General features: G+C 43.3%; 6 protein-coding genes, 1 long non-coding RNA gene and 1 pseudogene across 11 annotated transcripts in view; 7 read left to right on the top strand and 1 right to left on the bottom strand.

Moving 5' to 3' along the window:
* LOC133916982 (uncharacterized) overlaps positions 1-3,760 on the top strand; it is a 5,346-nt gene extending 1,586 nt beyond the window's left edge. The window contains exons 5-14 of the mRNA XM_062360891.1: positions 1-25; positions 109-245; positions 352-424; positions 524-569; positions 641-750; positions 852-959; positions 1,066-1,125; positions 2,016-2,077; positions 2,789-3,101; positions 3,234-3,760. The exon at positions 1-25 is cut by the window's left edge and continues 62 nt beyond it. Of these exons, the coding sequence (XP_062216875.1) occupies positions 1-25; positions 109-245; positions 352-424; positions 524-569; positions 641-750; positions 852-959; positions 1,066-1,125; positions 2,016-2,077; positions 2,789-3,101; positions 3,234-3,509 (1,210 nt within the window). The 3' untranslated portion in view covers positions 3,510-3,760. The remainder of the gene's footprint in view (positions 26-108; positions 246-351; positions 425-523; positions 570-640; positions 751-851; positions 960-1,065; positions 1,126-2,015; positions 2,078-2,788; positions 3,102-3,233) is intronic.
* Positions 3,761-8,122: 4,362 nt separating this feature from the next.
* LOC133916981 (uncharacterized) lies at positions 8,123-10,219 on the top strand. Of its 2 annotated transcripts, XM_062360890.1 has the most exons (7): positions 8,123-8,308; positions 8,413-8,471; positions 8,578-8,618; positions 8,778-8,809; positions 9,188-9,216; positions 9,820-9,856; positions 9,964-10,219. In XM_062360890.1, exons 1-7 carry the CDS (start codon positions 8,225-8,227, stop codon positions 10,165-10,167), a joined length of 486 nt encoding a protein of 161 aa, XP_062216874.1. In that variant the 5' UTR covers positions 8,123-8,224; the 3' UTR covers positions 10,168-10,219. The 2 variants fall into 2 exon arrangements, 1 of the variants encoding a protein (XP_062216874.1); XR_009909559.1 differs by having other exon boundaries at positions 8,169-8,308; positions 8,399-8,471; positions 8,578-9,216; positions 9,964-10,050.
* Positions 10,220-10,963: 744 nt separating this feature from the next.
* Positions 10,964-13,862, top strand: LOC133916980 (thiol-disulfide oxidoreductase LTO1). Its single transcript, XM_062360888.1, has 7 exons — positions 10,964-11,131; positions 11,243-11,516; positions 11,961-12,217; positions 12,319-12,431; positions 12,667-12,814; positions 13,058-13,195; positions 13,469-13,862. Exons 1-7 carry the CDS (start codon positions 11,042-11,044, stop codon positions 13,547-13,549), a joined length of 1,101 nt encoding a protein of 366 aa, XP_062216872.1. The 5' UTR covers positions 10,964-11,041; the 3' UTR covers positions 13,550-13,862.
* Positions 13,863-14,307: 445 nt separating this feature from the next.
* On the top strand, positions 14,308-16,380 carry LOC133914898 (uncharacterized; annotated as a pseudogene).
* An 11,147-nt stretch (positions 16,381-27,527) lies between these two features.
* Positions 27,528-32,882, top strand: LOC133916979 (4-coumarate--CoA ligase-like 4). Its single transcript, XM_062360887.1, has 5 exons — positions 27,528-28,898; positions 31,885-32,030; positions 32,145-32,212; positions 32,295-32,397; positions 32,527-32,882. Exons 1-5 carry the CDS (start codon positions 27,671-27,673, stop codon positions 32,638-32,640), a joined length of 1,659 nt encoding a protein of 552 aa, XP_062216871.1. The 5' UTR covers positions 27,528-27,670; the 3' UTR covers positions 32,641-32,882.
* An 8,229-nt stretch (positions 32,883-41,111) lies between these two features.
* On the top strand, positions 41,112-43,061 carry LOC133916977 (expansin-like A1). Of its 2 annotated transcripts, none has more exons than XM_062360885.1 (5): positions 41,112-41,428; positions 41,510-41,619; positions 41,768-41,946; positions 42,165-42,297; positions 42,502-43,061. In XM_062360885.1, exons 1-5 carry the CDS (start codon positions 41,293-41,295, stop codon positions 42,757-42,759), a joined length of 816 nt encoding a protein of 271 aa, XP_062216869.1. In that variant the 5' UTR covers positions 41,112-41,292; the 3' UTR covers positions 42,760-43,061. The 2 variants fall into 2 exon arrangements, with proteins under 2 accessions (XP_062216869.1, XP_062216870.1); XM_062360886.1 differs by having other exon boundaries at positions 41,114-41,428; positions 42,511-43,061.
* Positions 43,062-54,544: 11,483 nt separating this feature from the next.
* On the bottom strand, positions 54,545-57,822 carry LOC133916976 (uncharacterized). Of its 3 annotated transcripts, none has more exons than XR_009909557.1 (4): positions 55,215-57,822; positions 55,041-55,103; positions 54,861-54,914; positions 54,545-54,778 (listed from the first exon to the last, which is right to left on the bottom strand). It is a non-coding gene; the product is annotated as an uncharacterized LOC133916976 (long non-coding RNA). The 3 variants fall into 3 exon arrangements; XR_009909558.1 differs by having other exon boundaries at positions 57,134-57,805; XR_009909556.1 differs by lacking the exon at positions 55,215-57,822 and having other exon boundaries at positions 55,041-55,204.
* Positions 57,823-63,308: 5,486 nt separating this feature from the next.
* On the top strand, positions 63,309-64,427 carry LOC133914895 (uncharacterized). The gene has a single exon (XM_062357868.1). It carries the CDS (start codon positions 63,309-63,311, stop codon positions 64,425-64,427), a length of 1,119 nt encoding a protein of 372 aa, XP_062213852.1.
* The last annotated feature ends 5,256 nt before the right edge of the window (positions 64,428-69,683 follow it).

Below are 69,683 nucleotides of genomic sequence, written 5' to 3'. Positions count from 1 at the left end.
TAAAATGCGTGGCTCAGTAATTGAGGTTTGTTCTTCATAGCAACATCATCATCATGATCATATGTTTTTCTAGCAATGTTCTCCATTATATTTCATTTGTTCTAACAGGTTTCAAGCTTCAGTACGGTTGGTAATTATGTGAATAGAAGTGAAGAGGTAGATTTTTTGGAAGAGTTGAATGGCTATGATGCTGGGGATATTCTTCGCTGGAAGAATTCTATGAGAAGAGACTTCACAATAAATGGGTAGTCTTCCAAAGCAATCCTAGTACTTCAAATGCCCGAAAAATGCTGTAATTTTTTGTGATTGCATGAGATATTTAATAACAATGTTGTGATACTTTTATGGCAGTTTATTCTTTAACCCGATGAACTACAGAATTTATGATTACGTGAATGGAGTAAGGGATATGAGAAAAAACAAAGTAATAGTCACTGAGCTCCATCTTTATTTAGGCATAGATTCAGCAGTGTCCTAGTTTTCTCCCCTTTTCTTCTGGCTAACTTCTTAAATGAACAATCAGGTGTGTACAGTGATTCCTGCATATGTTTCTTTCACGGAGGACCCTGGTAGGTGTAAGGAATGTTTTTATTGATATTTCTTTATCTTGCCAAATCAAGTTTATTCAGGTATATTTCAGCAAGGATTTTACGCGGCTTGAGAATTGCTGCTCGCCTTGGTTTCCAGTTTTCCAGTGAAACTTCTACTGCGATGCGTGATCTTTCGTCATCTATAATTAATATTGATAAGGTTTAGTTTCTTGGTCCTCCTGAAAGTAATTTAACAAATGTATGCATATTTTCTTATGTATTTTCTTTCTTAGTTCTGTTTTGGCCTCATTTACTGTGTAGGCAAGGTTGATGATGGAAATGAATTATATGTTATCTTATGGGGCAGCAGAGCCTTCTGTTAGATTACTTAGAAAATATGGACTACTCGATATTTTACTGCCTTTCCAGGTAATTTGAGCAACACAATCCTGTTGCTACAAAAGTGTATTCCTTGTCATGACCACTTCCATCTTTCAGCTTATTCATCTATGTTGAATGCCAATTTGTGTTTTAGGGCGCATATTTGTTAGACCAAATGAAGGGTAAATCAAGTGACAAAGATCTGATGCTCATGGTGAGTAACTCTGAAAGTGTTCCATGCGTGGAAATTTGCAAGTTTTAAAAAAGTGAATCTACTTTAAAGTTACATGTGAACTGGTGTCATAAAACATATGGGTGTCTTCATTACAGATTTACAGTAAAGTCTAATATTATTTGTAAGGAGCAAATTTTAGTGTTGCCCTTGCAAGAGGATAAGTTAAATGTAAAATTCTATGACTCTATATTGATCATAACCATTCAACAAAAGTGCAATTAATATTGGCAATTTCTACAATTATTATTAGTCATGTTATTACAGGAGGTGGATTGAATTTTGTTATCATCTAAGTCATAAATTTATCCACATAACTTTTTTTAGAGAGAAGCCACTACCACCACAACTCAAATATTTGTTAGAATAAAAGTATATAATAATCAGAAAAATAATTTCTGACCGGCAGCAATTTTCAAATGATTCGCCTAGCTTTAGAGTAAAGAAGGATTAGATGATTGACCTAGCTTTATTGTTTGATTCGTAGGTCAAAGGAAATTATGGAAATATTGCACTCTTTTGTGTGTATAGTGGGTAAAATGTTCCTTTTTCTGGAAGCATAGAGTATTCCCAGTAGTGTGATCTGAATTGAAGGGCTTATTATTATTTTTTGACATACCATTGGAAGATTTTTGAACATCTGATTGTATGTTTTATTATGATTTATAATTTCTGTATCATTTATCAACAGTACAATATGTATGTTGCTTCAAAATTTACTTCCTATTGATACCCTTTGGGAATATTTTTTTGCCATAATACCATGTATAAGTAGAGGTTGTATGGTTATCCTTCTCGTTGTTTAATATGATAATTGAGTTTTAAGAGAAGGCTTATTATGTCATCTCATGATGTCGACTTCACATCTGCAGAAACTATTGGCTAATCTTGATAGATTACTCTCTGCTGACCGGCCATGCCACTGCTCTTTGTGGTAAGGAACCTTAAATGCCCATGTTGTGCATCATCTCTAGCCTACCCCAACTTGCTTGGGACAAAGGCTTTGTTGTTGTTGCTTAGTTGTTACATGTAAGGAAATGATGAGTACTAGGTATGCTAACAAGCTAAGCCAGCAATTTAGCTGATTTGGCTTTCTCTGAACTGGCTGATATAGTGGTTCCTTTATTTCTGTAAGCTTGCTCTTGATTTCTAGTGATGCTGACTTAAGCCATTTTATTTGTCTTGTTAGGGACTGTTCTAGTCAATATTGGATTTGTATTGTGTTGTCCTGACTTCTGCCATCACCTCATGTTCATATAATCAACATCTCCTTGATTTCTAGATCACACAATATTATAATATATGCATGGTTTTGCAGCAGTATCAGATTTTCTTGTCCGTATGTTTCTATGGAAAATGCTTGTGTACTCTCAAGTATGTTGTATGGATGGGTAGAGGAGAGGACAAAGTGGATTTCCGTATAATTTTCCCATGCCGATCCGGAAACAGGCACACTTTTTTCTAAAAAAAAAAACTTATGCACAAGTATTTCATACCACTTCCACTCTGCATTTGAATGTTCCTCTTTTGCCTGAACAGGCAAACTGTTTTGTTCTCTCTCAATTTATTTTGTAGCCAAGTAACATAACACTCGGCATGAGCATTCTTTGTCAGCCATATGCGTAACATTTCATATTATTACCAGGCTGGCGTTGTTGGTATTTCACAGTGCTCTGGTTAATTCTCCACAAGATACCCTGGTAATCAGGGCTTTTGCTGCACTGCTGTATTTCGGAACTTGGAAAAGCACCATCAAATTTTTGAAAGAAGATGTTGGAGCACAAGTTTCGTATGTCCCAGAAACAATGGGGACATCTCAGACCAAACTGGATAATCTTATGGAACAAACATCTCATCTTGCATCACTACTCATTTCGTCAGTACGTACATTGACATGTTTAGATGCTCTGCAGAAATCACTAGCCAGATTCCCGAGTGCTCCACAATTTTCAGGACTAGTAAGTATTTCATTAGCATATGTCTTAACCCCCAAGACATGTGCTATTATTTAATCACACCAATATCTTCTCCGTTAAGTGAGAACTTGCATGTAGTTCATACATTAAATTTGTTACTGGGTTTGTTTTCAGGTGCTTGTATCCAACAACGACAGGAGCAGGTTGTTGAGAATATTTGAGGGCATTGATTCTGACTTAACTTCAAATGATGAGAGAAGAGGGATGCATGGGATTGATTACTGGTCGCTGAAAGATGGGCATCCTAATGAGGTCCGATTTGTTCTTGGTAAAGTGATCTTGGACACTATGAGTGATGAGTTACCGTGCGAATCTACTGAGGACGCTGCTGCAACGATAAAGCCAAATCTTGCTGATGGAAGCCATCCTGCACTGTCCACACTATTTTAATCATAGTGAAGCAGCTGTCGTAACCCAGAACAAACTATAGTGAAGCAGCAGTCGTAACCCAGAACAAACTAGTCTTCTGTTTCTGGTCAGTGCTGCTAAGCCCATCGACCTTGTTTTAGATTTTGCTGGTGCTGCAGGATGGCCACAACAAGAATTCACTGGTGCCTTTTTGTTGTAACTAAACTTGCCTCGAGAGGATGATATCTATAAGAACAGTTCCTGCTTGAACTGTTCTTGCTTGATCTGTCTAATATTTGTCATGCTAACAAACTTCCTCTGTTAATTGGCAGGAACTTTAATTAGATTCAGCTTAGAAAAAATAAGTGGTTTTAAGGGAACAGAGTTAGTGACATGTTTAATTCCATTATAAACACATATGAGGTCATTGAGCTCTTCACATTTGGTGGCAAATATACCTGGAGCAATAACAAAGTAAATATGAAAAAATTAGATAAAGTTTTGATGAGTAAAGATTAGGAACAATGTTTCTTCTAACTACACTTAAAATGATCCTAAGATATAGGTCTAATCATAATTCCCTTATGTTGAACACTAGTGATGAATCTAACAGACAGCCAAAATTTTTGTTTGTTTTAAATTGTTTTGGCTCTCCCACCTGGATTTCAGGTCTAAAATTACTGAAATTTAGGGTAAACCAGTGACGGCTAAATTTAGCCTGGATGCGTAGTCAATAAAAGAGGAATGGGTAATTTTTTTTTAAAGGATAGGAAGACAATATTAGAGGAGAGATCAGAAGAAAGCAGAAAAAACTCAATGAAGAATTGCTTGTCCTCGAAAATCTAGAGGAAGAAGATTCTCTAAATGATGCTCAACTAAGAAGAAAAGGTGAGATCTAATCTGACTTGATGCATATGTTGGAAGAGGCAGAAATTTATTGGAATAAAAGGTCCAATTCTAAGTGGCTTTTATAGGGGGACAACAACATATAACTTTTTCATAGAATTGTAAATGGTAGAAAAAGTAAGGATAGGGGACAACAACATATAACTTTTTCATAGAATTGTAAATGGTAGAAAAAGTAAGGATAGGGGACAACAACATATAACTTTTTCATAGAATTGTAAATGGTAGAAAAAGTAAGGATACTATCTTTTGCTTTCACTAGGATGATATGATTATTAAAGGTGATAAAAATCTACTCCTCCATACCACTAAATACTATAAATAACTTTTTGGTCCTGAGGATAAGCCTTTATTCTATTTTGATGCAAATTGCTAGAGTGGTGATAAAAATATAAATGATGATGAAAATGTTGATCTAACTAGACCATTTACAGTAGAAGAAGTGAAAATTGTTGTTCTCTATGGAGAAAAATACAGCTCTAGGACCTAACCATTTATCTATTGAATTCTATCAACAATGTTGGGACATTATTGAGACTGAGTTGATGAATATGTTTCATGATTTCTGTGAGCATGATTTAGACATTTGTAGGCTAAATTGTGGGATTATTACCCTTATATCCAAATTGAAAGAGGCAAATAAAATACAACACAGATCTACCTGCCTCCTAAATATAATCTACAGGATTTTTACTAAGGTGTTGACCTTGAAACTTGAAAAGTACATGCATAGATTGATAGATCGATGTCAGAATGATTTTTATAAAAAATAGAAATATTATGAAGGGGATAATGTGCCTATATAAAATCCTGCATGACACTAGAGTCAAAAAGAAGAGTGGATCGGTGTTGAAACTAAATTTTGAAAAAGCATACGATAAGGTCAATTAAGAGTTTCTCTTCAAATACATTGAACAAAGGGGTTTTACTGAAAAATGGTGTCATTGGATGAAAGTAGTGGTAACTCAGGGTACTCTCAGTGTGAAAGTAAATGGAAAACTTGAGCCTTATTTTCAAAGCAAAAATTGTGTCAGGCAAGGTGATCCTTTGTCCCCCTTCCTTTTTAACATTTCTGCTGATACCCTTGCTAAAATGATTGCTATGGGCAAACAAAATCAACTTATTAGAGGTTTGATATCTTAATATATTGAGAATAGGGTTGCTATTCTTCAATTTACAGATGACACAAATAATGCTCTTGAAAGACAATGTAGAAATAGCAATCAACCTAAAATTGCTCCTCTATAATTATAAAGCCATGTCTGTGCCCAAAATTAATTTTCAAAATACTGAAGTTCTCATGATAGATCAAGATGAGGACAAGAAACATTTTTATGCTAAAATTTTCAATCGTGCCATTAGTGATTGTCCTATTAAATACCTCGGAGCCCTTATGACCAGTAATAGACTCCATGTGATACATTGGTTACCATTGGATGCAAAATTAATAAAGAGGCTTGATGGATGGCAAGACAGTTCCCTTTCCCTTTCCCTTGGGGGCAAAACCACCCTAGTCAATTTTAGCCTAAGCGGTGTGTCCATTTATCACATACCCATGTATCTCATAACTAAAACTATTCAAATTGGACAAAACTAGGAAAAAATTCTTTTGGATATCTCATACCTAAAACTATTCATACAAATATGGACAAAATTAGAAAGAAATTCTTTTGGCTGGGAGGTAAATTAAAAAAGATATCATCTCGTCAAATGGGCTAAAGTGTGTAGCTCCAAGAAAAAAAGGTGGACTTGGAATTCAAAATCCCACAAAGTTAAATATCAGTTTGTTGTGCAAATGATGGTGGAAACTTGAAAATGAAGTTGATCTATGCAACAGATTGTGGAGAAAAGTACATCAAATATAAATGTGTTTTCCAGCTAAAGTTTAACCCTAAATATTTTTATGTGTGAAATGATTGTTAAAGGCAAAAAACTTTTACTTTGCTGGTAGAAAAATGAGGATTGAAAATGGTATGAAAACTGATTTTTGGGAGATGCTTGGTGTGGTGAAGTATCTTTCATTGACACATTTAAGGATCTTTTTGAGATTTGTAATGATCAAAACATGATTATGGCTATTGCTGCAGGTAAACAATGCAATTTTTCATATAGGAGATGATTTAATGAAGATCTTCAATGCTAATTAAGAAGATTAAGAGATGTTCTAATGACTTGTGCTCCGTCCTCTGAGAAGGACAAGCCTATTTGGTATTAGAGAAACTCTAAAAATTCTCTATGAAATCAATGTATAAACATTTGTGTAGAGACAAGAATGGTTTGCATTATAATATAATTTGGAAAGTCAAAATTCCTTTTGAAAATCAAAATTTTTATGTGGTCGTTACATCAAAATGCCATACTTACTAAAGATAATCTCATCCTAAGAAAATAGAAAGGGGACCCAAAATGTGTTCTCATCCTAAGAAAATAGAAAGGGGACCTAAAATGTGTTTACTGTTGTGAATATGAGAACATCATCTATTTATTTTTTGGTTGCACCATGGCTAATTATATATGGAGCTTAGTTGGGTTGGTGGTTGGGGCTAACTATTAGCTAGCAAACTTCGATTAATATTTTCTTTGGGTCAAACATTTTTTCCCTAGAGGAGAAATTTTTTACATGGTGGGCTTAGCTGTAATTGTCTGGGCTATTTGGAGAATAAGGAATATAGTGGTATTTGATAAAAAAATAGTATGATCTCCTATTGAGTTTATATGTTGTACTTGTCCTTTTCTGTGTTGTTGGGTAGGACTCCAAGAGGGATAACACCAAGACATGTTGTAGATGGCATGCAGGCCTGCAGAAGACGACGCTCCTCTTCCATCCCAAGGAATATGGAGATGAAGTTGCAAGGATCATGAGGGTGTAGATTAAGGAAAGTGTTTAAGATGGTGCAATCATCAAGATTAGCTAGAAGGACCGATGATGGTGGGCTAATGAGCACAAGATGATCTCTGAAGTCTCTTTTAATCGTATTTTGGTGTTTCGTTGCCTGGATAGGCTTATCATATGTAGCTAGTGATCTGTTCTATGTTCGCTACCTTCGTGGTTGTACAGGTGAGCGCTTGCGTTGGTTACTTTGGCGGATTTTGTTTGGTAGCCCTCTATGCTATGTTGGTAAACTTGGACACATTTTCATTGTTTTTAGCTCGTTTTTCTTTAAATGTTTTGGTTCGAATGATAGGACATATCGTAATTTCGTTGCTCCTGAGTAATAAAATTTGGAGATGAGCAATTCCAAAAAAAATCTATGCTCAAGAATCCATTTTTGTTGTACAATGTAGAGCTTAGGCTGTACAAGAAATATGAAGTTATCTTTTTTTTTTTACGCAAAATGAGGTTATCTTATTCACTTATATTCTTTTACTACACACGCAAGTGACCAAGATTTGGATTTTGGAGTGTGCCGTCTGAAGTACAATATGAGTCTCAAACCATTACAAATATTCAAGTAGAAAGTTGTATTCCCCACGAGCTCGAGGCAGAACAGAACTAGCCATGGGCTAAGCCCATAATTTGTGATGGAGGCAATAATTTGTGGATGTATGGCTTCTGGTTGGAAACAATGCAGGCAGCACAATACAACTGAAAGCGTAAAAGAGATATACACATACACACTATTTAGGTGTAGTTCGTATCTAAACCTTGAAGACGTAAAAGCTCCCTCAGCCTTGACTGTGGTGCAGAGCGGCAAATAAACGAGCCACCTCCTGCGGAGGCAAAAAAAAATAAAAATAAATAAATAATCATTCGGCTCGCCTTCCTACCCCTCTTCTCCATTTTCGGCGAGTCGGCGAACGGTAAGCCCCGGTCGTCGTCCTCGCCGGTGCCCCCACGTCGGAGGCCGGGGATGGAGAACGCTGTGGTGCCCAGGGAGTGGTTCGACCGTGTCGACGCTGGCCGCACCGAAAATGTCACCGCTCCTCAGCTCCAGGTTTGGTCCCCTCGTCTCGATAGCTCTCGCCCAATTCTACCCTACTCCCGCTTGCTAGAGGAGCTGACCGCTAACGCTCGAACCGGCTAGACTCCCACCACCAGAGCGCGCTCGCCGTGGGTAACCTCGATTTCCCCCTCTCCGTCGTGCAGCAGATGATTAGGTCGTCCTCTCGCCCTTGGCTTTTGCTTTTTTTTTTTTTTTTTTTTGCTGTCTTATTTGTTGATTGGGCTTTGACTTGAGCTCAATTGGGACGGGATTCTGTGTAGGATGGACGACTTTGATTGGAATGGTACCATGAGCTTCGAAGGTTAGCTCTCACAATTCTTATATGCATTGTAAATATAGAGCTGCTAGAAATCTAGTATTAACTTGCCACTTATCCTACTGCATGCATCCCTGTGAGCTTCTGTTCAGAAAAACTATATGATTTTTGACCTCACATGCTGTTTCGCATTGTTCTTCGCAGAGTTTTTGGCTCTTAACAAATTCCTTCAGAAGGTATGTGGCTCTCTACTTGGACCTGTTGCACATTTAGGAATTAGGATTACTCACTGATACGAGCATTTTCTGTAACTTTGTTGAATGATTCAAGGTAATACTGCAATTTTTCTTTTTCATAATCAACAATGCATGGTGTGCCTCATATGAACGAGTAATTGCCTGTGAGAATGTTATTTAAGCTTCAGTTATACAAAGAAAATGGCCTTCTATGCTGCACCGAAGTCATAAATTACAATGCATGGGTATATCTGATATTAATGAACTCCATTGTAATGCATCCCTTCCTGACGTGAACGGCCGCTTTCTTGGAAGCTAACTGCAAGCTTCTCGTTTGACTCTTCTTGCTTTTATTTTCCTATCCTTTTCACTTTTCAGGTGCAGAGTGTCTTCTCCACCCTACAAAGGTATTATATTTCACGTGTTATTAGATATTCTTTCATGTCTAGCATCACGAAATTATCCAAGTGCTTATGTTTTGTCATGATTTGTTTGGTGTCCTTTAACTGTCCTTAAGAACCTATAACCAATATTTCTGTATGTGATAGCTTGTAGCTAGGAAGATGATAATTCAACTTTGAGGTTAAATTCTTTGCTAAGCTAGAAAACAAGACTTTATTTACGTATACCTTTGCGGTATAACTCTGCAAAAAAGTGGTCAACTTCGGTATAGAGTACAGGAGATCCCATGCCAAGTTGTCCCGTTCATAGAGATCTTTGTGAAATATGAAGTTTCCTTGGCCATCTTCCCATCCATAACCACCTCCATAAAGCTGCATCCCTCGATTACTCCATATCACCAAAGTGCTTTTCAGTTTCAAGCTGTTATTGTGCTCGGCCCTAGCAAAAAAAAAAAAAAAAAGGAAAAAGAAAAAGGACACATGTTGCACCATTTTGGTTTATGCGTATTCTTTCATTTACATCATAAGTTGGATGTTTTCTAAGTATGATCTATCTGTGCACACATTTTTTCTCTTATTTAAATTTCTTAGTTTTCTCATTGACTTCAGGGGTCGTGGATTTCTCAGTCTTGAGGAGGTGTACGAGGTAATATGTTAATTTCTCCGGTCTTGATTATATGTACTGTGTATCTTCAGCTGTTTTAGTTGTTACTGGATCACTTCTCCTACCAAATCTTTTTTCCTTGTATGAAGTGCGAACCGTTCATGGAGACCAAAAGAAAAAAAAGGATGTTAACAGTGAAGTGCGAACTGTTCACCAATCAACCCTTATTTCGTCACCGGCAACAAGATGGTTTCTTGTACATAACCTTTTGTAGCCCAAAGTTGAAACTATCATTTTGCTTAAATTCTTGCCCTCGATTTGTATTTATCTCTGGGGCTGTACACACAGAATAATGCATATGCCAATTCGTAGCTGTGTTTGTATCAATATCAAGTAATCCAGACATTGTTTGTATTGTTTACTGTTTTGGTGGGCCAGCGTTTCTCCTATGCCTTTCAAATCATAGGCCCATCAGGATAAGCAGGCCCATCTATCACCAAAATAGGCCCAAAATAAGGAGGCCCATCCATTACCTGTCCTTGTAGGCCCACAAGACAGTCATGTGTAGAGCCTTTTTATTTTTATATTTCTTAAATTCGAAAATTGTAAAAATAGACGTCTGTTAATACCTAGACTCTTATTGACTGTCGTGTCACCTTTTTCAACGGGTGACAGGCTTAAAAAATAACCGGTGACATGTTAAAAAAATAAAAAGACAGTGTTTCAATGCTCCCAAACTTCAAAACACTATTGAAATAGTTATGAGAAATTATAACAAAATTTTATGGTATAGAAGATACTATAATCTTGCTCTAAAAAAATTTAACTCAAACAATTACTTGTGCGATGAGAAATAAAGAATAATTTTTATTGTACGGAGAAATAAAAAAGACAAATTTAATTGTATAATGAAATTTGTTTTTTTATTTTACATATCATATTTTTATCATTTTTTGGAGCTTGAAATGTCTTTGAGAGCTAGATCATAGTATTTTCTATGTCACCATTTTTTTCAAAAAAATTCACGATTATTTCAATATTATTTTGAATTTGAAAGCAACCAACGTAGCATTTTTTTCATTTTTAAACCAGTCGCCCAGGTTGACGACTATTTTGTAATTTTTTGATTTAAGAAATATATATAAAAAATCGTCATGTGTCTGGCTCTGAGCATTGCTTTGAGGTGGAGCGAGTTCGCCTCTCAGTAGTCACCACTCGCCTCCGCCCATGGCGACCATCTCTGCAGCTCTCGCCATTTCCTTCCTCCCGTACCCAACTCGCCTCGCCACCGCCGCCTCCTCGTCCTCGCGTACCCAGGTGAAATCCATCACCCCTACCCCTCCTCCTTCCAAGCGTCACCTCCCTCTCCACGAAGGAGGTGTTTGGTCCATTGCCTTATCCAATTTCGTGTTCTCCATCTTCGTGCAGAGAGCCGCGCGTTTCAGGTGCTGCGCGGAGCCTCCTTCCCCGGAGCAGGAGGCCCTCGCACCTCCGACCTCACCGCCTGGGAAACCCTCATTGGCGTCGCCTTCCTCTCTGCTGGGCATTTCCACGAGCACCTGGTCTGCGGGTGTCGCTGGGCTGGGGTTCCTGGAGACCGGCTACCTCACGTACCTCAAGCTCACGGGCTCCGAGGCGTTCTGCCCCATCGGGGGCGGAAGCTGCGGCGATGTCCTCGAAAGCGACTACTCAGTTGTCTTTGGTAATCTCTTCCCGTTGTTGCTGATTGCTTGTCGGTAAATGTCTGTTAAATTGTGTCATTGTGCACATAGGATTGCCACTATTTCTGAATAAGCGTACTTTTATTGTGCTTTCCGTCTTGGTATATAGGAGTTTCAGTGTGTATAGAAAGCTACACATTGAGTATAAGTGCGTGTTTTTTTTTCGAGCGATGTATAAGTGCGTGTTTTTTTTCGAGCGATGTATAAGCGCGTGTTTTAACTCCAAATTGTGGTTGATCATGGTATTTCTTATAGATTCTTAATCATACAACTATATGATCACCCTTCTATTATTCCGTGATCGCTTTTTATTAAACTTCATGCAGTTGTGCCCCTCCCATGTGCTACTATGATAAAATATAGAATTACAAACACACAATGCTATGCTTGTAAATTTGACAATTGGTCTCTCTTAAATTTTACAGGGATACCTCTTCCCATAGTTGGTCTGGTGGCATATGGTTTTGTTACAGCACTTTCTCTGCAAGAAGACGGAAAGAACTTGCTCCCAGGACTTGACGACCTGGATATTCGATTAACATTGCTTCTGATTGCTACTTCAATGGCGACCGCGAGTGCTTACTTTCTTTACATTCTAAGCACTAAATTTGTCGGGATATCTTGCTCGTACTGCCTCTTGTCAGCATTTCTCTCCTTCACTTTACTTTTCATCAGAGTGAAGGTATGTGGTTTCGTAAAGAAAACCGTGTGTTCTTCATTTTGACCTTTAACCATGTAGTTCAGTTAGCAGTTAAGTAATCATGTTCAATATTGTTCTTCCAGGACTTCGGCTTTGAACGTATCCAAAAGTTTGCTGGTCTTCAGTTAGCTGTAGCTGCCATTATTGCTCTTGCTTTGACAAACTCCTACAGTTCAGCTACTACTCAGTTGAAAGGGTGAGGCTTCCTTATTGATGTGATATTCTGCTCTCTGAAATTGGTTAGATATTGAATAATGGAACACAACGAACGTTGAGCATGTGGCAAATTTGGCTATGATCACTCCTCTATCTTGCTCATTTGCTATAGTTGTTGTTTTTTTGCTTAGTACACTATGTGAACTCACTACATATTCCATTTTCTTTGATATCATTGGAAGTGACTTTCAGGTTTCCTTTTTTGTTTTATGCAGCACAGATGATTTTGTATTAGAACCATATGAAACGGAGATAACAACTGAATCATCCCCATTTGCTATTTCACTGGCTAGACATCTGCACTCCATAGGTGCTAAGATGTATGGAGCATTCTGGTGCTCTCATTGCAATGAACAAAAACAGGTGCATGTTCTTTAAATTATTGAAGCTACCTAACTGAACGACAAATGATTTCACTTTTGCAGATATATTATTATGTTATGAGGGACTGTAGATACATTCTATTCCAGTGCTTGTAGTATAACGATGATACAGTATCTACTTTTTTATTGTTGCTGCTCTGAACAAGATCTCCAAAATGGATGTATCAATGTCACATAAATCCATCCAATAACCACTTTTCAAGCTTACCATATTGTCATGCAGATGTTTGGTCGTGAAGCTACAAAAATTCTGGACTATGTGGAATGCTTCCCAAATGGAGCTGGTAAGGGAAAGAAAATGACTCCAGAATGTGCAGCTGCTGGTCTTGAAGGTTTTCCAACATGGTTCATCAACGGCAAGGTGGTTCCTGTAACTTCGATGTTTTCGCGAAGATCCGATGTGTTCCTTCCGTAGAGCCTGTCATATTGGAACATGAATGATGCTAGTCATCAGTCATTCCTTTGCTTCGCTTTTTGTGTGCTCCACTTTTTGTATAGAGCAGACTGAATGATGCTAGTCATCAGTCATTCCTTTGCTTCGCAGTTAAAACACACTTACCAGTTACCAGCATTCACTTTCGTTTCAGATTTGACTCTTCCCATTTGTTTACAAGTTGATCCTGTACCTATTCAGGTTCTGAGCGGTGATCAGGAACTGGAAGTTCTCTCAGAAGTATCAGGGTTCGTTACGGAGGAGGGCACAAAACAACCCTGAGGCCTGAGACACAGGGAAATACCACCGAATTGAAGATGGGAGCTTTCTAAGTCGGAGTCTTTACACAGCAATTGTGCATCCGAAGGTAGTATGGTCTACTTAACAACTAACCACTGTAATTTGTAGCAACTCTACTTGCTCTCTGAGAAGAGAAATCAAAGAGCAGGCAGAGTATTGTACAACCATTTTGTATATCCTAGTTTGTAGTGTAAAATGTGTAATCCTATGAAAACGAGCACTTGTTATTTTGACCGTATATAATGTACTGTTTAATGCTATAAGAAACTTTGGTGGGTCCGTATACCCGCTGATATGAGGATTTAGTTCACATAAACAGAACGCTGAGAATACATTTGATAGCCTCTTTCATGAATTGTCGAAATTATGTTTTAATTTTCCCAGAAATTTTGTGACTTGCTCCCGTTTCTAACAAGTAAATTTCAATGAAAATTTCCTATCTGCTGCTCCATGAAGATGGAGGCCGGTTGGGCTTGGGCACATGACAGAAATCAGTCGTCGTGGCCACTCTTCCGTGATTCCGTGGGAGGTTTTGTTAGTAGCTTTAGCTCTAAGATCTATAAAGATTTAGCGGTTATAGAACAAAGTAATACGGTTTAAATATTTGTTTTTAAGTTTAATATAAAAACTAGATGACTCAATTAAAAATTCTCAATTTGCTACGGTTCTAGCTCTAAAATTTTTTAAATTTAAAAATAACTAATTTAAAAAGTATTAAAGTTAGAGTTCAGGGAAAAAAACTTCACGCCTTTACGTTACACTAGACATGACACGTGGAGCTAACGGGTTGGCCCGAGGAATCGACGGCTCAAGCTTAAGAATCCAGAAGCGCTCCGCGCCGCGAACCAGGCGACCCCGTCGGCCATCGCTACCCGCGTTTCTTTTTTTTACAGGTGCCTGTTTCAGAGACCTTTTCGAATGTGGAAAGAAAGTCGAAGTTCCACCGGCTTCCTTCACCCACGAGTTTTGCTATTGGGCTACCAGCCCGTCCGCAATACCGAAGAAGATGGGCGTCAACACCAAGGCGGATGCAGTGCGGCTGAGGCGGCGCGGCGCGCGGCCAGGAGAAGGCCTACTGGCAGGCGGCCGAGGGCCCCAAGTCCCGCTCTGCCTGCCGCCGCGAGGAGGACGCCGAGGCGGCCGCCCGCCGCGCCGAGAACCGCCGCCTCGCCGAGCTCGAGCAGCAGCAGCTCGCAGCCGCGGCCCGCCGCCCCGACCGCAAGGACGCGCGCCTGGGCGGGCCCGTCGTGCCCAATGTCACCGAGGCAGAGCTGCTTCGCCTCCAGCGCGATGCCGAGGCGGCCAAGAAGCGGCAGGCGCGCACCGCCGACGGAGAGGAGTATGAGCGCGTCGTGCTCGTCGCCAACACCAACAGGGATGACTCCATCATCGAGGCGCGGTCGGTGGAGGACGTGATTGCCAAGATTTTTTTAAAAAGACGGCAAGAGAGCTATCGAAAATATTATAGAGAATGAGAAAAATGAAATATAAAGAGTTCAATTGACGCTTATACGGACAGAGACCGAAGACAACAGTTATCTCACAACAACAAGAAGAAAAGACGCCGGCACACGTACTACAGAGAAAAAGAAAAACAGCCTAAGATAATATTCACGTACGAATTTTCGACATCCTCTTTTATTTTCCAAGCGATTGAGACGTTGTTCAGACTTTAGTCCTGAAAAACAGCCTCTTTTTAAATATTTCACCAAAAATATATAACTCCTCAATTAAAATCCTTTTAGTTCTCTTATTTATTTTCTTTTAAGCTTTTCACCATCATGAACGAATATTGGAGAACTCATGTAGGCTCGGTACATTGTCCCATTCGAACCATAGCATCACCTGGTTCCATACTGACGAGTAAAAATACAATCTTTTAAAAGATGAGCAGTATCTTCATACGACGTGGTGCACAGTTTACACAAACGATCGTTTTGATCAGCTATCTATCCCCTTTTCTCTAAGTTTTCCACGGTAAGGATATTCCCTAGCACCGCCAACCAGGTAAACATAGGCGATTGCCAAGATGGCCATCGCTGCGGAGCCCGCGCTCCTGCCGGATCGCCACCCTGAGCGCCGCCTCAAGGTCTCGAACAAGGTATAGTCATTTCCTGTCCAGATCAGTTGTGAAATCTGATAGCCTTGCTCCCTCTTCTAATTTCCGTACTGCAGTTTTGAAAATTTTGTGTACATTGACGCAGGCTTTTGAAGAAGCTGAGCTTGCAAAGCTCAAGGAAGACAAACCTGGTCTGACTCTGCATCAGTACAAAGACATGATATGGAAGCTGTGGAAGAAGTCTCCAAACAATCCTCTCAATCAGGTTTTGCTAAGTAGCCTGTAATCCTCTCAATCAAGTGATGCCCATGGTAATTCCGTGGCCGAACATAGTGTTGCCAGACATAAGAAAATTCACACGAATAAAAAGGAGAAGTGAGGTCCAAGTTGCTAAGTAGCGTGTCTGACTGTTGAATTTTGCGATCCTGCTTGCAACAATACAAATTGAAGGATATGAAATTAGCTGTTGAGATTACCTCTGATTCAAATGTCAGATACTATATATATGCCCTTCAAACCCACACAAACAGAAAGGGACATGATATGCACCGTAAGATTTGGATTCCTGGAGTGTTCTTAAGAGTTATAGCCTGTTGGGGTCACTTCACTTCGCTGTTTTCAACAAAATGATGCGGGGAGTAGTTTTGTGAGAGCTGAGACAAGTCTAAGTAATTTGAAGAAAATTCATCACATTTATGTTTATTGTGTTTCGCTGAGTATAATGTGAATCTTATCTTGGCAGGTTGCTGATTGATTTCGTAAGAGTTCATTGGTAGCCACTAGCCACTTAAGGGCAAGTTTCCGTTGATTTTTCATTCGTGCCATCTTGGAGCGCGTCTCAGGGAAGCATTTCGTTCGCTTTAGTCCTGTATAAAGTAGTATTCTAGAGGCCAAATCTCCATTTGTTTGTGCAAATGTGAATTCTGTAAGCTGAATGAGTTATACAACAGATCTGTAAGGATGGTTTTGATGAGATATGATTTATTATTGTCGACGGTAAGTAAAATTAATTGTGCAAATAATTATTTAAAATAGAGATACTTATTTATCAATTGTGCTTATAGAAGAGAAGGACATGTGATTTCATATAGTTTTTGGTCTCTCTTAGGATAATTATATCATGTGTTAACTTGATTAATCTTGGTATGATACAATTAGAATGGGTACATCTAGATCTATTCCTATGAAGTTGAGCCAGTTCTTTCGTGTTCTAAATCCTGAAGCTCTTATCGGATGAATTAGATCGTGAATCTATTGTGAATCTCAACTGGTTTTCTCTGCTTCTATCTGATCTCATATTATTTATGTTTCTCTCTTGCTTGTCCTTCCCTCTTTCTTGAGGTACCTTCTCTCTTATATAGTCCGGTGGGAGAAACGTATCATACTTAGCATCATAAGCGTAATCTTCTTGAATTGTGTTATAGAGGATTCTTTTACATTCGAGGATAGTTTACACATGGTACACGATGAATTGATTGAAATATTTGGATATGTCTTATTACCTTATGGCGGTTATTGCGAGGAGATAACCACCTATACAAAACGATATGCGTCGTCCAAGTAATTAAGCAAATACTTAGCACCTAAGTATCTACGTGAACAGAATTATCTGTTATTCGTTGAAGTTTCAGTAGTTATCAGATAAGGTATATATAGAAACAAATAAAATAAAATAATAATCAAAGTAGTACTGAACGAGAAGAACGTAGAAACTAATAGCTGATTGGTTGCCAGTATGATGGGATCTTAGGCCGATGAATGCATATAATTTCATAGAGAAATATGTTAAATTATTTCTATGCATCGTTATAGTTTAGTCGAGTGAATGTAAATTTATGCTTATAGCCTGACCAAAGAGGATGTTCGATTCTAGCTTCTCTTAGCAGGGTGGCCCCAGTATAGGCAGGCTTACTTCTCGGTATCACAAAATACCTTCATGCGAGCACTTCTAGTTAATCATGCCTACCCATCAGGATCAGCGGTGTCAATAATTAAGCCGGTAATCTCTTTCTGTCAGCCTCACGAAATGAGGAAAAATCAAGCCACCAAGAGAAGAAAGCAAAGGAATTTATTAACGCTTATCGCTGACGAGACTATAATTAATGGTTTAACTCCCTACACTCTTTCTTTCGTACACACACAGAGAAAAATTCTTCTTGGGTCAGAAACACACACGAAAATACGAAGACACTATACTCCGTATATTCAATTTCAAGGCTGAGGCCGATACTCCGATTAAAGATGGCAATGAGTAAAATACCTGTGGGTAGAGGCTATCTAGACCCATACCCGCGAGTACATTCATAAACTTGTGCCCGCACCCGTTACCCGTTATGGGTAAGAAATGTTACACGTGCCTGCCACCCGCGAGCATCGTGTACCCGTGGACGCGTCCGTATACCCGTCTGTTAGGGTGAAGCGGATTTGTGGGTAATTGGAGTGGATTTATATAATTAAGCTAATAGTTTGTATACCTAGTGATCACTTGGACCCACATGTCAAGTAATTAGAGCGGGTTTGTGGGTTCACAGGCATAGGTAATCCTTTTTTGTGCCCATGACCTTTTGCCCGTTGGGTTTACAGTCAAACCCGCACTTGTGCCTACGGACAAACTATGAAACCTAGACCCATGCTCATCGGGTTTTTTACCCATGGGCACGCGGGTAATCCATACTCGTTGCCATCTTTAACTCCAATGTTGGTGCGGTTGTCCAAGGGCGTCATGGAGACCTCCGAGAGGGAGCAAAGGAAAGGCGAGTAATGGTGGCGTTCGTGGAGCCCCTGCTGTGCTCAGGGTTCAAAATGACGACCAGGGGTGGCCATCATTTCAAATACCGACCACCCCTTGAGTCCGTCAGATCGGATTTGTGTGATCCAGATTGGGTGGTCGGACTCTATTGTGGTCTGTCTCAAATGCAAGGCAGTGAGTGGCACATTGGTAGTTCGGAGGAAAGCCAAGGTCCAAACGAAACATACTCCATTCTATCTACCATCCCCACCCTAGTCAAACACAATAGAGTCCAGGCCACGCCCGCCCGCCGTCAAAAGCGCATCTCCTCCTCCCCTCTCTCCTCTTGTTTCCTTCCTCATCCATCACAACAGCATCTGAATTCCCAATGGGAGGAGTAGCGGTGCACCGCAAGTAACCATGGAATCTTTCGGTTACCACCTCCCCTCCCCATCTACCCCCACTACGCCCTTCCCCTCCACGCCTCTCTCATCTACGCCAACCACACCTCCACACGCTTCTTCTCCCATTAGCCTTCCCTCACTCTGATTCCTTCACTTCACTTTGCCTTGCCCAACCTTCCCCACCGTCAGATTTGCCTCACCTCGCATCTGGGGGAACAATGAGGCGGTTTGCCCATGCCCGAATTGAGTTCGGGTTGCGGGTAGGGGCAGAAGTTCAGTCGTGGGCGCCCAATAAATCCTACCGCCCGCTGCAGCTCCTGCCGCTGCCCGCGCCAGCCACTCCCGCCCAAGGCCGCCGCTCCCCATCGGGTTTCGAGTCCTCACCGGGTTTGAGACCGGGGTGATTTTTCACCCGTTAAGTGTTTCAAGGGCGGGTCGGGTTTTTTTTATTTGGGTTTCGGGTCGAGTGCGTTCTTGCTGTAGCTAGTCCGCTGGTGGGATCAACCGCAACCTTCAGATGAGGATAAGACGGATGACATTCATTGTTTGCACGTTTGCACCCATTTGTTTGTTTGCACCAAAGATTTTCCCCAATAAATAGTGCAGAACATAAATGTGTCACAAAGTGTAAACTTGGTGGCCTAGTCCCGCCCAACTAGCAGTCCTCCACCAGCGTCGTCGTCTTGCCTGCCACCACCGCCGGGCCAGCCAACCTCCCTGGCCATATCCCTCCACAGCCGACAAATACCAAATTCCTTAAAACCCTAGCCCTGCAACCCCTAACCCTAACACAAGTTGATATTGTCGGAGTTGCAAAGCTCACAAGAGAAGAAGGTAAGAGCACGAATCTTGAAGCACATCCCACAGTACAAAATGTGCATGATTTCAGGCCAAAAAACCATTCAAATGATACTTAGGCAATTCCGTAATAATATTGCCTTCCTACAGACACCCCCCCCCTCCCGCACCACCACCAAGGTCATCTGACAAGGTGAGAGTCAGATCTGTGCAGCATTCGCTCAGCAGCTACGATGTGAGGATACCATAAGAGTACTTGACACTTTTTTAAAATCCACCATGTGGACAATTAAATTAGAGAGAGTGAAAGAGGCATCAAGGATGCCTACATTTAAGCTTGCGGGCCATTATAACGGGCCCAAGGTCGAAATATGAAAAGGAAATGTGACATATAACCCGAGAGTCACGCAGACAAATTATGAATTTTCTCGGCCGTCTCTAAGAGCTGTTAAAGCGTGGGCACTTGCCATACCCCAGGTCATTGCCTCCTCTTGTATCCTATGTAGCAGTGCGTCTTTCGCAAGTTCTTCACCCTAAAATATCCAACGATGTCGTTCTTTCCACCACTCCGAGAGTATCAAGATGGTCAGTATCTTGATGCCTTTCTGCAAGCTTCTCGGTTGGTAGACGCATTCTTGTTAGCAACCTTGTTGGGGAAGGAGCTAGAGGAGGATCTAGAGGAAGAAGGAGAAGGATCTAGATCTAGAAGAAGATGAACAGTAGCAGGGAACCGAGAGCAGTAGAGGATCGGGAAGAAAATGAGCCGGTCTTGTGTCTATTTGTTCGTTGATGACATTCTGATGTGTCCCCTTCCTTTTATACCCTTTCACTTGCCTTCTCCAGGGGGATGCCAACCCGACCCAGAAGAGGATCCCTGGGAAGGATAGAGTATATCAGCAGGTTCATCGCACAGCTCACCCCCTTCAGGGAAAAAGGATTTGAAACGGGTAAATTGGAGGAAACCATGGATAGATCATGTCATGTTCCGAACCTGTAATCATGTCTTAAGCATAGTCATACATCATAAGCATCATGTTTAATTTTGAGCAATTTAATTTTTGAGTACTAGAGCACCCTGTTTTGAGTCAGTAGGTAGAGGGAATTAAAATCAGGAGGGAATGAAATGTTTTTGCAGTTGAAATAGGCTTGTTTCTCTAGAAAATGGAGCCCACGTGAGTTAGCCAACAACCTCCTCTCCTTAATGTGCAGCTCTCCCTCACTCCCCCTCACTCCCACGCTCTCTCCCTCTCCCACCAGAGTAGCCAAGCTGCTGCTCCCCCCTCCTCTCTCTCTCTTTCTTCCTCAGATTCCTTCTCCGAGAAGCAAAATCAAGGTATGTATGTGGTACCCACATAATCCTTAGCTTATAAGATTCTTATCCATCCAATTATTTTGCACATGTCTAAATGATTCGAGCTATTCTTGACCTCTTTTGGTGTTCTTTGTTGAAACAACGAGAAGCAATGACATTCTTCCTCTTCCCATAGCATTTCCTCCTTCACTCGATGGTCATCGGCCTCGATAAAGGACATTAGGTAATTCCCTTAGGATTCCATGGTGAGAATGCACATTTTGGTTGGTTGAATCCGAGTTTTGGAGCTTTAGTTGTGAAGTTGCGAAGCACCTCGAGTTCTTGAGGCTTTGGAGCAAAAAAAGAGGATTTTGATGAGTTTGAGCTAGGGTTACCTTGTTGGTGGATGAAGTCTAGAACCCGTGTGTTAGTGCAAACCCTTCACTCCTTAGATTGGTGAGGCGCACAAATAAAATCAATCAAAGTTTCCCCGCGAATAACTCTCTCTGCAACAACCCAGAAGTCCCGGGTGTAACCCGGAAGTTCCGGGTAGCACTGGGAAATCCCCGTTGAATTATACTTGGAAATCATGTGGGTTTTGTGTGTAAATATTTTCTACAATCCATGAACTAGTGCATATACATATTTATGTGGTATAGATTTGACATGCAAGTCGAATCAGTCGAGGAAAATCATTGCAAGCTCAAGTCTGCCAAAACTCGGAAGTTACGGCCATAGCCCAAAAGTTCTAGGTTATCTCGAGTTACATTTAACCGAGCACCCTCCCTCGGAACCTCGCCTGGAGAATTTGATCAAATCGGAAGTCCCGGCTATAAACTGGAGGTTCTGGATTGATCCAATTTATGATTAGCGAAGAACCCTCATTCGAAAGCAAACCCCCAATCCAAGAGCTCTCACGGTAATTGATAGTTATCCCTTTATTGACATAGATACAAGTACTCTACTAGGATGATGCACAATAAATGGGATATTCTGACCCAACCCAGAAGTTCCGACCTCAACTCTGAACTTTCGAGTTAATTCAAAAGTTGCTAATAGAGGACCACCATCCGGAGGTTCACCCTGAAGTTCCGTAACCCAGGACTTCTGGATTCTGTCAGAATTTCTGAACTTGTTTAGATCGTAGACTTCGTTAATCTTTCGCATGTCTTGTACTTTTAACTTATTGTTATGCATCTTGTTGCATACATCTTTGCACCTCATTCATGCTCATCATATTACATGTCTTCTTCTTTAGTAAACGAAGAATTGGAGTGTGACATGGGCGTGATCGAGGGTGTCCTAAATTCTGTGAGTACTGCGTAGGTAGCATCAGGCAAGCGTTGGAGTAGCAAGACAATCATCTAAACATATTCTATCCACTACTTTAGATCAATTATGTCTAATTTGGAAAGTTATGCTATATGTATGTTGTGCATGAATAGCGAGTCGATGTTAAAAATTGTGAGTAGAACCTATGTTGTTGCATTGATCTTACCTTGGTTATCTGATATTTACTATCCTTGTAACCTAGGTTTAATTATGTGGTTGTCTAACTTTAAAGGTTAATTGGATACTTAGCAATGTATAAGTCATTGGTACAAGTCGAGTGGTGGATTCAACCACTGTTTGCAAGCTTAGGGCTTATTTACTTGTTCATAAAGGAATTGATAATGATGTTGGGATGTATGAGTGGTGAGGATGATACGATATGGGGATGGTGCTAGGGGTAGGTCGGGAGAGGAGCCTGGATGCTATAGACTACTTGCATCAATTAAGTACCATCTGTCGATGCTGTTGGTTTTAGCACTTTTTGTACTAACTAGATATCTATTTATGGTAAGGATAAGCTAAATACCTTATGTAGCTATGACTCCTTGGCTTGCACGTCTCGTGTGTTGTGGGCATAATAGGCTTGTTGGGGTATCTAGTTTGCTATGAGAGTAGTTCTAGATGACCCTCGCACCTAGAGGTGCATGATCAAACGGTTGAGACTTAATTAGGGAAGGTTGTCACGAGTACACACTTGTGTGGACTTTAGCGAGTCGCACAAGACAAATGGTCATCATGTTGTGTGGGTAAAAGAGTACCCCTACATGGTATAAAAACAATTCAAATTGCCATGTTCTCAGTTATGAGTATGCTTCTGTCCATCCGCATCGATCACAGAGACACAAATGTGGAATGATGTGGTACGGTATGTTGGGATGTGATTGAGATGATTCTATTCATATATATGTTTATGATGGTTCTATTACAAATATTTGTGATGTTGATGATTACAAGATAGGAGGGGTATATGTGTACTGTTAAGTATAGATTCTCATATTACTGTGTCCAAATATGCTTTCGCTTATGAATTTACTTAAGCATGTGATCGTCTCCTTGCTAACATCCAAATGCATGATCCTTGGAGTCAGATTATTCATATATACCTATTATGGATTAGAGTCTTGCGAATATCTTTGTACTTACGCTGCTTTTTCAGGTGCTACCAGCGCATATGAGATAGTGTTCAGCTACTTCGCGCCCACTGTGACGCCCGTCTCCGCAACTACCGTCGCCCGTTTTTCTCCTCCATCTCCTCTCTCTGCCCATGCCGTGCCGCAACTGCCGCCGAAAAAGCCGCCGCACAATCTCCACCCCGCGCCCCTCTCCGCAACCGCTCCTCCCGCCTATATAATCCAAATCAAACCTCCGGACGGGCCTCCTCTCACCACACCGCACCCAAAGCCCCAAATCTCATCGAGTTTCCTCCCCCAGAGCGCCTTCACTCCGTCGCCGAACCTTCCCCGAAGGTTGCCGCCGTCGCCGAGCCGTTGGAGACCGCCCCGACGCGAACTTGCCCCTCAAACGGGTTCGCCGTCGTCTCCTTTCCGTGTTCCGCCGCTCGCCGTCGAAGTCCGGCCACCGGAGCTCAACTCCGGCGACTCTCCGGCCAAGCGCCGCCGCACTGAGCCCCGCGCCGCCGACCAGAGGAGGAAGACTCAAGGTGAGCCGTCCGATCTTGCAGCAACGGCCACGATTAGATTGCAAAATACCCCTTCGCTAGCCATTCAGATCGCGCCACGTGTCCTCTTTAACCTAGTCAGCTTATGAGAGCCACGTCAGCGCCACGTGTCAGCCGCGTCAGCCGAGCCGAGACGGTCAGCGTCCACGTCAGCGTGATGATGTCATGCTGACGTCATAAATAGGGTTTTCTAATTAAAAACAAATCTGTTAATTATTTTAAATATGTACTTTTGCAATTAGGTCCCTAGACTTTTATGATTTCACAAAACAACCCCTGATAGCCCTGTTATTTTACTTTTAGCCCCCTGAACTTTTAGTTAATTGCGAATAGGTCCCTGGACTTTTACAAATCAGCCCCTAGAATTTTCTGTTTTACAAATTAGCCCTTGTTCTTTTTCAGAAAAGCCCTTGTAGCTTAAAACCCTCATAACTTTTTCATACAAGCTCCGTTTTAGGCGATTCTCGCGCTCCCGCGATCGTAGCAGCGGGTACTTTCCGTTAGTAGGCTTTTTATAGTGCATTGCTTCTGTTTGGTGCACTGTTCTTAGTGTTTCTTTTGTGTTGTTTGTTGGAAGTTCTTGCGATTAGTTGATGACGTTCTGGAACAGTTCGAGTGACTTCAAGATCAAGATTTTGACAACACTGAGCAGCACTTCGAAAGGAGGCAAGTGTCCTTGAACATCTTGCACCTATTTTTAGGAATTTATGTTAGTTGTTTACCCTTCATTGCATGCTTGTCTAAATTGGAAACCTATGAATAGGGTTTACTAGCTTTTGTCTGAATATCCTTGTCGCCATTGATGGGTCATGGGAAGAAAATGGTAGATATGCTAGTCGCTGTCCTGGTTGGGTTAGAAGTTAAACTTGATTAACGATTATGCAACATGAATCGAGTATGGTAATCTTTCGTAGCAACATGAAATAGGGATCCTAACAGGATGGTTGTTATGTGGATGGTGCATGAAGGCGCATTTGTTGTGCCGCACGTTGGGAATGTGTCTGTTCCTGTGTTGGGTCCTAAGGATCGGTTCTTGAAGCCTGTAACCCGGCATAACAGCACAACCATGAGGCCTATATGGGTACGGCCTGGCCAAGTAATTAGTGCCCTTCATATTCTGTACGCACCAATGGACGGTTAAGTGGCACAAGAGGGGGCCTCTGCAGTGGATGGAATCCCTGTTAGTGGTGAAACCTTAGTGGGTGCATATGGATTTGGAGGCGCTTTGTAAAGGCCTTGTAGTGAGACCCCGGCTCTACACCCCGGAAGTGTGAAGCAAAACGGGAATCACGACTCGTGGGTAAAGTGTGCAAACTCTGCAGAGTGTGAAACTGATCGATCAGCCGTGCTCACGGTCAAGAGCGGCTTGGACTTCTTCTTGATTAGTTGGGATCAGGGTTCCGGTATGGATGGTCGGGTAACCAGGTAATGGAATTGTCTGGTGAGTTATGGTAGCCGGATATGGAATATCTGGTGAGCCTGGTAGTCGGATGGAATCCGATAAGCTGTTCTTGTTTAAGTTGTGTCTTCATACCTAGTAAATAGGATGCCTGATTCTGGGAGTTGTAGGTTAATATTGCTTAGTGCAGTAAACCAGTGTCTAACCTTTTCTTGACTTAAGCCCTCATGTCATATTTTTCTACACTTGCGGAGTACGATATGTACTCACACTTGCTATTTTCAAAAATAAATACTGCTCAGTTGGAGAAGACTACACAGAGATCAATGAAGCTGAAGACTACAATGAAGATGGAGCGTCCTAGGTCGCGTTGCCCCCAGTCGATTGCCTGTGGTGTGCCCTAAAGCTTTCGTTGGAGTTTTCTCGAGTTCTTCCGCTGCTATTCAAAACTCTGGTAAATTGTTTCAATAAAGTTGTTTTTGTTCGATATAGAACTGTATATCACTGATATGTCACCGCATGTATGATGAAACTGATCCTGGCATACATGTGTAATACACCTGGTTGTTCTTTTGAAAAACCGGGCGTGACACCCACCGATATAGGTGGTAAAGATGAGTAATACAAACTACTTGGATGATGTTATTTTGGGTGGAGTCTAAGGATATATAGCTATACATATCTTTTGTTGTTGATAGATATTTTCTTCCGCTTCGTAGTTTCTCTTTTGGCTAGGTGAGGATCTATTTTATTATCCTCCTAGCTCTTTTTTTTGTAAATTGACAAAAAAATGTTAATATGTTTTTAATTAATCGCTCTTTCTTAAGCTTTCAATGGCGGACGATGCTCGGTGGGGCTTGGCAACGGCAATGACGCTCGGTGATGGTGTGGAGCGGTGGGGCTATGGGCGAACGGGAGACTGGCGGGCTAGGCAGCATATATAGGCGTGCGTGCGGAGGTTGCGGGATTCGCGGGCGCGAGTGGAGGCGAGGGCGGCGGCGGTTTGCGTCGCGCTGTTGCGGCGCTGCGCCGAGCGCAGGAGCGGTTGCGGGAGGAAGGGGAGGGAGCTGACGAGCAGTGCCGAGATGCCAGAGAGAGAGAGGGAACGGGCTAGGCTATGCTGGCTAGGCTGCACGCTCGGGGAGAGATGGGCCGGGCCAGTCATCACAGGAACGGGAATCACATTTTAGGCCCGACAGGCCTAGGTTCACGTATAAATTTTCGCCTATGGATCTGACGGGTCGGATTTGGGTTTTAGATTTTGCCCACGGGTGAACACGAGTCGCCCGATATAATAGATGCAGTGTGCAACAGGCCAGCCCATATAAACTGGAAATCTTACCTGTCATAGTGCCGGACGGAGCCACGAACGTATGGTCACAGACTCATACATCACAAGCTCACAGCCACACACAAACCCACTTTCGACAGCCATCACCCCATTTCCACCCATCACCGTCTCATCGCATCGCCTCCTCCCCCACCTGCTCATGATGACCTCACATTGCCAGAAGCAGCCAGGCGCCGAGCGGAACCACAGCCTCCACCATCCGACCCTATGTCGATAGCCCATATCCGTCCCGCCGCCGTCACCGCCCAGCAGCTGTCGCCCTGCCGCTGCCAAAGCTCGGATTAGCCTCACCACGATCCTCCTTACCTCTCCCTGGCTCAATTCCACCATTCTCCCCACCGGACCGAGCTCCCTGTTCTTCCTCGATTTTGACAGCTCTACTCCGACCTCACCGACAAGTCGTCGTGTCCTAGCTCCTCGACTCGAATCAAGAGCACAGTGAGCTTCCCTGTACCCTTCTCGATCTTTTGCACACGTAAATTCAATCTTGGCTCGACGTCGGCGTGGCTCTCCACAGGAGTCGAGCGCTACTGCACCAACCAGGCCTACCTACCAAGAAGTCCCCCGGGTGGATTCCTCTCCTAGCCCTGAGCCTTCTACTGCCCTTCCCCAGCCCAACGACGTCGTCACTCGCAGCTAGCAAGAGCAGACCATGCTGGCCTCTCCTATCACTGAACCCGACGGGCACCTGAAACTCAATGGGCATCTAACGGGCGTGGGTTCGATGCCGGTTTTCGCTCGTTTTGTAATTCAGATTCAGGTCCGATTAGGGCTATCGGGTTTTAGATCAAAAATAATTTTGCTCCACTAAACCCGATCCGACCACTTTTTCTGCATGTTTTTCCCCACATGGTGCACGCTTTCCAGCCTCCATTTGAATGCGACCGCAGGAGGAAGTGGGCTCCACTTGTCACTGGCACTAGTACCAGTCTAGCAGTCAGGCAGTCTCCCTCACAGCCGCAGCCACAGCTGACGCGGCACCAAACCGACGCACGAGGGGGAGGGGAGGCGGCGCAGGCGGCGACGGCGAGAGAGCAGGGAAGCCAAGAGCGATCTGATCGCGATGGCCCGATCGTCCGAGCCGGTGGTGGACGCGCGCAGCGGCTACTGCACCGCGACGCGCACCTTCCGCAGCAAGCGCGCGGACGTCCCGCTCCCCACCGACCCGGAGCTCGACGTCGTCACGTTCCTCGCCTCCCGCCGCCACTCGGGCGTCGTCGCGCTCGTCGACGCCTCCACTGGCCGCCGGATCACCTTCACCGAGCTCTGGCGCACGGTGGCGGGGGTGGCCTCCGCGCTCGCGGCGCCGCCCCTGTCCCTCCGCAAGGGCCAGGTCGTGCTCATCCTCTCCCCCAACTCCGTCCACTTCCCCGTCGCCGCGCTGGCGGCCATGTCCCTAGGCGCCGTGCTCACCACCGCCAACCCGCTCAACACCCCCGCCGAGATCGCCAAGCAGGTCGCTGACGCGCGCCCCGTCGTCGCCTTCACCACCCGCGAACTGCTTCCCAAGATCCCGCTCGCCGACGGCCTCCGCGTCGTGCTCCTGGAGTCCGCACGCATCCCCGCCGACGCCACCAACCCCCGCGTCGCCGCCGCCATCATGGAGATCTCCGCGACGCCTCCCGACCCCGCGCGCCGCAGGGACCGCGTGACGCAGGACGACCCGGCCACGCTGCTCTACTCTTCGGGGACCACGGGGCCCAGCAAGGGCGTCGTCGCCACGCACCGGAGTCTCATCTCCATGGTTCAGATCATCATGACGCGCTTTCGCCTGGAACGGTCGGACAAGACGGCGACCTTCCTCTGCACGGTGCCCATGTTCCACGTCTACGGCCTCGTCGCCTTCGCCACGGGGCTGCTCGGCTGCGGCGCCACGGTGGTCGTGATGTCCAAATTCGAGCTCCCCGAGATGCTGCGCGCGATCAACGAGTACAGGGTGACCTACCTGCCGCTCGTGCCGCCGATCCTGGTTGCGATGGTGGCGCACCCGAAGCCGCTGCCGCTCGGGCAGCTGCAAAAGGTTCTCTCAGGCGGCGCGCCGCTCAGCAAGGAGCTCATCGAGGGGTTCAGGGAGAAGTACCCGCAGGTGGAGATCCTTCAGGGGTACGGGCTGACAGAGAGCACGGCCATCGGCGCGTCGACGGACTCCGCCGAAGAGAGCCGCCGCTACGGCACGGCCGGGCTGCTGTCGCCCAACACCGAGGCTAAGATCGTCGACCCGGAGACCGGCGAGGCGCTGCCGGTGAACCGCACCGGCGAGCTCTGGATCCGGGGGCCATACGTCATGAAAGGTAAAAAAATGTTGAAGTATGTGCATTAGTTTTTTAACTAGATATATATGCTTGCATTTTCATTTGACCAGCGAGCTGCACGCTGGAATTTAGAATGACTTATGTCGTGATGTTAAGATAATAAACACCGTCTCGAGATAAACATGTGCTGATATACCTACATAGTTAGCAAGAAAACAAGTTAGTGTTAAAAAAACAAGCCGGGACGCATCTTTGTAGATCTCGCGGTTTTCGTCTGATTATCTGTACACACTAACAGACATGTGTCGATATGCATGGTGTGTATTAAAAAACTGGAATGCTAGAGTCACCGCCCGAATTGTTCATGTCAGCAATCGAGTTGCATGTAATCCGTCAGTAATCTGTGTTCGCCCCCTCCCCCGTTCCCGATACTATTCAACTTAGCTATTGATCCTCTTCAACCAATCATCTCCTTGACAGCCCAGCACGGCATAATGAACCCTATCCTTCCAAGAGTGGCCCACCTTAGATGCACCTTGTATGCTGATGGCGCTGCAATTTTTACAGCCCCTGATCCTGCCAAACTAAGGGCCATATCTCAGATTTTGGATGCTTTTGAAAAATGCTCAGATCTGATCACAAATCTCAACAAAACGGAAATCTACCCCCATCCACTATCATGACCTACACATGTAGCAAATCATTCAAGACTTCCCGGGCAGAGCTGAGCAATTCCCGACCAAGTATTTGAGTGTTCCACTACATACCAGGAAGCTAAGGCACAGTGACGTCCAATCGTTGCTTGATAAAATGTGGGTAGATTATCTGGATGGAAAGAGAAGATGTTGGACCCTGATGGAAGAGAAACTCTAGTAAAAACAATCCTATCCTCACAACCGACCTACCACATAACTGTGTTTCCACTAAAAAATAGCTCACTAAGAAGATTGACAAAATATGACGAAGTTTTCTATAGAAGGGTGATGAACTTGAAAACGTAAGTGACGGCCACTGCTGAGTAAACTAGGGCAGGTATGCAAACCAAGAGAGTTAGGGGGTCTAGGGATCTTGGGCTTAGTGAAGTTCGCAAGAGCTTTAAGACTAAGGTGGATGTGGTACCGATGTAGAGAGGAGGATCGGCCATGGAAAGACATGCAACTCCCTTGTGATCAGGGGGATAAAGACCTCTTTCGTGCTAGCACGGTGCTGACAGTAGGGAATGGTGCGAGGAACTCCTTTTGGCTTTCTAGCTAGGTACAGGGATAGGCACCAAGAAATATTACATCAAATCTTTATATGAAATCAAAGAGAAAAAAACATGACGGTAAGTAAGGGACTCTCATACCTCAATTGGATCAGGCATTTTGGTCAACTCACCACGCAAAAACAGCTAGAGCAGTTGGTTAGTTTATGGGAGGACATTAACCAATTCACACTCATTGAAGATCAACCTGATCAAATTAGATGAAGATGGACAAATGAGGGGGAGTATACCATCAAAAGTGCTTACCTGGTCCAATTTGTTGGCAGCAGCAAACATATAAATATGAAGCCAATATGGGCAGCAAAAACTGAACCAAAGTGCAAATTCTCCACCTGGCTCCTCATCCAAAACAAGATCCTAACTGTTGACAATCTGGTAAGAAGGGGGTGGCCAAATGATCAAACCTACAAAATTTGTGAAACGTATGATGAAACGCCAAATCACCTTTGTAAGGAATTCACTTTTACAAAAACTAGTTTGGAGTGAACTTGCTCACTGATATGGCATCACCAATCTACCTGCTCTAAATGAATGCTCCACGATTAAGGGCTGATGGAGGAAGTGATGGATCAAAATCGACAGAAGACAGAAAATTTTTTGATGGAGCGGTGATTTACTTTTAGTGGAATATCTGGAAAGAACGTAATAAAAGAATATTTCGGGGACACCAACGATCCTTTCTCTAGGTGGCTGGCTTGATTAAGGACAACATCGACCAAAGAAGACAGGCCTATGTGACCCAGCCTAATCTTTTTTGGTGTGATTTCTAAGGCGTTGCTTCGACCAAGCTCAGTAGTTTCGTTATCGTGTTCATGTTTGTGTTCGTTCCTTTTGGTTTTCTGCCTTTCATTGGCCTTTCTTCCGCGCCCTGTTTTTTCGGGTCGTTGAAACTTTTTTTTACCTTTTATTTCTCCTAATATATCAACGGCAACGCTCGTGCCGTTCCTTCGAGAGAGAAAAAAAAAGTAATCTGTGTTCGCTGTGCTGAATTTTGATCAAGTGTAATCCACAGTATGTCTTCCATGGGAGCCTTGAACAGTCTCGTGCTTTTTTGGTATTGTACTAGAAGTTCAGCATTAGCTCCCCACCTTTTTTCCTAGCACAGCACACACTATGGATAGCTACATTTGTTCTGAAAGTAACGGAATTTCTGTCTTCAGTATTTCGAAAATCAAGTTCCTATGTATTCACAAGAATATCTTGGTGTGCTTTGAGCCTTTGACATACCAGATTGCTAATTATGCACTCTAGTGGAAGCCATTTCACAAAAAAATCGGTCAATTTTATACTGTTAGAATGAGTTTCAGGGGATGTGCCCATGAGCCCCTCTAAAGGAGCATCTAGTGTCAACTGTCAACAAACGGCTAAGTAACCCCGCCATGTTGGGGAATGCTGCCCAGATAAATTTGAGATGTAATGCATTATGATTACTTGATTACACACTACAATTTGGCTGGTTAGTGATCAGGGTTTGGCTTTCTGAAAAAGCAGAAGTTTAAGCAGGCAGCAAGGCACTATGAAACAGCAAGATCAAACGGAATCTTTATGCACTCTGGATTTTCTGTCATCCTACATGGATTGCAGGTTTCAAGTGTTGACTCTGTTCTACCGCAAACATGTTTTAGAGTGTCGCGTGCAGTTATAGATAAAGTCACACCCTTACCAACGTGAAGTCCACAGCCCAAATTGATAGATTCCATATTGCTACATTTAGAAAAGATTGGTTAGTAACTTGCAAACATGCAATGTTTATCTTCCCAGGCTACTTCAGGAACACAGAGGCAACACAGTCAACACTGACACCTGATGGATGGCTCAAGACCGGGGATCTCTGCTACATAGACGAGGATGGGTATCTCTTCGTGGTGGATCGTCTGAAGGAGTTGATCAAATACAAAGGGTATCAGGTACAGATCACTGAATGATACGTTTCGATACATCTTTCCTGAAATATCTCTGGAGTCTGGAGTCTGGATCAGTGAGTGTTTCTTGGCATCTGAATATAACTTGCATATGAACAGGTGCCTCCGGCAGAGTTGGAAGCCCTTTTGCTAACACATCCAGAAATCACAGATGTCGCTGTTATCCCGTAAGTGTCATCGAGATGTCAGTAAACACTGATTGCCATATTAACCCTTCCAGGTTTATAAATGGATTGGTGCTTTCTGCAGGTTTCCAGATAGGGAGGTGGGTCAGTTCCCGATGGCTTATGTAATGAGGAAGAAAGGGAGCACTTTGTCAGAGCGTGAGGTGATGGAATTTGTGGCGAAGCAGGTAAGTATGGCTCGTGGGTGATCAAATGATCCAACATAAATATGAAACCTCAGGTTCACTGTAGATATAGACATCCGTCTGCCTGATTACTGCAATTTCTCTGACCTGCCGATCATCTGATTTTCACAGGTAGCGCCTTATAAGAAGGTTAGAAAGGTGGCATTTGTGACAGACATTCCCAAGAATGCATCCGGCAAGATACTGAGGAAGGATCTCATCAAGCTCGCCACATCCAAACTATGAAATGCAAATTAATCCGCAATTTATATATTGGCGTCGAGTAGTTATGTGTTTGTAACTGAAGAAGTCATCAGCTATGTACATTGCTTCTATACAAGATATCGGAGGGTATACTGCTTCTGTACCTATGGATAATCGAATCCAAAATAATTGCCACAGTTCAAGGCTAATAATGTTGTAGCACAAGATTTTCTCATGCACGGCTCATCACAGAGCAGTTAATTAACGGAAAAGCTATACTCCAATCGCGCGTTTCAGGCCGCTTCAACACTCGATTTTGTGACCGTGCGATGTGTGTCGTGATCCACGCTCATACTCGCTCAGGAGCTTCTTTGCCAACTCCGTCGAGGTTCGTTCGGGTAGGGGTCATTGGAGTCCAGCAGGCCTAGTAAAGTTCGCGGAGGCACGCTGAGTTGGATACAGGTGCACTTTTAGATTTATTTAGGTAAGTGCTTGTAAGTTGTAACGAAATTAGATGTGATAATATTAATTATAAATTTAAGATATAGAGATATGGGTGTGTTATGGGAGTATCGCCGAACGAATACATCGAGAACTATACCGTAGTTTGATTTCATATGAGACTTGAAAAATTAGAAGATTATCCGCTAATTAGAAGATTATCCGTTAATTTTTCTCTTAATTTTTTTATTCATTTTTATTAGTAAAACATATTCTATATTTGTAGCCAGTAAGAGACGATGAGGCTAGAGAAATAAGGTGAATGATAAAATTGAATAAATTATTCGAATTACAGGATTTTTTATTAGATGAGAGGGGAGCAGGGAGAAAGGTGACGTGAGAACCAATTCTTATTTTCTATAGTAGAGATTTATTTTCTATATAAATTATAAATAGGAACTGATGGACCATCATTATTATAATCAGATTATAAATTAGATATATATGTAACATAACTACATATCTCTAATATACTCCATAACAGGAATAACAGAGTATTGCTTAGCGTGACAGACATGATTAAAAGAAGATTGATCATGACAAACGTATCGATCGATAGCTAAAGATACAAAAGCCCCCGTGATGATGATGAAGAAGATGATAAGGAACAGGAAGCGGATCGTGAGCAATCAATAGTGATGAAGAAGCAAATCATGAGTAGTTGTGCGAAGCGTTTTCCAAAAACCTTATTTTTCTTCTCCCGTTGCATGATCCAAAGGACGATGGATTTCAGAGACCTGTTCTCTCGATCAGCAGTGCATGCCGGCACAGTAGGACAGAGTAGTCTACCCATGGTGACGTAGCAGAGAGGAGTCAAACCCTAAATCGTGTGTATCCTTTGTGACAGTGGCTAGTTGGTGGATATAGGGAAGATTACGTGGTTGAGATATGTCACGATCGGACTCAATTATATGTCACGATCGGACTCTTAACCAACACGATTTTCGTATATAAGCATGATGATTATTTTTTCACGTAGCAGAAGAATAAAATTGCAAAATGAGATCATACATGCACAAGCAACTAGAACCGATTTCGATGAAATATTCACACATGTGTCGTGAGTTTACGCCCTTCGCCTGGGCCACAAACCAATGAGGCAAGACAAGCGAGTGTGATGCATGCACGTGTATTCTTTTAGTTCTCTTATCCACATGTGCTGACGAGATGGATGACACAACTCCTTTTTAAGTTAGTCTTCCTCTATCTCCATTAGTAATGTGGGACTATACACTGCACCCTCTTTTTTTTTTGGATTTTTAAGATTTATTAGGAATTATTCACAAAATAAAAATAGGCCAAGCTCGTTAGAATTCTAACACACTAGCCCGCACGACGATGGTTGGTGGGTGGGGCGGTGAGGCAACGGGAATGCCATCGACCACAATGATATAGGACGATTGATAGGCAAGGCTAGGGTGGGGATGATAATGATAGCAGACGAGGTGATGACAAGAGATAGTAGCAAAAAGGCTATCACGGTGGGATAGGGTCTCACTTTGGCAAGACCCAATCCTGTTGTGGCTGGAAAACGACGGTGGGGGGCAAGGGGGCTTAGAGGACAAGAAGAAACAGCACCGGTGAGAAGACGAAGAAAGCAGCGGAACGCTCGGGTGCCCTATAGATGGACCCCACCCTATAGACGGACCCCACCACCAGGAAGAAGCTAAGCTAGAATTGCTTCATAGCCCTTTCACTAGCTTTCTTCTTGGTTTTGACGGTGTCTACTAGACTAAGTATAAAGTGGTCTTAGAAGTCGTCACAATTCTACAACTTAGAAACGTGTATAACATGTAGCAGTATCTACTTTTACAGTGGAACAGCGTGAATAATGAGAGCACAAGAGTCAGGACCAACAGAGCGGTGGTGTTCAGGGTAGTAGCAAGATCTTTTTCGGCACCAGCTCGAGAAAAGGATTTCTTTCAGCAAAGTGATGCTAGGGCCTGTGCCCTTTTGTTTATGCGATCTTTTGTCGTAATCTGGCCAAGCTCACAACTTTATCGAGTTTATTCGCGACAATCCGACCGTTAGTCCACTAGTGACATCTGCCCTTGGAAAAGCATGCAAAGCATCAGTTGGTAGTCGGCGCAGCTGCCTGCATTTGATTCGGCAGCCACAAATTGCATTAAGTTCTCGCAAGGTGACCTAGGCAAATGCACATCGTTATACATGTAGGGTAGGTTTGGTAGGCTCCTTCTGATCTAAAACTTTTGGGAGAAATGATTATATGAAGAAAATAATTTTATGATTGAAAATGATTCTTTAAAGTAAACTCTATGAAGAAAATGATTTTATAGAGAAAATAAATTAGATAAAGCTGATTTTTTTCAATTCGTAGTTTATTTAGATAATTACTTTCACAAAATTACTTTTAGAGCTTAAAAATTATAAACTACCGTTTTTACTCTGATTCTGGTTTAGAAGGTATGTCAAACAGGCCTGTAGTCCAACTGTCCAAGGAATATTTTGCCGGCATGAGCATGACGATCCTTGGCTGTTGTTCCACTCCGCAAGTGCCACGGTCTTTCACGCCGGACGCAGGGATGGGCACGGGCTCGGCATATACGGCACGCACGCCCGCTGCTTTTCTATTTTTCTGATCCGATCTCCCGACAGAAAGAAAGCAGAATACGATTGAGATGGTCCTCTTCTAGAGAGGCGGTTGAAGGGACCAAGCTAGCTAGCTCCAAGACGTCGACGCAGACTCGCAGAGCAGCGGCGTTTGGACATAAAGAAAAGGAAGGAGAATGACTCGAGTAAAGCAGGCGAGCCGAGAGTCCAGGCCGGATTCAGCGATGACAGGGACAAGCCCAGACTATCGAAGGTTACAAAGGCCCGGCTGTACAAATGTAGCTACCAAGCTCGATTTGGTTTGGGAGCGTATGCCCCGGCAGCTGTACGGTAAAATAGCACCAGGCTTGTCAGTGTATGCGGTCGGCACCGGAGCTGCTGCACTGCGTCTGCAAGTCTGCGATTTGCTATGGATAATGGACTCCCGCCCAGATCAGTCCCGGGCTGCCCCGACGCGGCAACTCTTGCACAGCCCGTGGAAAAAAAAATCTGTACAATGATACCGTAGATTTGCGTACGTGATCGGACCTCGGACGGGCGCACGGCAAGACAAGGAGCGTTTCGTCAAAGCGCGATGGCGTACGTGATCGGACCTCGGACGGGCGGCCGCCGGCGTCGGAACGTCCAAATCAGAACGGTCGCGAGTCGCGACGGCGCGCGTGCGTGAGGGTCAGACGCCGCATGATGAGTAGGCGACGCCCGATGCCAAACCGGCCGCTGGCTCAGCGGACGGGGGGTCGCCCTTGTTCCGTTGTGTCACGGGCGCGCCGCCGCCCCCACGAGGTCCTCTGACGAATCGACAGGTTAGCTGCATCCGTGCGCGCGCGGCTGTCCACACAAGGGGACACCGGCCGTGTGATCAAACTCGCTGGGGGTCCAAGTGGAGCAGTTTGCTATGCCGTCATGGTTCAGAATCGTCGCCTCTAGCGTCCTGCGTCGTATGCGTGACACTGGCAACGGAAATGGTTGAGCTGGTTTGCTTTGTTAATATGGATTGGGCAGTTGGGATGAGATCATGAAGCATGTTGGCCATGTTGGTGGTGGATGGGGGCCTCAACCGTACTTGTGAACTCTAACGAAAATTGGTCATGTTGGTGGTGGATGGTGCGGCTGAAGAGCAGCAAGGAGCGTATGATTCCGTCCACAAGGCTAGGCCTGCCTCTAATCGAAATGAGAATTGATGTGTCAAGATCAAAAATCGGTTCAATTGATTGATTTAGTTCCCAACCATACCCGTTGCGAAATTTGCACATTTTCCGTGCAACTGTAAGGATAGATTTTCAGTGGGTACAGTAGAAAAGGCAAAAAAACTGCCAAAAAAATATAGATGTAGTTAGCATACAACTGATCTGCAATCTGTATCTTTCCTCCATCATGAGTACGCATATGATTTCTTTTCTTAGACTAAAGAATTCACGTACTCCAAAGCAATGGGCCTTCATATAACTTTGGCATATTCTGATACATTAGGATATATGGGTATATATTAAATTAAGGATATATCTTCATAAAAACAACTAGCTCATACAATGGACGCAACTATACTTTACTGAAACGATCATCAAGCACGTTCATCAATCGGTCAATGGAGTTGTTAGGCTTGCCGATTGCAAATGAATTGTCAGTTTGTCACCCCAACCCAGTGCTCCACCATGATTCCTGGACACCAGAAACATGCCATTGCTGGGATACTGCAAACCAAGTGATCACTTATATACTTGCACACAAATAAAGACTTAATTCCTCGTTGGAAAACCTTCCGAAAAAATTCAGAAACCCTACTTTCATCAACATCCACCTCCAAGTCCCCAGCCTCCCTATATATCTACTACAACATTTGAGAAACATAAAAACGTAAACTAGTCTAACAACTTCAAATGATTAGTAACAGGATTTGATAATATATGTAATATTCTTTATAACATCATCCATCGTAAGCTAACAAAAATCCACCAAACCAACTTTTAGCTTTTAGTAATAATGATAACTTTTACTGATTTTTATGTCTCACAAAATTATTTTTAAAAACGAACTATTTAATTCAGCTTTCTGTTTACAAGTAGCAAGAGCCAATAAAAACTGAACCAACGGGCACTAAGCCTGTCCGGGCTGCCCTTGCTTTCTCTCCGCATCATGCAAAGGCAGCCACTTCCGTTTTAGCCATTCTTAACCCCGCACTCACCTTCAGTCCCATCCCCCAAATCCTTTTTTTTCTCGCTCCATTTCGCAGTGTAGTGCTTGCTACCTTTCCTCTAAACAAGAGTATTTGTATGACCATAACTTTAGTGGTATACCTATCATACTAAAAGGCATCTAAATGTACGATATGCACACATAATTGGCACTAGGTTAGGCGTGCTTGGTGCGTATCTGAACGTATACTGCGACGATGCGATGATTGATTCATGCTTTCGAACGTGCATGAAACTCAACTGATGATTTCATGTCACAGAAGCTACTTTCAATTCTCATGTAGGAACACGTTACTAGCTAGACACCAAAAAAACTCTTCTGCATGCGGATGTCTCTAGTAATCGTCGGTAAACTGTCGTCCTAGATGACACAGTCAGTCATGGATGCACCGAAACCTGTCAATTCTGTGTCCAGATGATGATGCTGGTGATCGTTACCCGGTTAAAAATCTTGTGCCGGAAGGGTCTCTGATATTTCTGCCGCGCGCTGTGAAGCGTGAGGTCACCGTACTGAAACTTGGAATTCGGAAGGGTGGTCGCCTGGTCGGAGTGAGAAAGTAGAAAAAAGGGGGGAAAACGTTAATCAATCGATGAAGACCGTCCGATCCAGCTAAAAATATCAATTGCACACCTTCACCAACCTCCAACATCGCAGTTTTTCATTGGCGCGATTGCGCAAGAACGCGCGCGAAGACCGGACAGCATCGCTTCCTTATCTTTCGATCGTTGTTTCTTTTCTTTTTTGAAGCTGCCAGTACGGCACGTGGAAAGGAGTGATATCAGGTTTGTTATTTAGGACTATAGACGATGTAGAGGGGTGTTAATAAAGAGAGAAAAGAATACCGTCTCTTAAGCAAGAGAGAGTCTATAACACACAAAACTTCAAATGTCTCTTGTTTTTACTTATTACATGCCAACTAACAGACCATGTTGTAGGAGTTGTATTTTACTCGGTCTCTTGATTACATGGAGCATGTTATAGACAGCAGTTGCCTGAACGGTTACACGTGTCCTTAGGTTTCTTCTAATGCTCCAACATAGCTGATTTCTGAGGTATTAATTAGGTATTCACGTAAGTAAAAAGTTGATGCGAGAAGCTATTTAAAGAGTGGAGAGATAGAGCTAGTTTCTTCCATAAGAACTAACTTTTTGAGCAATTTTAGATGATTGTGAGATAATAAATTACTTTGAAAAAATCTTAAGAAATAAGCAACACACATGCGTATATTAGAAGTTTTTTTTCTTAACATTAATTTATTACTCTCTCTTTTAAGATATCGACTAAGAAATAAAGCATTGGAGTGACCTTAGCAGTTTAACCAGTGAAAATGCATCGGTGTATATAGGAGGGGATAGGGGAGGACCAGAAACGGAATAAATCCAACGCTCAGGAACAAGGGAAGCTCACCGGCCAGCACAAGCTTGCCAACCAACCTGATCGTTGCTCACTAATCCATTTTTATTTGCATCTCGTCCAATACTTTTTTAAAAAATAAAAAAACTATGCCCAATTTATTTATTCAAGGTTCTGCATCACTGATTTCCCAAATTGTTTTTTTTAACAATATTCCCTATATTGTTTTGAGATTCACATCCGAACAAATCAATTCGAAAGCTTTACTAATGGAAGTCTTTTCCGTATGAAACTGCAAATCAGTGATGCAGATATCTTGGTGTTGTCAAATCTTTTTCAAATGAAGCAGATCCCTCTGTTTTGAACGCGTTGCAAAGATTTCATACATCCATCTGCACGTACGTAACCCTCAGGTCCTCACAGACTAACTGCACACACATGTAAGAAAAGAAAGAGAGATTCTCACAAACATAAATGATTTTTTTATAATGAAAACTTTATTGTCTCTCATCATTATATTAAGAGAATACAACCACATATTAAAAAAAGTTAGCAAAGACTTCCTACATCGATCTGCACATCTAATACTAATTGCACACGCATGTAAGAAAAGGAAGACAGATTCCCACGAACGCAAATGGTTCTTTTTTATAATAAAATTTTATTAACTCTTATCATTAAATCAAATTATCTTTTTCACAAATAATTCTATTTCGTGCTGTTTGCATGCAGCAGATCGTATGCACACTTTCCAGTGACGAATCCTGTTAGAATATACGGGTTTAGCCTATTATATTTGTATAATTTCAAATAAATCTTAAAGACCCTGTCATATTAGGGATGTGTGTTTCTTTAGTCTCATTTTGCTAGTTGAGGTGGATAGAGACTAATTTAAAATAGTTTCTCTTATCCACACACTTCGCTCATCTCGCCTCGCCTCACTATGACAGGGACGGAGGGCACGGGCATGCAACACCTACATAAATGGTCCATTGAAATTAGATCCAGTTGCTTGCATAGGTATGATCTTCTTTTGCCATTTTATTCTTTCTTTTTTGCGTAGGCAAACATATAAATATATGAAAATTGATTCTCCCCCTATATATATATATATATCTGTTAGCTAAAAAAAACGACACAAGTTTCATACACGCAATTAGGGTTTTGATTTCTCTCTGTTGCGTCATTGTGCACTGACGAATGGGAGAGAAAGTCTATAGAACCTGTCGTTTTTGGGATCCTGCACCGGGAGAAGGCGAATAAGTTTTTTAGAAAACGCTCATCACGACTGCTCACGATCTGCTTCCTTTACATCATCACAATCTACTTCGTCTTTGCCCTACTACACTATTGCACGGGTGGGTGGTCATGGAGTCAGTGACCCTCCCCTACCTTCCATAAGAAACTTTTACATGTGTAACGGGGTGTAGCCAACACATATGTAATATAGTGTGTCTGTGTTAAAAAAAAATTGAAATTTTTTCCTCAAAACTACTACTGTATTGTGGGCCCATGTATTTTTTTCCAAAATTTTTTCTTTAAAACTTCCGAGTAAATTTTTCTTGCATAAACTTCTCTAAAAATAGAAAAACGCGGGAGAAATTTTTTTTCCCGAAAAAAGGAAGAGCGGGTAAAGATATTCGTCCGCTGACATGCTGACGCGCGCTAATTAGCGGTGTCCTTCCATCCCGGCTTCGCTTTCCCTTCCGTTTTGTCGGCTTCGTTAAGCTGCACTGCACAGCCGGGATATGGGATGATGTACACCTCCCACTCACCCTATCATCGCCCAGCCGTCGACGTGATCTCGATGGCCACGGCACGTATCCGCCCCGTCCCTGTCGCTCCCGTCGTAGTGGCAAGGTTAGTTATACGAGCTGTTCAGATACCTATACCTAATTACAGTTACAGCATGGAGCCTGGCCGTGAGCTGAGCGAGTGGAGACTCGGTGTGCGTTTCGCCTTTCGGGATGGGTGGCGGCGGCGGTGGCGGTGTGGTGCTGTATAAAAGCAGTCGTCACAAGGATCCTCCTCTCTCTCTCTCTCCACTGAGCCAAGCGACGGCCCACCTCGACGGAGATGGCCATCTCTGTCCGCCTCGCCTCCCCTTTGCTCCTCCCCCTCCTTGTCTTGCTCCCGCTCCTCGCGTCCGCCTGCGACCGCTGCGTGCACCACTCCAAGGCCGCATACTACACCTCCAAGCTCACCCTCACCGGTACGTACGCCTGGTGCGTGCCTTGCCCTGTTTCTTGATGGGTTCTGGTTCTGATCGGTTCATTTGTTGTGGCGCGTGCAGGCGGCTCTTGCGGGTACGGCGCCGCGGCCGCGTCCTTCAGCGGCGGCTTCCTGGCCGCGGCGAGCCCCGCGCTGTACCGGGGCGGCGTCGGCTGCGGCGCCTGCTTCCAGGTAATAACTTCACTGCCCGATCGGTCTCAATTCAATAGCAACGAACGGGTTGCCAGAAAGAATCAGAGAACTACGCGTGCGTGAATAATCGATGGCAGCCTCCCGAGCACTTTCCTTGATTCGATTCGGTTTCGATCGCTGCCTGCAGGTCCGGTGCAAGGACAAGAAGCTGTGCGCCGGGGCGGGCGCCAGGGTGGTCGTCACGGACCGCGCAAGGACGAACCGCACCGACCTCGTGCTCAGCAGCCTGGCGTTCGCGGCCATGGCGCGGCCCGGCATGGCCGCACAGCTCACCAAGCTCGGCACCGTCGACGTCGAGTACAAGAGGTAAAAAACAAACAATTAACCATCTTTTTCACCAACCGCACCATGTATTTCATAGGACCAGAGGAACAAAGAAATTAGTGCCCTCGACAGGTTGCCGTAGATTTTTTTTTTTTCTCACGTGTTGGCTGGTCGCCGCCATAAACACGGAGCACGATTGTCTTGGCTCCCTTGAACCGGAAATCGAAAGGCTCAAATTTGTCATCGCTGCGCATGTGCAGGGTGCCGTGCGAGTACAAGCACAGGAACCTCTCGGTGCGGGTCGAGGAGAAGGCCCACGCCCCGAAAGAGTTGGCCATCAGGTTCCTCTACCAGGGCGGCCAAACCGACATCGTGGCCGTCGACGTCGCACAGGTAAACACTCACACACACACACACACACAGAGAGAGATTCTACCGTCTCAAAATCACTCTGTTTTACTAGGATTTCTTGTTAAAATTTGTAGCACTTATAGTGCCAGAAGAATCGTCTTTTGCCAACTGTATGTACTAGTTTGTTCGTACCGTGTTTGCTTACAACGTTGTAGGTTTTGAATAGAATTCAAATTGTGTTTGGAGTTCGGACAGGTTGGGTCGTCCAACTGGAAGTTCATGACGCGTGACTACGGCCCGGCGTGGAGCACGACCCAGGCGCCGCCGGGGCCGCTGCAGCTCAGGGTGGTCGTGACGGGCGGGTACGACGGCAAGTGGGTCTGGGCGGACCGCGAGGTGCTGCCCTACCGGTGGCGCGCCGGCGAGGTCTATGACACGGGCGTCCAGATCACTGACATAGCTCAGGAGGGCTGCTTCCCCTGCGACACGCACGAGTGGGAGTGAACGGGTGACGACATGCACAAGCCGGGCAGAAGCAGAAGCAGAAGCAGAAGCTCCCCGGCCCTGAAGAGCCTTCTCCCTGTCACTGCCTTTTTGGCCGGGCTTTGATCAGAGGACTAGAGATTAACAAACTGACAAGAGTCCGAATACCTCGGCAACTTTTGCTTCTCTTTTCCGAGTTTGTGTACATGAGCTGTTGATGTGTAAGAATATTGAAATGAAAGGAATTGACGGCGGCGCTGCGGCTGCCTTGAACGTGAAGCGACAGCTTCTTCGCCCATGGGCCATGGCTGATTTCAACAGGATCACATGGCTCGTTCGTTCACTTGGTTGCTTCTGGCAACATACTTATTACTAGGGGAAATGTAAAACCGCATAAGCTTATGCACATACGATTTATCCCAGTTGTCCATCACTTTTATCTAATACTCATTCATCTCTTGATTCTCGTGTCCATACCCATGCCCATGTGAATTTTTCCCTTCTATCTTCTTTACGGTGCATTTCTTTACTTGATTCGTTGTAAATGGGTTGGTGGTCAGACTTTTTTTGGACGGGAGGAATCGTTAATCGTTCCAGGATTCGGTGAGCCGAACTGCACAAGAACACATGTGACGATCGAGCTAAAATGTAATTCAGACAGACGAGTCGCTGCCATGATGAACACCACAGGTCCAAAATGTAGGACGACGGTCAGGTCGCCAGTAGAACTAGCGCACCGGCCAATATAATGGTGCCGGTGAAAAGGGTGATCCTCTCGCATTTCGCAGTGTACTGCGTGACACCTGGAGTGGCGTCTCACCATGCAGAACAGGTTTAGGTGCCGGATATAATAACCGTCGTGCAGTACAGGTTTGGCTCGTCTCCCTCATTGTCAGTGGCACAATCACGCCTTTCCCTGGACATGATCCGCTCGATCGGGAAATCGACGGCTGAGATTTTTGCAAAGGCACAAGAGCATACGAAAAAAAGTTAGATATGAAGGCCAAGGCAATCGAATGTCTGAACATTTTTGGTACAGCTTGAAAGATTAGGTGCAGATCGTACATCAAGCGTGCAGCATCAATCGATCGATCTGCAGCATCCTGATTACCGAGGGTCCAACAAAGCAGCGCAGTGTGACGGATGATTTCCTTTATTTTTCTTCTGCGGATCTGAATGGCTGCTGATCAAAGCAAGCTGGGAGAGAGCGAGACACAGGGGCCGGCCCGGTCGTATAATTCGCTGTCCCGTTGTGTACATTCGCGTCAGGAATTGAGTAGCGTACACTTGGCATTTTGCTGCCGCACAATACGAGTTGACCAATACAAAAAAGGAGACTCGAATCTAGTTGTTAGGAGTGATCCAAATGGACAATTCAAATTTAATCTGTAGGCAACTTTGGATGTTTCTTACTTACTACTGCTGCTTTGTGCTCTTGTTCCTAAATGAGCATATGTATCAGCCTGAGTTCTCTGCTGATCAGAGGGTACTATTGCAGTTCAGGTTAGGTAATCAGAATGGTTGCACATTTAAGCAAGTCTCGAGCTAGCTACCTGAGCAGAAAATTTGGTATATCATGCAATCAGATAGATAGATATTCATGACAGAACTAGCAGAGGTACTAATCGTCTCCATGTTAGGTTCAGTGTACCAAAACGGATATCTGATTGGTATTTGAATACTGCTTAGCAAGCCAGGCTGAAGATATAGTTAAGGTCAGAATAAAGAGGACTGTCCATATCTCTCGGCCTCTTGGTTCTTATCCATTACGGTTGGGCAGTTTGCAACGCGGCTAATTAAACAGCGGGAGCAAGTATACATCAGCTTCATCAGTTGATTTATTTGGGTGACATGAGTCACATCTTTTGCGCAAATTGGTGACCAACCTAAACCAACGGTCTCGCCATTGTGGACTTACAATGGCTGCAACCTTTCTGACAGTTATTAGGTGACTGCTTTTTTTTCTTCAAACAAACAGAGTTATTAATTAGGTGACTACTACTATAACAGAGTCAGTAACAGAAGCTCCAACAACAATTTTCTGAACTTTTTTGGCAAACGAACCAGAAAATAGTATCCTTTTTTCTTCTAAATTAAGAATCACAAAGTATACTGGTAGTTTATTTCGTCTGACGAAGTGGGTTGCTAACCAAAGCATCCAGGCAGAAGTTTGCAAACATACATGACATGAGAAGGATGGCAACGTTATATTAGACTACTGAGATGATATTCAGAGAGATGGGTGATATTACTTCCAGAAGGACCTGGACACCTGGTGTCATGCATGAGCCACTATTCTTCAAGTTGAAGAAGTGGGTGGTTACTATATTAACAGACCTGACAGGAGATCATGAATTCAAATTCTAGTGATTATTGTTCGAAAAAAAAATCAAGCGATTGAGGAAAGAAATACTAACAACCTGACAATCATCTCAGAGTAAACAGAGTAGCGTCAAGCATACTAAACATCGTGGAGTTTCTGGGTGATGGAACATGACTGAATACTAAGCAAGTTTGGAGAAGTTTCAATTCGTTCAGACGATTTTCTAGGTAAAACCTTTTTTCTCGAGGCGACAACTGTAATCTCGTGGTGAAGTTCAAACTCTCAGGCATCTCTCGTGATTGATTTAGGTGTGCGCTGTATTTTATAACGAAAGCATGGTGAAAAGTCGTCATACGTGTACTTTGGATGACATGAGCACATCATACGTGTCATCTTCATGCAGGCAAGGAAGACTCGATCGATATCGTTCATCGACACGCAACTGAGCTGCCCGGTTGTTTTCCTGCTCCTCATCTCTCTTTTTTAACGGTTTCCTGTTGCTGCTTTGAGTCTGCACTTCTTTGAGAGCAAAGGGCTGTTCTGCTTTAAGGTCAGTTTACAGTGGCTGACAGTGGGTTGGAGGGAGGAACACTGTATCAATACTGTAGCAGCTGCTTGAGATGAAAAAAAAAGTGACGCTGTAATAGTGATAGAGAATGCTGTAATAGTGTTTTTGAGGATGAAAATTTGAGGTAGCTGCTGGAGATGGCTTGAAGGCATCGCTAGCACAAGTGGGCCACGGCCTGTATAACTGGGTTAACCCAGCTGTTCCCGAGGGAATTTTTATTTTTATATTTTTCAGTTTAAAAAATTGTAAAAATATGCATATATTTCAAAAATTTACAAAAAAATATATTTTTAAAGGTTTATTTAGTTTCTAAGTGTGATTTTAATAATCAATGATAATATCTATGGACTAACAGTTATATTGAGATTTGTTAGTAGGTTGTTACATATTTGATACATGTAAGATTGAGCATTGGTTTATTTTGAAATATTATGTGACCAAGATAGATGTATCAAGATGAATGAGCTAAGTGATGCTCACGAGATAAAGGAGAAGTTCAAGAAGATTAACGATAAGTGTGAAAGTTAAGTCATTTGTGATTAAAGGTATATGATTGTCAATTGAGTTTTATGGACTAAACCATATGTTATGTGCTTGAGTGTGAGTGAGATTAGTTTCTATACGAAGATTGACAATAAAGAATGAAGGTCAAATTACTTGTGGAGATTAAGTGACTTAAAATATAAAGTTATCAATTTAGTTTTATGGATTAATTCATGTATTTTGTGCTTGAGAGTGAGTTATGATTAAGTTTCATAAGAAGGTATGAGTTGAATTGAGATATCAATATACTAAGTTGATAGAGCAAGATTAAGACAAACTTAGTGGATAACTTGTATGCTTGATGCTTGTGGTTAATATCTTGGTGGTGAATCGGATGAAGATGATGTAAAAAGAGAAGTCTTTCACGTTTGGTACATGAGAAGGAATCAAGTGAACTTCATCAAGTTTTCGAAAGGTCAAGAGAAGATCAAGAGAGAAGAGGAGTTGATGATGAGCCTTAAAGAGTTATGAGAAGCATCGAGGCTTAGATAATGTGTTCGTCAAGTTCGATGGGATTGCTCAAGGCAAATGTATAAATAAAATAGTGTCAGGATCCATCCAAATTAAATTTGAATTAATCACCAAGGTGATCATTTGACAAGATGAGAGCTAGCCCACGCATGTCCTTCGACGCATTGCGTGCTAATCCACATCTAATAACAAAGATCAAACCACCGATGATTAAAGCGAATTCAATGCCGACAGTCCCAGTATGTGTGTATTGGTAACTCTCAGAAAAAGTTATTACCCACACATATCTTCAACTACATGAATATCACAACAACAAAGAATTTACAAGATTACAAGCTTTCAAGTTGAGACATAAAACAAGTGACAATATTTCAACTAGCGTTGACTTACAAACATCATAGTGAAAAATAAAATAATAACCTAAGAAACAAAACCGGTGGTGCCATCTACCCACAAGGCAACCATCTGGGGACTAGAGCAGTCGGCACCTAATAGCCACTTAAAAAGAAAATAAGTAGCGTGAGTACGAAGGTACTCACAAAATTTAATCCATATTGGGCACGTATACATAGGCCGACTTCAAGGATTATGCACTTGAATGTTAGCAAGAAAGCGGCCACATGGTTAAGTAACTTCATAAGTGAAAGTAAATTTTGACATAAACATGCGAGCATCTACGCTAGAATACCTAAACCAAAACTATCATGTAGACATCCACTTGAAACATAAACGTATCTGGAACCAAAATAAACATAACGTAAATGGAAGCATCGTATCTCACCATAACCAACATATATTCCCAACATACCATTCACCCCAAACATCCCACATTCTTGACTCTACAACTGATGCAAATGGACAGAAGCGTGCTCAATAACCAAGAGCGTGACAATTCGAATTGATATTACACCCTGCAGGGGTACTCCTAGATCCACACGGCTATAGGACTATTCGGCTTGCATGACCCGCTAAAGTCCACACAAGGGAGTACTCGTGTCAACCTTTCCCAATAAGTTTCAACCGTTTAATCATGCGCCGATAGGTGCGGAGATCATCTAGAACTACTATCGAAGCAAACTGGATACCTCAATCAGTCTCTCATTCCCGACACTATCGACTCGCACGCCAAAAAGCCACAGCTACAAAGGTATTCGGCTCACCCGTCCCATATCCGGGTATGTGGCAAGTACGTAAAAGTGCTAAAGTCAACTGCACTGACGGACGGTGCTTAAAAGATGCAAGCGGTCTACGGCATCTGGGTTGCTCTCCCTAACTACCCTGAGGAACTCCTCTAGAGCAGATGATACCCCTAGCACTGCCCATATCTCGCCTCGTTCTCATAACTCATCCAACCAACATCATTAACCCAATATTATGATCATTATAAAAGTAATTAACACCTATACTCGCAAACGATGAAACATTTCACCGCTCGATTTCTATTGGTGATCTGTGCATTACTAAGCATCATGAGCAACTTTTAAGTTAGACAACGTCATATTAAACCAGGATTATAAGAATACAGATAATCAATAATTCAAGGCGGGGGAAATAATGCCTTAAAATAGGCTCTACCCATAAAACCCGACATCGACTCACTAACATACAAATATACATAAAGCATAATTTATCAATTGAGACGACATATGATCTAAAATAATAGGTTCAGTATGTTTAGATGCTTGCCTTGTTGCTTTTCTTCAATTCAGGATCAACGACAAACCTCCTCATAATAACCCGCTACTCTCCGGTTCGACGATCACTAAAGAAAATAATGCATCGCAATAAGCATGATTAAATGCTACAAAATATTCTTTATAATGCATGAAAATATTTTTTTTCTAGTTAGAACAAGTCATAAGAAAATTAGCAAAATTGGTTTCACCAATTTTGGACTAGTAAAGAATTAATGGTGAATTAACGAAACCTTAACCTAATTAATTTATCTCAGAATTTTAATTAATTATTTTATGTATGGGGACAATTTTAATAGGTATAGTAGGTTATTATAAAAGCAAAAAAATTGGTTTTATAATTTTTGTAGCTACAGAGAATTTATTATGAATTTTACAAGTTTCACCAAATAGTGAACTGCATTGAAATGGTTCTATCTGAGTTGACCCCGGTGAGACCGCTAACATGGGCGGTCAGACCGTGGGGAAACACGGTGAGACTGCCAGCATGCAGAGAGATTCATGCTTTGGTGGTCAGACCGTTGTGCTCGGTAGGAAGCACTTGCTGAGCTCACCGACGACGATTCTGACGATGCCTTTGGCCAAGGCTGGCACCAAAATGCTCTATGCGATGAGGAGAACCTATTTTAGGTGGTTTGAGTGACATTTATGGATCCAAAAACTAGAGCCCTATGGATCGACATCTATGGCTAGGGAGTTCGGTTCTATGGCTATGGAGAGTGGAAGAACTCAGGGGAAACAAGGGGAAAAGGGGTTGGGGGAGCTTCACCTTGGTGTGAGAAAGCTTGCTTGTGGGTTGGTTGGCTTTGGGGAAGCACCGATGTGTGGATCCGCTCCGGGGTGCTCCGACCGATCTAGAGGCAGAAGAAGCACTTCGGGCTTGCTCCGGCGAAGGGGTTGCTTGGGGATGAGCTCGAGGACAACGTGGGGGACTCGTGGGCAATCTCCTCCTTCGGTGTTCGGCCTCTATTGAGCTCGGGTGGGGACTTCCTTTTCTCTTCCTCCTTCTCTCTTCTCTCTCTTTTCTCTCTCTCTTTTCTCTGTCTCTTTCACTCGGTGGGGAGAAATGATACGATGGGTGGACGGATATGTGCTGGTCGAGGACTTAAGTGGTGGTTCTATGTATTAGTGGTCATACCGCGAGCAGACTGCCCAGGAGTAGAGAATCTAGGAGTTCTGCACGCCACTGGTGGTCAGACCGGTGGCAACTCGGTTGGATCACTAGGGGTTTTTTTCCAGGCTTCTTTCTAAAAGGTTTGGAGGCTTTTGGGGTTTTAGGTATGATTATGGTTTTGGAGATGATTAGGGAGGCCCAACATACGTGGTGGAAACGCGTATATGCCAAAAACATATGTTTCCGAAATGTTTTAAATACTTAAAACATGATTTTAAAACACTATAATGCTTATGCATGCTCCATGGCCGAATTAAGATTTTTGGGTTATAACAAATAGATTTTCTAATTTTGTCGGTCTCAAGGAGTTTGGTGGGAGACTAGGATGATTGATAGCTGTAATATTAAGAGGGGATGTCGAAAGCGTTGCTCGATTGTTGTGTCGAGTGATCAAATCATATGCTTACTGCAGGATGAGTTTGTATTGATAGTTCATTTTACGAGTCCGAGTATCTAAAATGTGTTTTAGATTTAACTCTTTGTTGTTATCGACCTTAGTAGTGAAAAGCAGTTGTTGCCATGTCTTACTGGTGCTTGCCATGTTACATGTGATACCTAACTTAATCTTGGGGATCAAGCTTTGTATAATAGGTGAAAATGTTCGAATTGGCTTTCAGAGTGTTTCTAGTTTTGATCCAATGTGATTAAGATCATGACTTCAGTTGGGACGTGTAGCTCTCTGAATATGCTTTCTATAGAGATTGAGGTCACCTAAATTGGATATCGAAATCAAAAGTTATCATCGTTTTTCAGAGTGTCAGCTGTGCTGATTTTGGAAGTTCCGATGTGAAATCGGAAGTTCCAATTCTATTTCCGATGTGTCGGAAGTTCTGATGGGTAGATCAAAATTTTCGATGTGTCGGAACCTCTGATTTTCAAAAACTTGGAGTTCTCGGGTTCCTGATTTTGATTTAATTGAAAGTTTTGATCATAGTATTGGAAGTTTCGATGTGTGGGTTTTTCTCAAGTCCACGAGTGAGTTTTGCCCGGATTCGACCGTCGAGATTTATGGGATCGAAAGTTCCGATCTGTGTAATTTGAGTCCAACGACTAGTTTTTTAAAATGGGTTATTTGTATGCCTTGTCCCCCTAATGTGTTGGGGGCTTTTTCGCTGGCTTTGTGGTGCTAAGAAAAGATGTTAGAACTTGGTGTTTCACCTTTGAGTGCTCCCCTCCTTTCTCTGTCAAGAATTTGTGAGAATCAAACTTTTGTGGCTTAGTGAGGTTAGATTAAGGTGTGTGTGAAGCTTGGGTTGCTCGCACTTGTCGCATTAGTTGTGTGTGTTTGAGCACTTAGCATTGATCGTATTCGAGTTTGGAAGTTTGTTACTATTGGAGATCAATGTCTCCTAAATAGCTTGGTGGTGGATTGATGGCGATCTCCTTAAGTAAAGATTGTGAAGAGATTCAAAAGTTGTTGCAGAACTCACCATCTCCGGGGTAGAGGAAGAGTTGGCTATAGTAGAGACGATGAGTGCAGTTTGGCAACCTCGTGAGGAAAAAGATTGAAAGAGACATGTCTCAAGTGTGATCGAGCTTTCTCAGTGGAGATGTAGGATATTAGTGGATATCCAAACTTCGATAACAAATCATTTGTCTTCGTATTTCCTTACTCTTATGCATTACATTAGTTTAATTGCATGTATGCTTATTTGTATGTACATTAATTTAATTTCATGATATTCAAATTTGTCATTTTGCACTGAAGGGTGAACAGTAAAATCAGAACATCTGATGAATAGTATCGAAACTTACGATTCAGGTTTCTTACATATCTTGCTAGATTTGAATAATCTTTATCACCATAGGATTGTATCATTCATATTTGTTTATGGTGATTGTGTACTAGTTGAGCCTACATATTTAGGTTTTTCATTTGTGAAAAATTCATTAGTTTATTTCTGCTACAAGTTTAGGCTAAATATCAAAATGGGCAAACTTTTGCAAAAACGCATATTCACCTTCCTGTAGTCTATATCATTGTTCTTTCAACTTCTTGACCATCCATTGGACAATAAGTTTAAAAATCATAAAATGTCGTGTAACAATGCTCTCAACCTTTAAAACACTATTGAAATGGTCATGGAAAAATCTGAAAAAAAAAATTATAGTGTAGAGGATATTATCATCTAGCACTTCACAAAAATTCAACTCAAACAATGACTTTGTACAATGAAAAACCAAAAAGGCAAATTTCTTGTGCATCTCATTATACAAGTAATTATTTGAGTTAAAAATTTGTGCATCACTAGATGATAGCATCCTCTACATCACAACTTTCTTTTAAAAAAATTTATGACTATTTCATAGTATTTTGAAGGTTGAGAGCATTGGAACATGGTATTTTTATGATTTTAAACTTATCATCTACATTTGTAAATTTTCAAAATGACTGTATACTTTTGCAATTTTTGAAATTAAAAATACATAAATAAAAAAATTCTTCCCGAGGAGTCTGCCCAAAGATTGTAAATGGGCCGTGCTAGCACGGTGTTATAGGTAGAATGTGGGCTGCGGTGGGGAAATCCTTCGACCAGGCCTGGGAGGATAAGCGAGGCGGCCTTTTTCTCTCCAGGGCCGTAAAAAATCTTGACAACTCAATAATGTGCCTTTAAGTGGGCGGGCAGGAGTTCTGCAATAATTTGATATGACTAATACAGGTCTGATTCATCCAAACTAGGTCCCAGAAGGCCAGAATGATACTAATCTTCCATTTAAAAGATTACAGATCGAATTCTCCCCAACCTGAAGCATCCATTTGGTTTGGGTGATTGTGGTCTATGATGAGCCAACCATAAGTACTTGTTTAGTATATTAATTATCTGTTTGTTTGGATTTCTGCCAGAAGCCCAAAGAAATATAGTTGTTGAAAAGTGTTATCTGTAGAAGCTAAAAATCTGCTTAAAAAAATAAATTAGAAGCTGAGAAGCTAGTTTAGAGTAGTGTTTTTGACTTTTGGTATGCTGAGAAATTAAAGTTTTATTACAAAAGTCAACATCTAAAATAAAAAACAGCTTTTTAGAAAAGACTAAAACAGTTTTTCAACTAGAAGCAAAAAAATAGAAGCCTAAATAAACATGTGTATACCGAAATATGCGTTGCAAACTTGCAATAATCTATATGCAGTATCTGCCTGGAGAAACAATATGTTAGCCCTCCACTTCAAACTCCATGCTCATTCGTCCTTTTGCAGATAACCTTTTTTAAAAGTGGTTCCCTATTGTACAATGGATAGTATAATGAGGCTTATTAGCAGGCGCACATGCTTGCACTAATCGTCGTTAGATTTTCTACGAGCTGGTGAACATGCGGTGGCATTCGAGACAAAAGAATTGGCACGTATAGTATAGTCCTCCCAGACGCTCTTCCTGTAACTGCTTCGTTAAACTACTTTTTTTAGATGAAGGCTTCGCTAGACTACCTGGGATTCGGATATGAGCTGCATCTCCAATAATGTGCTCTTTTCATGCAAGAACCTTCATTTTAACGTCTTTCCATGTGTGAATCTGATTAGGGCCAATTCTGAGACCACAGACATGCACGAAGCCTGAGCAAGTCAATTCGGCGTCACTACAAACGAGAGATGGATACGATTGGATTCCATGTTGACTGTTTTGAGTTGTTAAATGGTCCACGCCTCCAAACCAGCGCCGGTCCGGAGGGGGTCGAGTGGTGCGACCACTCTGGGCCCTCAAAATTTAGGTAACATTTGGTTGGAGGGCAAGGTTGGATGGGATAGGATCATCCCTGTTTTTTAGGACGGGATGAACCAGTTTTCTGTTTGGTTAGATGGATGGGATGAACCAGTTTTCTGTTTGGTTGGTGGGATTAGAGTGGATAGGATGAGCCAGTTTTCTGTTTGGTTGGTGGGATTAGAGTGGATAGGATGAGCCAGTTTTCTATTTTGTTAGTGGGATTAGAGTGGATATGATGATCTATTTATATTTATATGAATTCCATAATCATTTGAATGAATTTGTGCATATTTGAATTTGTTTAATTTAAATTAAATTAAAAAGAAAATATCATATGAAATCATAAAAATACATATAAATGAAGCATTACAATGAAACTTACTTTTTTACCAAATAACCTAGGGTTGGAAATATTTTTATAAATTAATACATCACATAAGAAGAATATTATTGAATTTTTCCAGATTTTTGGGAATTTATTTGAGGTATTAAAAATTGTTAGAAGTTATAAAAGTAGGTTTTTTGAAGAATTTTAATTAAATATTGACTTATGCTTTTTGGATCAAACCAATTAAAACGGATTGCTAGTGAGCTCTAGTTTGCGCATAAAAATATTTAAAAATTTTGACCACTTTTATACTTCTAAATAAAATCCAAAGTTAAATTAAAAATGTGAACACACGTACATGCCTCTCTTGCTAGCGAGCAGGAACCGGACGAAATCATCCGGGTTTTTTTTCCGGATCGGCTCATCCAGGATATCAACGAATATTCGGATAACCATGTCCACCTGATCCATGAAACCAAATGCTCGGCAAGCAAAAAAGTTGGACGGGGCGATCCCATCCACCCCTGGTACCGTGAACCAAACACATCCTTAAAGACTCAATATATATATATATATATGTATATTGTGTATATCGGTCTAAAAATAAACTGAAAAAATTAGATCTGAACGATTTATATTTAATGATAGGATCTCATTTTTAATTTCGTCCTGAACTACCAAAATATCAGGACCGGACCTGCTCCAAACTACTAGGTTCAGATTGGAAACTTTTATATGCTGCCGCTGCAGCAACTGAATTGCACCTATATGCATGTTTGATTCTTTAGTCAGATTAGGAATTCGTATTTTACACGCACAGACATAACATCACTTAATTCGTGTCATGCACAAGCCTAGTGCGTGTCATCACTTAAGCTTTAGTCATACTAGGCGGATCGGCGCGCTACGCTGCGCCAGCTCGAGATCTATGTAAAGAATATAATATATACATTCTAAAGCTTAAGTTTTTGTTCTCGATATACTGTTTCACACCAGAGCAAGATCCTGGACAATGAGGATTTGTACAGAAATGCAAGATCTGCTTATTTGGAGAAAATTGTTCCTGGTGCAAATACGTATAGTATTTTGATCTATACAATATATGCAGTCTACGGTGGTATTTTTTATGTAAGCGGGATAGGAATGACCTTGCTGCGACAAAGCTTTGTATCGGTTAACACGTCTTCTTTTAGCACGATTTTCAGTAGCAACGTATGGAGATACTATAGGACAAAAATGATCTCCTACACCAAACAGAAAATATTCTTTAATCATTATTTTTTTTATAAATGTTTAAATAAAAATTTGATGAGATATAGATCTAACTTCCTGCATCCTGATGTCTTTTTTGATGTTCTATATACATCCATGGTGTGTTTCCTAAAAAAAAAAGAAACATATGGTCAATCTTTTTTTTTACAGTGAGGAACTTTTTTTTCCTAAAGATATATTTATATTATATTAATCACTATTAATGAAAGGAGGGCCCAATGTAACATGATTTACCTTCTTCTGGTGTAGATGTCGTTGTATTTGTTGTAGCAATATTACCTTGGTTACTGGTTGAACCTGTATACGTATTGTACGAACAAATAGCAAGATATATTAATTATTATTAGTGAAGACTGTCTGTGCATCATGAAGTTTTTTTTAAAAAAAAAACAGATGAAAAAGGTCTACCTTGTTCTGGTATAGGTGGCCATGTATTTATCGTTGTAATGTTAATTTGGTTGTTGATTAATATAATATATAAATAATGTTAAATGAAGTTAGCACGGTATCTACTTTAAACGAAGTTAAGATGGCATCTACTTTTTTTTCCCTCCTCTTTTTGGAATAGGAATTTTTTCAGAGAAGATAAAGTGCCATTGTCGTACCTAAAGGATAAATGAATGGTATGTCTGAATTTGGTGACAAAGAACAATTCCGGCGACGTCGTGCTCTTCGAGTTCGATCAACATATGACATTTTTTTTTTTGCAACTAATAGATGTAATAAACAGAGATTTCTATTTTATATAACAGCAAGGAAAACATATGAAAACAGGGAGAAAAAGTGTAATATAATGCTTAAAATATATGTATTTACTTATGGTATGTTTGCACCTAAGTAATTGATGCAAGAAAGACAATTTTGCATTTTATATAGTAGAAAATAAAACATGGAAAATGACAAATGGAAAAATAAATTAATTTCCAAGTAACTAATAGATGCAAATACATTTGTAACTAACTAATGGATGCAACAAAAACATAGATTTGCATTTCATATAGCAGCGAATGAAACATAGAAGAGGACTAAAGGAAAAATAAACTAATTTGCAATTAGCTAATAGATGTAACAAACACAGATAATTTATAATAGATGACCCATTAGCACTGTTTACCTTAATATTTAGCAATATATATGGATAATCTTTTGGTTAATCAAGGTGTATATATTGAGATGAACTAATCAGTGGCACTGTCAAGCTTAAAGCCTAGCAATACATTTTTTTTCTTTATTTGTTCCCCTTATTTTGACTCAGAAGGGGAAATGTAAATTTATCTATCATACTATTTTAGACACATATTAAATAATGTTATCAATGAAAGATATTCACTCAGAGAGGTAATTCTGTCCATTGTATTCAGAAGAACAATTCTACCATTGCACTGTGGATTCTAAGTAATTTACAACTAAAAGTAATTTGCAATTATCTAATAGATGCAACAAACGAAGATATAAATGGGATATATATTTATTTAGAACAATGCTATGTATTTTATATAAGTTTTGAACAATATCATATAAATGTAATAAGAATCAGGTATGTTCTATTGCAATATCACATGTGACTCTACAATTAATACTTTCAAATGTCATCAAGCCAAATTGTCGACTATTAAGCGCCCTTATGTGAATCCTCAGTGTGTTCTTTTACTAAAATAAAACTGATGGCACTTTTCACCAGAGAAATATGATTTCCACAACGATATTAATAATTAAGCAACTGTCATCTTGTATATGTGTATAAATAGTTCAATCCAACAATAAAAAAATAAACCCAAATCTAATTAGAGATCACATTATATGCAAGCAAATGTGTAAGTAGGGCTTCTAAAACTCAAAAGCTAAAAACTATTATACGGGCTTAATTGCAGCATGGTTCAAATCTTGAATTCATGAGATATGCATCACAACACTGATGAATAACTTGCAACAAAAAATATGTTTGATTCAAGGCAAACTATCAGGCTATTTTCAATAAAAGGTATTTTATCAGAGAGCTAATCGTGATCATTATACTGTTAAAACTGTTCCTAGAATAATGGCAATGTCTTGATAGATTAAAAACATTAATTCAGGGCAAACCATCAGGCTATTTTCAATCAAAGTATTTTCTCAGAGAGCCAATTGTGATCATTATACTGTCAAAGCTGTTCCTAGTTTTAAACAGAATTTAGATGCTACGGTCTTCAAAATCATGGTAATAGATGTCTTGATAGATTGAGGACATTGATTCAGTGCAAACCATCCGGCAGAGATTTTATTTTGCAGAACACCTCTAGTACTAAAAATGCACAGATGAAGTTGGCGTGAGGAAAATGGAAGCTGACCTTTTATGCTTCTTCAGGCTTTTTTCTTTGCAGCTAGCTATGGAGGCTGTACTTTATGGAGGCTACGCAGGAAAAGTCTCCAGAGCTCTTTATACTTCTTCCAGCTGCTTCGCTTGATAGCGCCTACGCAGCAGTAGCTTCCAGGCCAAGTCGACGAAGGAGTTCCGTCGGGGTGCTGTTGCTTGGCGCAGGCGTGCAGCTGCTCTCGGCGCCGGCGTGCAGCTGCTCGGCGCCGGCGTACAGGAGCTCCCTCCGGGTCGACGAACACCGGCGTCAACTCCGGAGCTCCCCGAAGTTCTTCTGCTCGCGTTGCTTCCGCTGGCGTGCAGCTGCTCGGCTTCCGGATCGATGAATGGCTTCTCCCCGGCGTCCAGTTGTGCGGCTTGATGCCGTCTACACGGGGAAAACTCGCAGATCAGAGTTGGTCCGGTGGGGTGAGGGGATGGAGAAGAAGAGTGTGGAAGCTCAGGCTCTTCTGCCTTTTTTTTTTTATTATTATTATCTATCCTGCTTTGGAATCATCGGTGAGGAAAATATTTGCCTGGCAACGTCGGTGCGGCGTCGATGCGGGAACACGTGCTGGCGATCCACGCAGTTGTTTCCATCCGACGGTTTTCTACGTAACGTACAACGATGAACAGTTAAGAACAGGAAATCGATCGCTGAGAAGCCAAGGATTCTTGGCCTGGTAATATATGTTATAGATTAGATGTCGTTAACAAGTCGTTGAGCCCTCTCATCTTGACCGCAGTGCGTGTCACCGATGATACAACCCTGTCGCCTTTCTAGTGACAAGGACGGATGGTGCTTGCAGAGTCCTTCCTCTGCTTTGTTTGTACGTCGACGGAGCCGGGCCCAATCGGAACAGCGTCAGATTTGCAGATACAATATTTAATCTGAGTACAGTCGTCCTCCATTAAACTATCGCCGCGCACTGCATCTGATCTGATTGTGCTGCAATGCTTTATGCTCTTGATTGTCCCTGGTAGGTCCACGGGGCTCAGATTTCTTTACTCGCACGCATCGACGTGGATCGATCTGGCTAGAGTTGGGACTTTGGACCGTATTTTTTACCTGTCCAAGTATAGTATGATAAGGTCCGGTTCAAACACGATCTGGTACGAGTATAGATGGATTGGGCTGGTCTGGCACGATTAACAGGTCGGGTCGGGTCTTGATATGAGGCACGACCGGCGGCCCGATCCAGCATGAAATATGGGATGTGCTTGAGCTGGTCTGATACGAAAATAGTCCGATGCACAATGGTGATCATATGTGTGCAGATATGGTGATCATATGTGTGCAAATATGGTGGTCCAACCCCTGTCACCTCAATGTTCAAACCCACATGTGTGTGGATATGGTCTAACCCTTATCAAAATAATGACATTGAAAGAATCAGTTGATAAATTCGTAATGGTTTACAGGTACAGCAGCATTTATATTAGTCAAAGATATAATACTCCACTCCACTATCCTCGAGTCCAGTGGTTATACCATCCAACAGCTGGCAAATAGACATGAGCTCAACAGCGACCAAAAAATCTTATGTGTTCAAAACGGTACCGGACCCGAGCCAACCTGGCCCGATAAGACCTGTCGTGCCTTTGGGCCGGGCTTAGACCTAGCTAGAGGTGACTCGGGCTAGCCCGACCCGACACGAACAACACCTCGAGCCGTCCTAGCACGGTCCGAATAGCCTGAGACCCAAAGAGACCGGGTCGGGCCACCCGGCCCAAGTCCTAGCTCTAGATCTAGCTACCTATCCGGAGTATCTTATAGGAACCCCTAAACAGATATTGGAAGTTCAGGACATGCCTAGTAAAATGTAGCCGTTCTTATACTATGCTTGATCCATACAGGTTACCAGGTGGCCGTTGAAGACTTACAGTTATATTTGCCGTAGTCTGCAAATGACATGTGGGCATCCTATATATCGATGAGCTGCTGCGCTGGTAAGAGTCTTCTTGTCTGCGCTCTCGTGCAATTTTGAGAGGTTTTTCGTATGCAGAGGGCCATGAAGCAGTCGCTGCCAGCAAACTGAACGTGAAAATGGAAAGCGATTAGCATCCAAAAGTTAAAGATCTAGACAGAGCAACAAGAATTGCAATGTCAAAGCAGAGAACAACTGATATATGGTCAGCAAGCTAGGTAGCGACCGGAGCCAGGTAGATTTGATGATGATCTGCGTCCGTTCCAACCAAATAACAGCAGAAGGAACAGTACGACCGGTTCAGAGATGGGCACCACACTGACCAATGATCCAGACTCGATAAGCTAAAACCCCACCTCAATTCATCCAAGGTATGGAGTCGCAGGCTCGCAAGGTGGCAAGTCGCAATGATTTGTTTCGATCGTTCGGCATTAAACGCGCGAGATATGGCGACGGATCGCTCGCTTCTTGCATGCCAACCGGCGTCAAATGTCCCGGTCGCACGAGCCCGGGAGGCCCCCAGCCCTTCTCGATGCGACGCAGTGCGGTGCACCCGTCCGCGTCCGCGATGCGTCCGGCGTCCCCACCCGCGGATGGCCGGGGCGGGATCCAATTAAAACGCGCGCCCAGCCCAGCCGGATCCCAGCGACGATGGGGCGAGGGAGCTTGCGCGGCGACGCCGACGTGCACGGCCATGACGGCATTGATGAATGTCCCGGGCCTGAGCTGTGCACGAGGTGGGCCGGCGCGCGCGGGGCCCCAGCCCCGCCGACTGCCTGCACGTGTCCGCGCCACCATCTGGAGGTGTGCCCGCGCACTGACGCGGGGCCACCAGGGCCAGGGCGGGCACCCTGGTACTGGTTTGGCCACACTTGGTGGAACGTCAGCTCGCGCGCGCTCGGCCCAACAAACCCGGATAAATACTTGATTTGTTGGCAGGTCTCTGCACGGGCACACTTTGGATATAGAAGAGGTAGAAGAAAATAATACAAGGAAGAATAAAAGAAGAGGAGGAAAAGATGAGAGAAGAACAGATTGAGACTTCTAATTCTTAGCTCTTGGTCCATTGCTGCGTATACATGACACCCTCCCAACTCCAAAATGTAGCCGCTGCGTGCTCCACATTACTATGTTAACACTTGTTACATCTAGTTTTCAAGAGAACAAACAAGATATATTTCACATGTATGTCATGATCAAATTTTCATATATACAGTGATATCATCGGTGATAACATAATTGTGTTATTAAATAACGATAATATCCATTACAGAAGTACCCGGAGGTCTTAAACAAAACACTAAGATAACTTCTAGCGGCAGCAGGTCTTTCATCCATCCACAGCCGTTGTTCGGGGGAGTGCCATCCTAAAATATGGCCTTCAGGTCGACCTCTTTCTTCACCTAAAACTCGGCTCTATCATCCGGGAGGTCTTCGAAATCTTCGCCTTCTGAGCAACAATGAGGGTTTGAGAGAAGGCATACTCAGCAAGTGTGAGTACATAGAGTACTCAGCAAGTGTGAGAAAAATATAACATACAGGCTTAAGACAAGGAAAGGCTTGTCTCGGGTTAACTGCAACTATGCTAGTCTAAACTAGGACTCAAAAAATATAGCAACATATTTACTAGGTGTGATGACTTCAACAATAAAAGGGACAACTCATCGGATTCCATCCAACTACCAGACTCACCAGATATCTCATATCCGGCTATCAATTCATCAGGGTTCCACCACTCGACTACCCAAAATTAACCATCCAACATTCCCACTAATTATGAAGAAGTCCAAGCCCGGTCTTAACCGTGAGCACGGCTGATCAATCAGTTTTATACTCTGCAGAGTTTGCACATTATACCCACGAGTTATAATTCCCGTTTTGCTTTACACTTCCGGGGTGTAGAGCCGGGGTATCACTACAAGACCTTTACAAAGCGTCTCTAAATCTATATGCACACACTAAGATTTCACCATTAACAAGGATTCCATCCACTGCAGAGGCCCATCTTGTACCACTTAACCGTCCACTGGTGCGTACAGAATATGAAGGACAACTAATTATTTGGCTAGGACGTACCCATATAAGTCTCGTGGTTGTGCTGTTATGCCGAGTAACAAACTTCACAAACCGGTTCTTAGGATCCCACACAGGAACAATCACAACCCTGCTGTGCAGCACCACCTCAAACTAACCATCCAGTTGGGATCCCTATACCATGTTACTACAAGATTACCATACATAATTTCTTGTTGCATAAACATTAGTGTAGATTAACCTTTATCCCACCCATAATAGTACTAACATATCTACCCTTCATTTCCAATGACTCATTAATGGCAACAAGAATAATCAAACAAAATCTAGTAAAACTCTAACCATGGAATTCCAATTTAGACAAGCATGCAAGAAGGATAAACAATTATCACAAAAGTCTTAAAAGAGGTGCAAGATGCTAAGAACACTTGCCTTCAATCGCTGGTTGTTCAAAATCCTCGAACGTCTGGTCCTACAAGTTCACACACTGCTCGTCTCCTATAGCCATCGCGCACACCGAAAACAAACAATACAAACACAAACATCTAAGAACAGTACACAAAATAGTAGAAAAACACACTAAAAACATTACTAACAGATAGTACTCGCTGCTACGATCGCGGGAGCGCAAGAATCGCCTAAATCGGAGCTTGTATGAAAAAGTTGTGATAGTTTTAATCTACATAGGCTTTCCTGAAAAAGAACAAGGGCTGAATTGTAAAAACAGAAAGTTTCAGGGACCTATATGTAAAATTTAGCGACCTATTTGTAATTATATACAAGTTCAGGTGGCTAAAAGTAAAAATATAGTGCTACTAGGGGTATATTTGTGAAAACAGAAAAGTTTGAGGGCCTAAATGTAAAATTACCTAATTACAGAGAATAAGGGAATTATTTTTTTATTAAAAATCCTAATTATTGCGTCAGCAGGCTAATTGGGCTCGGGTGTGCTGACGTGGCCTGACACGTCAGCAAGGATGCTAAGGTGGCTGGCTGAGGTGGGCGCTGACTGGGCACTGATGCTAACTGGGCAAAGTATTTAAATCTGAGGTGCACGATCTAGATCGGATCTTCTACGATTTAAAACGCGAGGGGGTATCGGGTACTTCTAATCCTGACCGCACACGCTACATCGGACGACCGACGACCAAAGGGGGAAAACGGGCTGCCGACGGCGGCGAGAACACGGCGGCGCTGCCTCGAACTTCGCCGAAAAACAGCGAAAATCTCGTCGCCGGGCACGATCCGCGATGACGAGCAGCCGGGGAGGAAGAGGGGAGAACATCGAACTCATTTTGGTGCATACCTTCAGCGGCGGAGCGTGGGAAGGAGGTCGACGATGGTGATGGCGACAGAGGCGCTCGGGTTGTCGACAGGGAGTGGCTCCGGTGGCCGGAAGGCGGCGGGAAAGGGTCGGCGAGCTTCCTCTCGAGCTGGCGGTGCTAGCGGTCCGGTCTGCGAGGGCGGAGCGCGGCACCAGAGCGGCGGCGGCACGAGCTCAGGCAAGCGACAATGCGCTGAGTGGCGGCGGCTAGGGTTGCGGTGCAGATAGGAAACAGAGGGGGTGCACACGTATCTATATAGGGGGAACGGATAGCTCGCGCTGGAGTCAGATTCGGTTGGATTCTACGGCGTTTCGGTTGGGATTTGGATTTGGACGACGGCGCACGCGCAAGCTCAAAATAGACTCGGCTGAAGCGACGGGGTAAGGACGATGGCACTGACAGGTGGGCCGACGAGACAGCGTCACAACACTAGGGCAATGCCGAAGCTCCGACTCACGCTTTGCCACCTCTCATCTCACTGCTAGATTCTCTGGGCAGCTCCAGCGTTAGAAGAACCAGGGTGCCACGACGATCCGTGAAGAGAATCAGAACAAGTTGCTTTCGCAGCCTTCTCCCGCAATCTATTGCTCTGGATTGAGACTTCTAATTCTTAGCTCTGGATCCATTGCTGCGTATACATGACACCCTCCCAACTCCAAAATATAGCCGCTGCGTGCCCCTACCATGTACTGCGCATCAACACTAGAGCAATGCCGAAGCTCTGACTCACGCTTTGCCGCCTCTCATCTCACTGCTAGATTCTCAGGGCCGCCTTCTCCCGCAATCTACCCATCCAAGTAAAAAATCCAACGTGCCCACTCCACTCCGCCGGTCAGCCACCTGCGCCTTGCACCATACACTCCCTCGGCATGGCAACCCCTATATGAACGCCCCCTTCCATGTTGCCACACCACCACCAACTCAAACAGCAGCGACGCCGGGACCGGGAGCTTCCGCAGCAAGCCGGGCGACGGAAGAAAAGGCGGGCAAGCCGAACCGCACCGTACGTGAAGCAAAGCAAATGGCACTGGGATTCCGCCGACCGTTCACAGCGCTCACCGTCCCCAAGGCTTCCTTCTTACTCCGCCGCACGCGCCACAAGAAGCTCTCCTACTCCCGCGTCCGCTCCGCCAGCCTCCTCGGCCGCTTCCACCCGGTCGTCTCGGGCCTGCACGACTCCGGCAATGCACTCATCGGCTGGACCGAGGAGCCGGCGCAAGCCACCCCGGCGTGGATCGGTGACGGCGTGGGACGCCTGGGCCGGCTCCTGGCGGGATTGACCGACCTGCTCCACCACCCGCAGGCGCAGGACCCGCTCCAGCGGCGGGGCAAGGCGGCGCCGTGGACCGAGCGACTGCTGGACGACCTCCTCCTCCTCGCCGACGCGCACGGTTGCTTCCGTGAGGCGCTCCTGGAGCTGAAGCAGCTCCTCGCCGAGGCGCACGCCGCGCTTCGCCGCCGTGACGTCACCCGCCTCGCCGCCGCGCTCCGTGCCAGGCGCCGCTCGGACCGCAACCTCTCCCGCCTCGCCTCCACGTTGCGCTACCTCTCTCACCGTTCGTCGTCCATCGCAGCAACGTCCGACTCCGGCGAGGCGGCATTAGCCGAGGCCGTCGCGGCCGCCACGCGCGCGGCGGCGACCGCATCCGCCGCCATCTTCGCCCGGCTCGCTTCCGCCTCGTCGGCCTCGCGCGAAATGGCGTTCCCAATGGCAGTCTCTCCGGCGAAGGTCACTGCCGTGCCGGTGTGGTGGGTGTCCGACCTCCTTCGGTGGCGACGGCGGACGGTGGCCGTCGCTGCCAGCGAATCCGGACCCGGTGCGAAAGACGTGCCTTTGAAAGAGTGCTGCGACGAGGAGGAGGAGGAGAGGCAGGCAGTCATGGAACGGCTGCGGAGGCTGGAGGAAAGCGTGGTGGCGGCGGAGAACGGCTGCGAGCAGGTGTACCGCGCGCTCGTGAACGCGAGGGTGTCGCTGCTCAACGTGCTGACGCCGTGCTTTTGATCCTGTGGTCTTTTTGGAAGAAAAATGACTTCAAGATTAGCATTTAGGACATAAATTTTCAGTAGAGGGATGCTTAGCAATTCCGTTCTGGTAGATTGTGTACATGATGTGTAGCAAGCGTTCCGAAATGGAAAGAAATTGTAATTAGGCGAAGTTTTCAGTAAAATCCTGCTCTTAATTGCCACTGTCCATTCAAAAGTTTACCGAAACTTGTTTGATGAATGGAATATGCCACTCTATGCCTCTGTTTAGAACAAAACATATTTTGTATCCGACAGGCTGCTCTGTTTCCAAAAGAAGCTCTTGTGAAATTCATATACTGTAAACTTGGTTATGAAGGACATGAAAATGAGTTAACAATGCGCAATTTCACTGCTTTGTTTGCAGTCTGGGAGTAGCAACTACTTTCAGTGTTGGACATATTCGAATAGAGATTAGAATGTACTCTGACCTTAGTTGTTGATGTATATGTGAACGTTCTTCTTCTTGTTGTTGCTGTATCGACGCGGCTGAAGTTTAGGCAGTTAGTTGCTGGTCTATATGTGAAATTAAAGGAAGCTGTATCTGGATGACAGGTGATTCTGATTTCCAGTTCCAGTTCCAGCTATACGCATCCATGCAGGGTTCGCGCTGAACTGAAGAGTGCCGTTAAGATGAGCATGTGCACCCTCTTCTTTTAATCACATGCGTTTTTATTCGCGAAATGAATCTTTGTTAAATTGTGTAGGTCGTTTGGTCGGTTCGGCAACACATGGAATTTGGTCAAGGAATCTTTGTTATCGTTTAGACCTTGATTAAAGGCTGGAGCATGCACTTAAGGTTATCAAATAGATGAACAAGATTTAGTGCTGCAGTATCCTGTGATTAGTAAAATCGGTGCAAGGTTTCTATATCCAATACCATTGGTACAGTATTTGCCTGTCTGCTCTCGCAAGTTATTGTGCGCCCCTAACTTCATAGAGGATCAGAGTCTGAGAGAAAAGGGTGTCTACTAAGGCACAGTACTGCTTAGGCATGGTGTGGAAACAGTTATTTGGTTGAAAAAAAAAGTGCCAGCAGACTGACAGCAGGAGAGAGTGAGCTCAGGCGTGGACAATTCAAATAGGCGTGAGCTTAGATGCTCGATTTTGGACGTCTGAGCATGATGCGTTGCTTGAGTCAGGATGTTACTCATAATAGCAATCAAACACCATAAAGCAGCACTCAGGGCAACAACTGAACAGCCCCATCGTCATTCGTCTCTGCACTGAGGACAAGAGTGTTAGCAGAATATGCAGTGACTTGATTTACAACCACGTATCAGAGATAGATTCAGAAGTTCCGGCAAGCATGGGAGAATCGCCTATCGTTTGTGATCACAAGGACCTTGGTAAGGTGATGGCCTGATAGGACTTGCGTCGTGTTCGAGTTCCAGTCCAACTGAATGTTGGCAAAGATTTACGTACCTGAAGGCGAAAGCAGCTCGGGAGCAAGATTGTTAAGCAAGAAAAGCTGCACTTTTAAGACGGGTCTTCATTCCCTTTCCAATCGTACTGGTACAATGTGCATGCCATTAGTACGCTCACAATCACAATCAGTGTGTGCAACTTATAATAGATCTAGCTAAAAGGTTGCAATCGAGGGCAGATTCAGCATCTGAATTCTGACTAATATCGGCTTTAATTTGTACTGCAAGTCTGAAACAAATGGCTCATCGGTGGCTGGTTAGTATCAGTACATTGTCAGTTAGCAAGTGTCGCGCATTGTTTGCATGATTAGCTCAGTACTCGAAACTAAATGGACATGTTAACAAATCGATTGTTTTGCAGAAAAGTCGACATACTAAAAGGGAAAAGGAAAGGAGAATTGTTCGTGCTCTCTCTCTCTCTCTCTCTCTCTCTCTTACGGCATGGTGATTAGGAGCCCAGTACTATCTATCACGGCCTCACGGGGCGGATCGAAACTTTTTGCACGTTTTCGCGTTCGTCCGGAGATGTGACTGACTGACACATGACAATGACATGACCATTTGATTTGGACAAAAACACGGTGGTGCTCTCAATCATACCGCACTCACAAACGTACTGACATTGCAAAGCTCTTCCCTGCTTCCCGTCCTTCTGCGACATCTTACTTTCCCATCCGTGCTACTTAGGACTTTTTCAGTGGTGCCATTCAGGATTTTAGATAAGCATAAAAACCAACATTTGTTGGAAGTATAGTTCATCAATTCTTAACCGTTTTTTCTTTTCTGGAGATTGAGAGACTTTGAATTTTATTTTTTTATTTTTTTTGTGAAACTCCTGCTTGACCTCCTTCACAAAACAAAAACCTGGTTACCTGGCTGAATAATGAACATTGAACGAAATGTCAAGTACAAGAAAGCGAACCTAAACACGTATTCGGCCTCCTTTACCCGTTGCAGTACAAGGTCATATGACAATGGGCCGAAGAGGTTGCGAGCACTACAACGAAGGGAAGGGAAACCATGAGAGACACAAGAAGCGAGGCCCGACAAGACGGTAGTACTTGCACAGCACAGCACGGTACGCAGTACGCACTACCGGAATTTTTTATTTTTAAAATCTGGATTTTGCAACTATATGATTCCGTTTTAAAAATTTACAAATCTATATTACTATCACCAGAAGGTGTTAGTGATCTTAGATTGGATAAGTAGGCTATAATGATATCTATGATAAATATTACCTACTATCGCCCTTTCAAAGTGACCACAAAGGTATCTTCCTCACGCGAATTCATTGGAAAAGCTATAACTAGTTAGAAGGATGATAACTTTTTCTATATAAAGGGTGAGCGACCTTCCACCATCTGCAACAACTATTTTGATTCTCACGAGCGCCAAAGAAAGAGCGAGAGAGAAGAGGAGAGAGGGTATATGGGAGGGGAAGAGTGGCAAAGTCTTGCTAGATTTCTTTCTGCGGTTGAGGTAATAATTCAAATCTTGATTTTTTTTACAAACCAGTTAGTATAGGTATCATATCTAGTTTGTGACATAGATTAGCTATCAGATCTAGTTTTGGACATATGTTAGACATTAGATATAAGATTTAGTGATATTTTAGGAGTGTTAGCATATCTAATTTAGGGATAGTTATGTTGGTATTAGATCTAGCAGATATAGCTAATGACCATCTAGAATTGTTTGACTCACACGTGGATGTCAAACACCATTCCAACATAACCACTATTAAGACGAATGAACTCTCCGTACTCTGACCATGGGTTTCAAAGAGCTATTGAGGTTGGACGAGCGTTGGTTTTCCATTTTTGCAATACATTTCCTTTTCGTGCTTTTGTTGTTACTGAAGTCTCGTACTTATATTAGATTTTGGTTTCAAGTTGTGCAGGGCTAGGCTTCTCCTACTCTGTAGACTTGTTGAGGCAGACATACGGCTCGTGCGAATAGAGTCTGCGCAGCGGTTCACTTTTGACCAGACCTCACTCGCAGTGCTTATGGATCAGAGAGGTTGAAATCAAACTAAGTATGAAAACAGGGCGGATCGAGACCGGGTGCAACAAGAATGCATTTGATCCGAAACTTGAATCAGGAAACCTGCCCCGCCCTAGAAACCCTTAACGAGTTAAAAATCGCCCCGACCCCGAACCCAGCGGGAACCCCGTGGGCGGGAGCACAGCCTCGGGCGCAGGCGGCGGTCGTTGTGGCGGGCGCGAGCGATGGTGGGAGAGGAGCGGGTGACAACAGGCGTAGAGGGCGGCGGGAGCGGCATGGACGATGACAAGCATGAACGGCGGCTGGCATGATCAGCGGCAGGAGCAGATGGTGGCAGGAGCTGTGGCGGGGACAGACAGGGGTGGCAAAGCGGTGCAGGCGGACGACGGTAGCAACGCGAGCAGCAACGGGTGGCGCGGGAGCGGCACTGGCGCAGTTCAGGCTCCCGTAGGCACCCAAGGGCAAATACTTGCCCCCTCCCACCCCCAATCCGAACTCGGCTCGAGCCCTCGACCTGCGACCCCCGCGGGACAAACTTTGCCCCTGGGCTTGTCCTCGCGGGGTGTTAAACACATGGGGACCTGATTTGACTCGCCCCGTTGCCAACTATGAACCAAACGATAGTACAACATTAGAATAGAGGAAGCACACCAGAGACAGGTGGCACGTCAGAAGCGGCAACATGAATGACAATGGTGATAATAGGTACATAAGCGGTAGGCTGATGAAAGGCGGAGGAGGAACGTTGCCTCTAAGAAGATATTTTAAAGAGACATGAGGCCAAACTTCTGAACTTCGCCTCCAACATTTTATAAAGAGGACCGAACTAACACGTGATAAAAGGGGAAAATATTCCCACTCTACGCAATAGAATCCATTTTCTATCCTTGACATTATAATATTTATAACATTATACCGCGAACTATGTATTAATAGTAGACGTTTAACTTTGCGAATAAAAATAACGGTTTCTACTTTACTCTTCATACAACTTAAATTTGATTACTCCATAGTCAATTAAAAAAGATTCACAATAATTTAAAAAATCAGAATTTTCTATTTCATAGCTACTCCTAATTTTATTATAATATATAAGCTACCTAGGACGGCGATATGAGTATAGATTTATAATTATTGAAAACGGACACATATATTCGCAGTCCGCACGTCCGGCCGTCTGAATCTGACCTACGCTCCCCACCTGTCCACACGGCCACTGTTCGTTCTGTCTCAATAGCTGCCGTGGCGATGGCGTAACCCAACCTCTAACCCGGCCTGCGGCCGGTAATTTTGGAGCGGCACGGCGGCGATGCGCTCGTAATGCCGTCGGGCGCGCACGAAATCGGGCGGAAACGCCGCTGGGGGCCGCGGAAACGTGTCCAACCGAGCGAGCGCACCCACCGAGCACGCGATGGTCGAAAAGGTGACCGCCCGTTCCCAGCGAATCCCGCGTGGGTGAGCACCTGGAGCTGCAACCTTTTCCGCTTTCCGGAATGGCACCTGCCCCTCGTGCGGCAGATTGGAACGTGCTGCCATGAAGTCGCATCTCTAACTGATCCTTCATCATATCCTTTATCCTATTTTTTAGTCAAGACATCCGTTTTTCTCTTTTTTTACACAAAATAATCATCATATTATTCTATATAACTTGCAGTATGCAAAGAAATAGAGAACGAACTATTCTAAACATAAAAAAAAATAATAAGAATCAGCCAAACCCAAGAGATAAAAAAAATAACGAAAAAAAAAACAAACCATTTACAAAACTACAATAAAAAAAGTTAGACCATAGGTAGTAGCAT

Source organism: Phragmites australis, chromosome 4 (assembly GCF_958298935.1).
Source record: "Phragmites australis chromosome 4, lpPhrAust1.1, whole genome shotgun sequence".
NCBI classification, from domain to species: domain Eukaryota; kingdom Viridiplantae; phylum Streptophyta; class Magnoliopsida; order Poales; family Poaceae; genus Phragmites; species Phragmites australis.
Note: the sequence above shows the minus strand (reverse complement) of the source record. Positions and strands in the feature narration are given on the sequence as shown.

Coding starts and splice junctions, on each gene's coding strand:
- LOC133916981 (XM_062360890.1), top strand. CDS start 8,225: ATGGAGAACGCTGTGGTGCCCAGGGAGTGGTTCGACCGTGTCGACGCT. Junction 8,309..8,412: donor TCACCGCTCCTCAGCTCCAG/GTTTGGTCCCCT, acceptor TCCCACCACCAG/AGCGCGCTCGCCGTGGGTAA. Junction 9,217..9,819: donor GTCTTCTCCACCCTACAAAG/GTATTATATTTC, acceptor CATTGACTTCAG/GGGTCGTGGATTTCTCAGTC.
- LOC133916980 (XM_062360888.1), top strand. CDS start 11,042: ATGGCGACCATCTCTGCAGCTCTCGCCATTTCCTTCCTCCCGTACCCA. Junction 11,132..11,242: donor CCTCGTCCTCGCGTACCCAG/GTGAAATCCATC, acceptor ATCTTCGTGCAG/AGAGCCGCGCGTTTCAGGTG. Junction 11,517..11,960: donor CGACTACTCAGTTGTCTTTG/GTAATCTCTTCC, acceptor TAAATTTTACAG/GGATACCTCTTCCCATAGTT.
- LOC133916979 (XM_062360887.1), top strand. CDS start 27,671: ATGGCCCGATCGTCCGAGCCGGTGGTGGACGCGCGCAGCGGCTACTGC. Junction 28,899..31,884: donor GGGGCCATACGTCATGAAAG/GTAAAAAAATGT, acceptor TTATCTTCCCAG/GCTACTTCAGGAACACAGAG. Junction 32,213..32,294: donor ACAGATGTCGCTGTTATCCC/GTAAGTGTCATC, acceptor TGCTTTCTGCAG/GTTTCCAGATAGGGAGGTGG.
- LOC133914895 (XM_062357868.1), top strand. CDS start 63,309: ATGAACGCCCCCTTCCATGTTGCCACACCACCACCAACTCAAACAGCA.
- LOC133916977 (XM_062360885.1), top strand. CDS start 41,293: ATGGCCATCTCTGTCCGCCTCGCCTCCCCTTTGCTCCTCCCCCTCCTT. Junction 41,429..41,509: donor CTCCAAGCTCACCCTCACCG/GTACGTACGCCT, acceptor TGGCGCGTGCAG/GCGGCTCTTGCGGGTACGGC. Junction 41,620..41,767: donor GCTGCGGCGCCTGCTTCCAG/GTAATAACTTCA, acceptor CGCTGCCTGCAG/GTCCGGTGCAAGGACAAGAA.